The sequence below is a fragment of the Catharus ustulatus genome, chromosome Z (assembly GCF_009819885.2).
Source record: "Catharus ustulatus isolate bCatUst1 chromosome Z, bCatUst1.pri.v2, whole genome shotgun sequence".
Taxonomy (NCBI): Eukaryota; Metazoa; Chordata; class Aves; order Passeriformes; family Turdidae; genus Catharus; species Catharus ustulatus.
The window spans coordinates 22,618,431-22,677,846 of NC_046262.2; the positions used below are offsets into that span (position 1 = coordinate 22,618,431).

Consider the following 59,416-nt stretch of genomic DNA (forward strand, 5'->3'; position numbering starts at 1 on the left):
AAACACTTCACGGTTTCACTTCCATTCCTAAGCAACAAGATCAATGCTCCAGCTGGCTCATGTGCCTCTCTTGCATATTATGAGCCGTAAAAATACCCAATTGAGCTAATTATGATTCGTGTTAAACTTATACCATCCAATCCAAATTCCATTATCTGAATGTAAAGATTCCCAAGAGGTTCCATAGAGTTTGGATTTGATCTGCAGTGACAAATGTATATACAGTAATTTCACGAATACAAGCCGCACTGTTTTGACCAAAATTTTGCTCTCATACCGTGAAAGCGGCTAATATTCAGGTGCGGCCAATATGTGAATAATTTTCTGACATTTTCAATCCCGGGAGTGCAAACCAAGTCAGTGCAAACTGCAAAGTCGAGCTCCTGCCAGTAAAACCCTGCATTTACACGGTTGTTACAAATTGATACTCTGTTGCACGGCAGGTGGAGCTGCTCTGTGCGGGCAGCACAGGGGGTGGGGAAGGCGGGGCAGCTCCCTCCTGCTTGGCCCCGCGGCTCGGAGGAGGCAGGGACAGCTCTCTCAGCTTGGCCCCGCGGCTCGGGGAAAGGCGGGCAGCTCCCTCCTGCTTGGCCCTGCAGCTCGGGGGAAGCAGGGACAGCTCTCTCCGCTTGGCCCCACGGCTCAGGGAAAGCAGGGACAGCTTTCTCCGCTTGGCCCCGCGGGTCGGGGGGCTCCCGTCCCCGCGTGCTGCCGCCGCAGAAGCAGGCAGGCTCCATCCCCGGCTCCCATGGCCGCCGCAGGTGCCAGCAGGCTCTGTGCCCCCCCTGCTGCTGCGGGGCAGCGCCAGGCCGGGGTGACCGAGCCCAGCAGTGGCGGCGGCCAGCCCCGAGCATCCCCGCCGAGCGGCAGCGCCGAGCTGGGCCACCCAGCCCTGTCGGCAGCCCCGAGCCCTCATGGCCTGAGCCGAGCCAGTAAACCCCGCCTTGCCGCGATTCTGTTACTAATTGGCAACTTTATTGCACGCAGGTCCTCACTGCGAACACAGAGCAGCTTATACTTGGGTGCGGCTTATTTATGGACAAAAAACAAAATGTTTGCCAACACCCGGCCATGCGGCTTATACTCAGTGCGGCTTGTATTCGTGAATTTACTGTATATAAGACCAAAATGAGCTGACTACACTAGTGTAATTTTGGCATGACTTTATTAAAGTCTGTGAGGCTACTTTGATTTATGTGGGTCTGAGAAAAGAATTTAACCATTAGTGATTCGCACCGGAATACAGTGTGCTTGCCATTTTATACCAGTCCTAAAGGTTTCGGTTTTCTTTTTGTTTTCTTTTTAAATCCTAATCAATTTTCTTTCAACTGTATCTGTTATGTGTTCTCCTGATAATTTTTCAAACAAAAGATTCTATGTAGTTCATTATTTCTTCCAGTAAAAATACTGGATACAACTTGTAATAGGATAGGAAAGCTTCTAGCATAGCATAATCTTGAGATTCAGGTCTTCCACTTCAGGAGTATTCTGTTCTCACTTGACATCAATAATACAGCCTAAGAGGAAATGAGAGAGGGATTTGGTCAATTGTATAAGCACAATTTTTTACAGAACCAGCTTGAAAGTGACAGAAATAATCATTAATGAAGATTAATGGGAAGATTCTGGGGCACAGAAATTATTATTTACTATTTCACTTTAGAGGCACAACTGGGAGAACAAAAAATGAATGATCACAAGAGTTACAAGCTGGTTTGGTGCAGTGTGTTTGGAAGTACATGTCTATTAATAAGCTCTTATGCCAGTATTTCAGTATGAATAATAATATCTCAAAGCTTCTTGCAACTGCCACAGCCTTGGCTCAGATTTCCTGAGAAAGCACCACCTGCTGCTCTGCAGCACTAGTCGGGTTAAAAAGCCAGCAAAACAGCACTTGTTTCTCCCAAGGCTGGCTGGCTGAAGTAGCTCCCACAACTGAGCAGCTGTTCTGTGCTCTCTGCTGTTGGTGTCAACATCCCCACTGGCCACCAAAGCAGAGGAGCCAGCAGCACCTGCATGACTCACACATGCACAGGAGGCCCAGTATTTTACAGGTAAATAAAGATATCAACAAGGGAAGAGAGTTTGCCTTCATTTTCAAAAGTTATCTCCTGCATGGAAAAAGCCCTTTTCTTTATCACTGGGAAGAGAACTTTTTACAGTAATAGGACATCAAATCAGGACAGTCTTCCCTACAGATAGACAAAATTCAGTGGAGTTCAGCTGCTGATTTGATGCTTCTTACAATCCCCTTGAATATTCGAATGCTTTGGCATTGTGATTAAGGGATAAAACTGGGTTTTTCACAAACCTACCTTGATCAGACAACATGTACAAGGCTAAAATATCCTTTTAAAAAGGTGTTTTAAAGACATACTGAGGCACAGATTTATTAGCTTGGATTTAATCAGTCAAAATCAAGGGCAGTTATGGATGGAATTGCTATTTAAAAAATCAAACAGCATGCACCTCACATCCAGCAGAGGTGGGTGCCATGATATATGGAGTCACTGCATTACCAGCACTATATCCTAACTTAACCAATCTGTAGAAGTGCTTTGGAATATGGAAGAGCAGAAGAATCTATATTAAACAAATTTCTCTCTGTTCTATTTAAAAGTTAAAGTAAACTACTAAAAAGAGAATAAATATCTCTCCTTGCTTTATGCACATGGGAATATCCATCATTAAATGATTGATAAGCCTTGTTCAAAAGGCAGAGAGCCCTCAGGGTCCTGCTCAGTGTTGCCCCACAAAGAGATGCTGTGCCATATCCATAGTCCACTGCTGTAAAGCTGATGGGACACTTCCCCCCAGCCTCTCAGTGACGTGGGTAGGAGCAGGCACTTCTTGGGTGGTCTGCAGAGGTGGAAAATCTGCTGTCATGCTTTGGCCAGGGGCTGGGCAGGAGCCCTTGCATGAGCCCCATGGGTGATGCTGCAGTACAGAGGTACACTGTACCTCTTCCCACACCTTCACTGTTTCATTTCAGAGAAGGAAGCAGGAATGTTCCAGGCTATCCATTGCATCAGAAGGGATATGCCAATAACTGCCCTGTCTGTGTGTATCATTCATTGGACAACTTCCCTAGGGAAGAAAAAACTCTCCAGAGGGTGTATAAGAACGAATAAAATTGTCTACAGCAATTTCAAATGCTTGGAGATCTCTTCAGTGTCCATTTGCAGTATCTGTTGGAAGGAGTGAGATGAACATTCAGCAGACAGCAATAAGTCACTGACAAAGCCAAATTCACCTCAGAAAGAGGGCAGGACAAGATTTGCTCGGAAAGGTGAGCAAGAGAGTAAAGTTGTCACACCAACAAAGACTTAAATACTATCTTGTGATTGAGAACAACTGCCTATACTAGATATCATTAAAACTTGGGAGGAAACTGTGAAACTTCTAATCAGTGAAAAAATTACCTCCAGGAGAAAGATGCTTCAGGAGTACAGGAATCTACTCCTGGCACTCAGCCGGTGACCCTCCCAGTCTGATGACAGGGCAGCAGGGCAGGGTGCTTTGCCCAGCCCCATCAGTGCTCCCCACGGCCCCACAGATGTGAGCCCTGCACCCTGAGAGCCCATGACACCTCCCACCCACCTACTTGGACAGCTCTGCTTTTACCTGCCAGCATCCCTGGCCTGCAGTCAAAATGCAAATATTAGGATGTCTGATGGTCTCCCTGAGGACTTCAACACAATCAGCCTCACACATGGCCCCAGATGACCAACAGCATAGGGCATAAGTGCAAAAAGTAAATTACTTATGCAAATATCAGGCTAAAGATGTGTTGAATTATGTGCCTGTCTTATCTCGATCTCCAGTCAAATGCCTTAACAGCCAGTGTTGCCACATGCTGGCAACCTTCTGTGCAGAGGGCAGTGAGCCTATCAGACCTGCACACCAAGCCAACTTCACAACTGCACACAGCCATTTTCCCTTACCAGAGATTCCATCCACATATCCATTTGTTCCCTTTAGGAAGAAGTTTTTAGAAGGTATCAATGATCACCAGCTGATCAACTGCCCCACTACATGCATAGAAATCTCCTTTAATTGCTAGGAAGTGGAAAATTTAAACCATTCCTTTTATGATTGTTTCTTTGCCTGCAGTGTAAATTTTGTTTGCATCATCTATATAGGGATGTTTATTTCTAAATTTTATTGTTTTCTACCCATCCATGCATAAGGGAAGGTGTTAAAGAAATCTCATATTTGGTGTTACTTATGGATATGTTTCTTAGAAATAACAAGCAAAGAAAGTAACCTCATACATATCAGTCTCAAAAGAGATTTCATTAACTCAGAAATATAAGTGTAATTGGTAAAGATACAAGATATTTATTTCTAAATAAAAACCATAAAGAAGGCTCCCTTCCAAATTGGAAGTGGTACAGCAGCTGCAGAAGACCAGCACAATGGTCTGAACCATTGTTGAACACAGGGACTGGGAAGAAGGTCTCTGCAGGGCACCTGGCTGGCTGGCTACCACATCAGGAGGAGGGGGTGTGTGAGCAATCACTGAGGTGCAAATGGTTCTTCAGTGGATGTCTTTGAGTAGCATCAGGGACAGTTTATCAATTCAGTTTATAAAAAACATTGCACCAACTTAACTTGTGCCATCTTTTCTACAGAGGATGCTGGGCAGGATTACACCCATTACCTAATGAGTGCCTAGGATGCCCAGAGTAGAGAGAGCCTGCACTTGCACCTGATCTGAGAACAGCCGGTTTTGACCTGACTGAGATGTTTCAGTCTGTCTGGACATCCAGTCTTGTTATGAAAACATCAGGAAATAGAAACTCCATCTTCTGCCCCCAAGGTTTACCCCAGAAATATGACCCTCCCTGCACTACAGTTCCAGCTAGTTATGCCTTTCTCCACTACATTAAATTATCTTTTAATAGCTATTACTCTCTCCCCATAGAAGAGTTTCTCAACACAAGTAAATCACCTCCCTGATAGATAACAAAGGGAAAGTTCTTTGATCCCATATTCTGCACACATTGAAGTGAGGCGAGCTTAGAAGGACCAGCTTTTCCATAACATTCTTTTGAGAAGCCCCTTGGATAGGGTCACTACCTTAAGTTTTCTCAGGTCAAATCTGGTGGCCAGTGTGCCCTGTTTACTAGAGAAAGGACAGAAATTTCTGTCTTTGGCAATGACTTAATTTTCATACACTAAATTTTACAGAAAAAGGATTCTGGTAACAGTGCTGAATAATATGAGGTTTAGGGCAGATCTAAGCATTACAGCCACCCCAATACTATAATGCTTCCCCATGACCAATCATTCTTCCAGACTATCCACGAACTTTCCACATTTTTTTTCCAAAAAAGAGAGATGAATTTTGATGGAGTGTGAAGTCAATCACCTACATATGCTACATCTTCAGTGCCAGGCCATATACCAAAGTATATCTCCTTTCATCCAAAGAGAATCTCAGGATATCTTAATTGGACATTTGTTAATCTGAAGCCATCTCTGGAAATTAAATGTCTATGACCAATTTAATGACCACTTCCTCTGCTTCCCAACAAGAGAGGAGTGAACAAGTGCATCTTTCTTTGCTGCTTCAGGTTCACCAGAAGATAATTAAAGTCCACCCAGAAACTGGGATGCATGCACAAAAAATGTTTACATCCCATTCCTATATCTACAAATAATCTGGTGAAAATATGCCAAAACTCTTCTTGCTGCATGTTGCTTCAATCCACATTTCCTCAGGAGTAGAAACCAGAAGAAAATACAAGTTCACTTCCACCAAATGGCTCTCTTTGAGAGCAAGGTTTCCAAAGACAACAGCCCTTACATGCTTCCAGCTGGAAGCACTGCCCAAGGGCTCTGTCAGCTCACACACGGCAAAAATATTCATGTGTTATCAGCCTGCTGGTAAGGCTTTCCCTCATGTCTAGAAAGTGTCTCTTCACACAGTCATGGAGGAAGAATGGTATAATTTATCATGAGTTTTGGATTTAGGATTTCCTGGCCCTCAACAACTCTGTGCTCTTCATCAAGCCACTTATTAACTTCCTGGTAATTTTTCACTCTTACAAAATGTAAGGATAAAAACCACTGCTTTAGTCGTGGTATGTTGTAAGGATAAAAGCAGCTCAGATGCTGGAGTGCTGAGATTCCACAATAGCATATATGCTATTGAACACCCTAAGGAAGAAAGAAAACAGGTAAAACTTTAAGGAACAACGAATGTCAGTCTAGCAATGTTTCTTCAGCTTATTCTGCTTCTGCCATGAATGGAGTAAAACTGTGGCCCATTCACATCGCCTGCTTGCCATCAAAGCAACAGCATCAAGAGCTTGAGAGAAGATCTTAACTAAAAACCAGTAGTAAAACATGTTACACAGAAGCAATGGTGCACAGAGAATTACTCATCACAGAACCAGCTTTATATCATGACCTCTGATGAAACTTCAGCATCAGGAGAGGGCCTTTGTTGTAGAGGAGAGGATTACCCAGACATGGCATCAAGGCAAGTCTTTCTGGCAAGTCGTATCTGCTTACCATAGTGGCTGGGTCTGTGTTTGCAAAGCCATGGAGATCCTGGCAGCCTTTATGATATACAAGTAAAATTGGCAATGCTGGTAAAAACAACCTTAGGAACATCACCTTGGATTTTTTTGTCCAAAAATTACTCATTGACTTAGGTTATCCTGAGTCCTTGTAGTGTTGTACATCATTCAATCAATGATCTATAGGTTTGACCTTTACTGTGGAGCTAGTCCACAGCTTCCCAGATTGTCGTATTTGCTCTGATATTCACAGGATTTTAATATTGATAGCAAAATTGTTGTCATGACTGGGGATAAGGGTCATGTTCTCAAACAAAACAGCCTGTGACAGCACATACAAACAAAAGATAAATGAAAATTCTGTTATTAAGGAGAAGCAAAATTCTGTAGCAGAGCTTGATGCAAAGTACAGTAATTTCATGACTATAAGGCGGACCGGATTATAAGGCGCACCTCCAGGAGTCGGCAAATTTTGCAACTATGTACATTATATAAGGTGCACTGGACTATAAGGTGCACTTTTTTTTGCAGCAAGGATCCCGGCCGCACAAAACAAAGTAACGAACTAGTAACAGAATCACGCGATTGCAGGGTTTACTGGCTTGGCTCGGGGTCGGGCAGGCTCCGCACTGCGCGGGAGCCCATGCCACGCTGCTGTGCTGGACACCTGTGCCACACCGCTGTGCCGGGAGCCCATGCCGCGCCACGGGGCGGGGAGCCCGTGCCACGCCGGGATGCCAGAAGCCCGTGCCGCCCCACGTTGCTGGGCAACTCTGCTGCGCGGTGGTGCCGGGCGCCCGTGCCGTGTGGCAGTGCCGGGAGCCCGTGCCACACCACAATGCTGGGAGCCCGAACTGCTTGGCAGCACCACGGCACCACCGGCTCCCGCCATGGCTCTCCCAGCTCGCACTTCTGGGTGGGCAAATTTCAGAACTTTGTACATTATATAAGGCGCACCGGACTATAAGGCGCACTTCCGAGTTTGGACCAAAATTTTAGTCGAAAGGGTGTGCCTTATAATTGTGAAATTATTGTAATTTTCCATGGGGCTACAGAAGATAAGTTCTTAAAACTTCCTATAAGAACTTCTTACTATGAGCCCATGAAAATATACAAAAATAATTGTGAGATAAACATGATGACAAAGTTCAAAGAAATTTGCAAAGAGTACTAAAACAAAAGTATATGAGAAAGAGCTAAAAACAAGACCACAATTGGTACTCCACTGGTACAAAACTGTCATTGCAGGAAGAACATTAGGCTGTCAGAATTTGTGGAGCAAATCTGTATACTGATTGTCACGAAAAACAAAAGGAAAACAAACACAATGAATAACAGCACAGAATACTGAACTTCATACAGTCAGACATGAACATCCACATCGAGACTGTTCCTGCAGCTTGAGGCTCTTTGGAATACACTAGCCCCACATTATAGATTGTGTACAGAAATACTTTTGCTCATCTTCTGTTTTTATCAGCAAAATGCAAGAAAGTATCAGACAAACGACAACATTTCTGGGAAAAACAAGAGTTTCTCTTCTGATTTTCTATTCTGCGCACAAGAACACGTATTCCCTTGGGAAGCAGGTGTATTTGGATCACATTTTTTCCCTTTCTTTGAGAAAAGAGGCATTTAAAACAGCTTAGCACCATTTTAAAATATATTTGTCATCTGTTTCTCCAGTTTCCCTTAGACATTTTTACTTGTGAAACTATGAAACTATGTGCATAGGAGGGATGATTTGTCCTGGGTAAAGAAGGTGCCTCTTCACGGGCCCAGGCGTGGCACCTCACTGACCCATTCCTCAAGATCATGGCTTCTCCCTATCAGAGCATGTAAAAAACAATCTGGACTGCCTTTTTCCCTTAATTTTTACAACAAGGTCTGATAAATGCCAACAACTAACCCCAAATCCTCAATTCACAGAATGGTCTGTTTACATTTTTCTGTAATTTTAAAGGATCTTTCAAATGGGTTGGTATTTAACATTTGCTGCCTTTCCAGCACACATTGCTATCTGGAGCCTTAAAAAGACTCATTATTTCTCCATAAAGATGTCTTTCTAGATGAGCTTTCTGATCTTGTCTGTGTTGGTGATTGAAAGTGTAATGTCCCCAGACTGTCAGTGTAAATCATTAAGTTTAATTATCAAAACTGTTTTTTGCTCCATGTAAACTTTGGCTAAACAAGTCTATGCAACAGGTGAAGAAGACGGGAGCTTTTACAGATTACATACTCAGGCAATGTGGACAGCAAGCACATATGTAAGGCTTTCATGTCAGGAAGGCCTGCAGGACCAGATGCTTTGTACAGGAACAGGCAAGACATGGTGCACAAGCTCAAGCACAGCTCTGTCTTCAGATGGCTGTCCCAGTCAGAACTGATCTGATCCTACCTAAATACATCTGCATGAGGAAACTGCTCTGTGGCTCCACCAGGGTCAGATGCACATCTCTATGTCCACAGTGGAACTGATGACAACAAACGTAGCACTGCATGCATGTCATTCAAAAGCTAATGTGGCCCTGTGAGAAAACCAGCAGTTCATATCTGCCAGCCTGAAGTGCTGAATCTCTCCATTCTGGCAGTCCAAGGGAAAAAATGTATATGTTTGCTACAACTCTCAAAACATTTTCAGTTAATAGGTTGCATTAATGTCTAAAAGTTAAATTACAGTCTTTACACTTTCTGTGCCTTTTCTTAGAATACTTAGCTCCATTTGTGCATGTACAGACAAGAGAGATTTTGAATTAATAAATGTGGTATTATGGCATGATCCTTTAAGCAACTGAGAGATGAAAGGCTGATTTTTGCTTTATTCCTAAGCACACTGACATCAGGGGTAAATTTGGAGCTTGATGCAAGAGATTCAGCTGTGCAACTGACATTAAGGCTAATAGCAGCTACAAGAAAAACAAAATTACATTTTCTTCCCTGGACAAGAAATTAAATACAGATTGCAACTCACTCAAAGAGTTCAAAGTCGATTACTTTTCCTAGTGAAATCAATGAGAGGGACTTTCCATTTCAGTTCATCAGAATTTCTGCCTGCTGAGAAGAGTGACTATATCTGGGATCTTTATCACCATTTGCCTTCTTGGGTTATTGGGTTTTCTTTCTTTCTTTGCCTGATTGATGACTGGTCTCATAAATACAACATTTTGGGTTTTTTTCAAAAGCAATTCAACTGCTTTCAATAACTGCTAGAATTTTGAAAAATCACTAGAATTTTACTTTAAGAAACTGTAAATGACACAATGAAGACCAGTATTAGCTGGATGAAACATCCAAAACCCACATTCCATTCCCCTCAGCAGGTCTGTGAAATGTTGCTGCAGATCCATGGAGACACTCTGACCAGGATAAACTTTCATCCAGTGACATATCTGAAAACAGAGTGATTTGGTCTTCATTTGTCACTGTTTGTTTAAGGCAGGTATCACTTGAAAGGTTCTTATCTTTTCCCATCAACAGTATCAGTATGCACAAGGGCAGAGTCACTTACAAAACCACTACAGAACACAGAGTAGATGTGCCTGGGGGAGATTAAGGTAACGTCTATGTTCAGTTCATTCAAAGATGTCAACACTATCTGCTCACATGTACTGATCCAAAAATTTGTTCTAAGAGACTTGGTTTTGGCATTGCCACCTCCAAGATCTGGCCTGATCCCCATACTGAAAACTGTTTGCTGCATAAGTAGTTACTGTGACAGTGCAAGTGTTTTGTCTGAGCTGAATCAATTGAAGGGCTGGAGGCACCACCTGTTGGGTTTCTAGGTGGGAAAGAGAGGAGAGAGGAGACAACTCCAGTGCCCTGTCAGCTGTGAAGGGGGAGGCTGAGGATCACTGGGGCCAAGGCTCAGGGGCTCCAGGGGACAGTCCTGCTCCCACTATGTCCCGGCACCCCTGGCTGCTCACTGAGTCACTAGGCTCCAGTGGATGAGCCACTGGCAGCCGCCACCTCTCCCTCTCATGCTTCCTGCAACGTTCAAGGCACTTGGGCTTTCTCCCCAGTATGCTGGCAGGAGTCTAGGTCAGTTTTGGAAAGATTTTCCCCAGAGCAGGTTTTGCAAAATCCTACTCTTGATCCCATCAGCAATCTCAAAAACTGCTCATCTCAGGCAGGCAAAGCATGAAGAGAGCACAGGTCCCATGAACAAGCACAGGCCCTGTCTCACTGAGCTTCCAACACAGAGAAACAAGGTCCACGCACACTCAGACAGCCAAGGTCCACTTCAAGCCCTCATCTGCCCTAAATTCTGGGGTCATGCACATCTTGATACATTTTCTATCCTTTATTTTAAACCTCATGATAACATTGGTAGAGGAAAACACCCAACCATAATCATGAGGGAGACCCCTGATGGTAGATAAATTTCTGGCTGAAGAAAGAGAAAACAAAATTTGACTTTGATTTCTTTACCCTGTCAGCAGATCTGTAAGGTCATACAAAACAGCACCCTTTCATAATCATATTAGGGGAGAACTGACATCTGAAAATCTATGTGCTGGGAAGACAGTGGTAAAGGTATGAACACTTATTTCCCCAGTCTGCATTCCATTCCTATTTTAGTACACATAGCAGTGTGCACATTCCATTAAGAAAATAATACCACCTTTCAAAATTCAGGATTGAAATAAATGCAGGGGATAACAGACAGACAATTAGATATAGTTTGGCAATGGTGTGTGGCTAGAAGGTAATCAGTGGGGTGTTCCTCTCTGAGGAAGGAGGATCATACCCAACACAGCTTTATCATAATACTCCCTGGGATTTTGCCATCGATATGGTTATTAGTTATCCATGACATATGACACAGGAAGGGAAAAGCATGAAAAAGGGTGAAGGATACTACACTTCAGGTATTTCTATTAGCTTTCTCTAACAAGACCACTCGAATATAAAATAAACCACACAGAGAAACACAACGTTGTTGACACATGGCAAAGGGAAGTACTTGTGGGACTTTCTGACAATTTGTTGCAGTTTGAAACTGTGACAAAATATAATTATCTGGGGTAAAAATATGTTATTAATCATTTGGCAAGAGGTCAAGCACTCTGCAGCTTCATGGCTCCCTTGCAAAGCTCAACAATAAAACATGAAAACAAACTGTGTGAAGACTTTTTTCTCACTACAACCAGACTTTTATATTAATATATTGAATTTTAAAACAGCTAATTTGGAGAGGGAGCCTTTATAAATTGACCCATTCCCTGCAATGCTGGTTTCCTATTTTTCAACTTTCCTAATATAATCAATAGTAAAGGACTGTAAATAAATTGCTTATGTGGGTAGTCAATAGACTGAGAGGATGTTTAAAATATCTTAGTAACAACTAATATCTCAGAGAGTATGTTGCAGCCATCAATGGGGCTGGTTTAATGCAGTGTCAGCAGGAACATTATCAGTTAGGCCACACGCCTCTGCAACACCACAACACCACCACTTCTTGGTTTTTCAGAAAATGTAGTGCTCTAGATATGAATTCAGTAGTGGCTAACTTCCTTTGGACCAGTGCTTATTCCAGAGAGAGGAGCTAAGTTACACTGTACAGAGGATAGGGCAGAAGAGGCAATAGTACCAGTAGACCTCAAACCACCCATATCATGAATATTAATTGCCAACTGTACTCATACTGAGTACTTTTCCTGATCATCCTCCATTAACCATGCCTTTCCCTTCAGTGGATTTATGAAGAGATCACTAAGTCATCAGAAACTATCCCCCGACTGTGAAAAATCCCTGCCACAGGCCAGCACACAAGTTTCTTTGATCCTTCAATTGGGCACAAGGGTGTTTTCATGTTTTCCAGGAATGTGTACCACACTTGACAGGATCTGTGCTGCAGGAAAACTCCATGAGCCTGCTTTCTACGTGGGGAGCCCAGATGTTCATCTAAGTGCCTTTTGCAGGTAGTGGACTACTTTTTTTTAAATAATCTTATTCCTAGAGTTGCAGTAGAGACCTGAAAATTAGTTTTATCAGTGTAATTTTGTTTACTTATTAAAATCCAAAGTTTGAACTTAAAATGGAGAATGCTCTCAAGCTATCCTCTCAATGCTCTCAGCTATCTTCTGCCAATTTATTACTCATAATCTGATATTAATTTTTTAGATGTTAAGCTATTGTCCAACAGCTGGTTGTGGTATTTTGGGAGGGTGGGGAATGGAAAATAATGCTTTTGAAAAAGGCTTAGACTTACAGTACAGGAATTGCAATTGCAAGGACCCTCACTGCTGGCCTGCTCCTCTTTGGCAATGTGATTTATTGGACCCAGCCTTACCCCAAGAACCTCACTTGCACCCATTTGTCTACCAGTGCTTGTGAAATGGACAAGAACTTATGAAATTATTACTTGGCCTCTGCTCTGGAAGATGAGATGATGAGATGAGATGAGATGAGATGAGATGAGATGAGATGAGATGAGATGAGATGAGATGAGATGAGATGAGATGAGATGAGATGAGAAAAGACACCAGACTGGAACAGGTTACTTCCACAAGCTTTCAGCAGTACCCCAAAGTATCCAGCTCTTACGGGATTTTCACCATCTCAGTGACATCACAGTAACATGCAAGGAGTTAGCAGAGCTGTGGTTTAACTATGCTCAGAGAACTGAGAAACTGGAAGGGTTTCACACAAGCTCCCTAAAAACTGGAGGTACTGTGGCCCTGCTCAAACAAAGAATAGTTGCACTGACATACCTCTGCATCCCAGCTTGGGGAACTCACTTCTGTGCCTGAACCAATTTCACTTGAGCTTTCTTTTTCCCTTTCACTGTATATTCTTGGTCTTATTTTAGCCAGCTTGCTCCAAACAACCTATTGCTCTGTGTGATCAAGGATTATCACTGAAATAACCACACAAGAACAAGAGAGGAGATATTCAAAAGCACAGATTACATGAGAATCTTGTTTGTGTTTTTGAAAACTTCCCTCATTAGTATTACAAGCCTGTCTTGAGAAGGATGCCTGATAGTGTCAGGTCATATGGTGAAAAGAAAGACAACGTTCAAATAACAATAACAATCACATTATATCCCAGGTGTTAAGTGCATTGTCCCAGGCATTCTCTGCCCATACACTTCTGCTGTATGTCAGATACTTAGTCAGCATCTTCTTCAAAGAGAGAAATGAAACCTTTTAGAAAGCCTTGGTGGGGGTTGCTGAAGAGCATGAATGAAAGCCTGGTGAGACATCCAGGATTAGAGTTGTAACACGGCAGTGCCATCCCTTTGCAGTGCCTCCAAATGCACCCAGAAAATGCAATCTTCCTCTTGCTTACTCATCCCAGTTTCTACTTGCTCTATGAAACTACAATTTCATTTCTACCAGTGCTTTGCTCTACAATTCACTCTCCAACCTCTGTTTTAAAACATGCCAGATTCTCGCTATAAACTGCTTTAAATATCCTGAGAACTTCTGCAAAGCACAATGCAAATTTGAAAAGTTCAAGCCTAGTGCTAATGCAATAAAACAAGGCAAACATGATTCCAGATATACAGTTGGTGTAATGCCTTTAGGAAGTGCTCCATCAGTTTGATTTAGAAAATGATTGCATTATGTTAAAACAACTAAATTGGATAAGGGGAAGAGGGATTTGTTGACATAAATCTTGTCTTTGGGCTTCAAACCCCTCCAAGTAAACACAAATAAGAAAATATATACAGAGAGAACTGCCCGTTTCCCCTGAGAAGATCTGTTTTCAAGGAAGTAAAAGTCTACATTGGAAATCAATCCAGTTGTTTATAAAGCAAGAAACCTCTATTGAAAGTCAGCAGGAAGGAACATTGGAAGCAAACCACCAAATAGCAGAGAACAAAGTGGAAAAAATGACCAAACTATGTAACCAAAACTTATTGTTTTCAAATAATTCTATGATTCTGACCTCATCTGCAATAAATTTGGAATAATTCAGCATGTGGACACACCATACTTAAAGGAAACAAAACACAATGTAAGAGCAATCAGGAGCAGCCCAATAGTTTTAATAAAGGTTGCCTGCGTGATCAGCAAAGGGAAGAAACAAGGCAGAAACAACCTTAGGCAGTGGAAATTCTCTGAATATTTTGCATGGACCTGATATGGTGTGCTGGTGGTAACCTTTAGCCTAACAACTGATCAAGATAGCCATTCACTTTAATACTTCTCCTACCAGAAGAATCCTATCAACCTAGTGGGAACAGGGGAGCATGGGCACAGGCCAGGGTAGGAGACAAAGGATTTGATCCCTTCTGCTTTCCTCTGTCGCTATAGCTCCACAAAACTGTGAGGAAGGGAAGCAGGGAGCACAGCCTGATGGAGGCACCTTTCCATACCTTTGATTCAACCAATCAATTCTTCTTCCAGCCCAGCCTTGTTTGTCTGCAATCTCCTTTTTAAATACGTAACTGAATATTGCTTGGCTGAATTAAATAGAAGATCTGGGAAATAAGTGCAGCTTCATGATGTAGAAATTACAGGAAAAATTATCGATATGTTCATCTGTGAAATGCTAAACAGCTGTCAAGAAGTGAAAAGAAACAAATCTGAAATGCCACTGTTATACATCCTCACACAAAATTATTCATTTCCCTTAACCATTACTTCTCCTTTATATGTTACACCAGCAGGAAAAGATTTGCTAGGTAGTGGATTAACTCAGTAAGATTACTCAAAGCTTTGATTGCTGAGCAATGGTCAAAGGCTGGTTGGTTACTCTCCTCAATTCCAAAGGCTGTTTGGCCACAGTGATTGCTGACAGCCCTTTGTCCAGTTGCACAGCACTAGCAGTGATGGTGGACAGCTGCTCAAGCTCAGTGAAGGAGCAGGCACAGGTGAGGGGAACCTCAAGCCGTTCCCTGGACTTCGGAGTGTGGGATCCATTTTAGGAATTGCCAGCCTGGAAGTTCCTGGATCCTAGCATCAACTCACCCTTAATTTCAACCAAGTCATCACACAAGCAAATGTGAATAAGGTAGTCATACATCCCAGCAGGTAGCTGGCTGCAAAGTTATTACAGACAGAAGTCAACAGAAATGGAAAAAAAACATGCTCTATCTCCTCATATACAGAGTGAAATCACAGGGGCATCCTGCCCATGCTGTGAAGTCAGAGGACCTTAGGGATTGTGGGGAATGGGGTGCCTTGGCCAGCAGCAGTAGTGAAGCAACTCTGGTGCCAATGGCCACCCAGGCACCATTTCAGCCCTTTCCCCCACTATTTCCACTCTTGTAATTTCCAGGATCAAAAATGTCACGGTCATCCTCTGAGATGTAAAAATGTTTCTCCTTGCCCTTGGAAATCCAAAGGTCATTGGTACATTACCATGACACTTCTATAAGGGAAAAACATGTTTATCCAAAATCCTCAGGTGCTGGAAAGAATGGTTTCCATCCTAGACCATCCCACTGTTGCCTTAGCTGCCAAAAAGAGTCATTGTGGCCCTGCACATGGCCAGTTTTCATCCCTCAGAGTGCATGCTTTTCCCAAAGTCACCTGCTGGAAAAACAGAAATAGGAATTAGACACCCTGACTCTGAATCTTACACTTCAATCATATGGCCATTGCATGCCTCTTCTGCCTTTCCTAGTTTTTACAGTACTACTTTCAGTGATATTCATGCTCTTCAGCACCTCTCTTCTTCAAATGAAATCAATAGAAGTCACTGCTAGTTCAAAAAATGAAGGTAACAATATTTTCAGTAACTCTAACAATTGCTCAAAAAGCAAAAAAAGCATTCTAAACACCTGTACCACATCAGGCTTTTAGGAACTGCTGTTTTGGGACTGGTCCTTTTCCCTTTGCCTTTTCTGCCATAAGAAAACAAACTGAGATATAATACTTTACTTGACATGTATCAAGATCTACCATTCTGTACCAGCCTTGGTAAAATACAGACGCAAAGTAAAATAGTTGCAATAACCACTAGCTCTATGTATGTAGTAATCAGCTCTACATTGATAGATAAATATACCTTATAAATGGGAGATGAGAGAATGCTGTAACCATGGCTTTTCTATATGGTATTTTATAAAAGCGAAGAAACTAAATAAACAGTGATTTCTTTTTTAACTATCTGTTCTATTTCCTCCTAGTACTTAAAAAAAGAAAGCAAAAAGCCTATTTTTAGCTACATCAAGTTCTTGTTAATGCCCTAGCACTGCATTCTGGGCAGCTGCCACTCACCAAAAGTTTGGGAAAGGAGAGTCAGCTGCTGAGGGGGCTAGCAGCCTGGATCTCTGCAGCACCCTCACAGCACTATCACCACCACACCAGGACCTCCCAAGGGCTTCAGAGGCAAGAGGCACAAGGCAACTGATAAGAACCCTAGAAATTAATGGCAAGATGTCTACTGATTTCATAAGGTGAATGTGTGTGTCATCCAGACACTTTTGCAGCAGACATTTCTGATTTCTCACATTTCTGATTTCACCTATTTCAACACATTTCAACTAAACCTCATCCCACCAGCACATCATGTTGTCCTGCCTGGCATCACAGGTGAACAGGCCAGATTAATCCATCCTGGGGATGAGGAAGATTCTGCTGGCAGCCTGGGATGGAATCCACACCAAAGCAGTACTCACATGTCTGCATGAGACAAGATCAGAAGCCCACAATAAAGATAATTCAATTCTCCTTTGAAACAAACAAACAAACAAACAAACAAACAAACAAACAAACAAACAAACCACTAAGTAGAAAACACTGAAGTACATAGAATTCACACCTGCTTTTTTTTGTTGTTAAAAGTCTGGTTCCAAGGCATGTATAATGATGTAAATTAGAAAAACTCTGCTTGGATGAAACAATCTCAAAAAATCCCCTTAATATTAAAAATGTATGTCTCTTATAAAACTGAAAACATCCCCTAGGATGCTAACTATTTTGTGTGTATCTCAGTCATTATGTTATTTAGATCCAGTTTGAGATGGCAGAACTTCTCAGGGGGAAACTAACATGGATATTTTAAGGGTTTTTTTTTCTATTTTTTTTCTTTACTGTTTCCCATGTGCAAAACCTAGAGGCTTGTTTTTCTCTTTTATTGGAGAGAACAAAATGATCCTGATTCAAAGCAGCACTGAAATACAAGGCTCTGCCAGATGTTACATAAACGGTGATGTAATGCTGAAGTATTTCATTACACATGCAGGTCTGTTCTTCAGCTCAGCAGTGATTTATTACATTTTGTCAATCCCATTTTATGCACCCGCATCATTTTTACATCATTTTTCTTCATGACATTGTTACATTCTCACAGAAGCACCTAGAGATAACATCTTAACAGTGCAGCCAATGAAGTTAGCATTTTACAAATAATGTTACTAATAAATAAATACACCAGTGAGGGGAAAATGACCTTTCTGAGAGAGTGAAAAGCAAATTTACCTTTGAATAATCTGATGGGGGGGAAGAGGCCATAAGTCCAATAAGAAAATTGAGTTTGCATCCTCTTGGAGCAGCTCCTGCCTTCATGCAGAACAGTGAGGAAATGCTGTTCTTGCCTCTTTTTGGTTTAATCTCACATTCCCTTTGTTCTCCTAATGCGTTTTGTGTGCTGCCAGCTAGATCTTATGCACCAGCTGCTTGGTTAAACAGATGCATCAGCAAGTGAAAGAAGATCAACACATAAAATCTGTTTTGACCCTGAAATTATCAAGCATTGGACACACCAGCTTTTATTCTTGATCATCCATCAAGATTTATTAAAACATTGCTTCTTAATGGGAGAAAAAGAATTCCAGAAACTCTAAGTAGAAGGTCATGTCAAAATAATGTAGCAGGCTATTTAGAAGATGCATTCTTACAGCAGTATTGTTAAAGAAAATAATCCTTCTAACAAGCAGCTTGCCAAAAATCCCATTAGACAACTGAAACAGAGAAGTCCTCTTTTTTAGCATCTACAAACCTGCATCAAACAAAATATTGCAGTGAGAGGCTACAGTTGAAAAATTTAAATTTTCTTCTTCCTAAAAACACAGGGCCAGATTTTGCTCTTGCTGAGTCCGTGGAAAACCAAAAACCTTGATTTTTAATTTTTTTTTATTTCTTTATTTTATTGGCATTTTAAATGGTGTCTCCCCCTTAGACATATAAAAAGCAAATCCCTGTGACTTTTTTCTGAGGGGAACTGAGGCTCCCATATGCCAAAAGGACCCACTCCACAGGGAAATCTGCTGCCTCCCTGGAGCCTGGGTGAGAGATGTTACTAGAAGAGTCCCTGAACTTCTGTGAGTCAGTGCACTGATTGTCATTTACTGTTGTTGCCCAGGCTGGCAGTAATGACATTGAGGAGAGAAGTCCTAGGGCAATCAGAAAGGACTTCAGGTCACTGGGATAACTGTTTGTAAGGACAGGAGCGTAGATGTTGCTTCCCTCAATTCCTTCAGTAGCAGGGAAGAATGCCAAAAGGAACAACCCCCTGATCAACATGTGGCTTAAGGACTGGTGCCACTGGTGGAATTCTGGCTTTTTTTGTTTGTGGGTGTTTTACATGGCACCAGGCCTGCTGGAAGGAGATAGGCTTGCCTGCCTGAAAGAGGGAAAGGCATTCTAGCCCATGAGTGGGCAGGGCTGATTGAGAGGATTTTAATCCAGGTTTGAAGGGGAAATATGATAAAACCAGGCTCAGCAGATATGAGCCTAGAGTGGGCATGCCAGCATTGGGGTTGAAATCAGTAGCCCAGCTGAAAAGCATCCACACCAGTGCACACAGTACAGGTAACAAAGCAACAAATAGGAGGAAGCCATTGGCAGGAGGAAAGCTGTGACAGTCACCATCACTGAAAGGTGGTGGGATGACTCACATGGCTGGAGTGCTGCCATGGTGGTTATAATGGTTCTTCAGAAGGGACAGGTGGGGACGCAGAGGCAGTGGACTGTCTTTATACCTAAGGGAATGTTTCACTGCACAGAGCCCAAGGACAGTGATGACAAGACGGAGTGGCTATGGGTAAGAATCAGAGGGAAGGGTGACACCGCAGATATACTGGTGGGAGTCTGTTACAGATTACATAACCAGAATGAAGAGGCAGATTAAGTATTCCATGAGTGGCTGACTGAGGTTCCACAAGTGCTAGCTCTTGTTCTTGTGGGAGATTTTACCTTGCTGGATGTCTGCTGGAAACTCAACACAGCTGAGAGGCTGCAGTCTAGGAAATTCCTGAGCGTGTGGAAGATAACTTCCTGACTTTGTAAGTGAGCCTATCAGGGTCAGTGCCCTGACAGACATGCTGTTTGCGAACAAAGAAGAGCTGGTGGGAGATGTGTATCATTTCAAAGCTCATTAAATAATTAGGTTGAAGTAAGGAAGGGGGTAACAAACCCTCTATTTTGGACTTCAATTTGTTCATACACTGGGTCACAGAGTCCCCTGGAAAAGAATCCTTAATAACAAATGAGTTCAGGATGGCTGGACATACTTTAGAAGGAAATCTTAAAGGTGCAGGAGCAGGCCATCCCCATGTGCCAAAAGACAAGCTAGTTGGGAGGAAGAGTGGCCTAGATGAACAGCGAGTTTTTGCATTAATTCAGGGAAATAGAGGAACTTTTGACCTTTGGAAGAAGGTGAAGCCAACTCTGGAAGAGCATAAGGATGTTGTTAGGTCAGGTAGATAGCAAGGTGAAAGCTCAGCTAGAACTTAATCTGGACACTGCTTTGAAACATGATAAAATATTTTTATAAATCCTTCAAACAAAAAGAGGTACGAGGAAGATCTCCATCTTTTATTAGACAGGGTGGGAACATTTTTACCAAGGATGAGAAAAATAGAGATACTTGATGCCTTCTTTCCCTCAGTCTTTTACAGAAAGACTGGATATCCTCAGGACAGGGAGCTGATAGGCAGGGACAGGGAGCAGAAAAGACCCCTGAAATCCAGGAATAAGTAGTTAGTGACCTGTTCTGAATAGTGAGCTATTCAGAAATTCTTGAGTGTATGGTACCAGAAGAGATTCATCTAGGGATACTGAGGTAGGTGGCAGAAGATCTCGCCAAGCTGCTCTCCATCATTTATCAGTCCTGGCTAACCAGAGGGGTCCCAGATGACTGAAAGCTGGACAGTGTGATGGCAATCTACAAGAAGGGCCAGAAGGAGGATCTGGGGAATCCAGCCTGTCAGTCTGACTCTGGTGCTGGAGTAGGTTATGGAAAAAAGATCCTCTTGTAGGTGATCATAGAGAAATAGAGGACAACCAAGGGATCATGTCCAGCCAGCAGCAGATTGTGAAAGGCAGGCCCTGCCTGACAACCTGATCTTCATTTATTACCAGGTGACCTGCTTGGTGGTTAAGGGAAACAGATATTATCTACCTGGACTTTAGTAAAGCCTTTGATAGTGTCTCCTGTGACATTGAACTTGAAAACTGGCAACTTTGGTGGATGTAGGCTGCTTTTTTTCTTCTCATCAGAGTTTAAAAAAAAAAAGTTTGTTGTTCAACCAGCTATGAGATTTAAACTGGGAAAATAGGAGTTTGATTTCTTTTCAGATAAAAGAGATGTTACATATAGGAATTTTACCTTGCATGGAGGCATGACAAAGTATGAGACAGAATCCTTCTTGATTACAATCTTCCATCATTTTGATTTTATAATTACTGAATGGAATCAATCAGCTTTCAATTGTCACCTTGGTGCAAGATTAAAACATAATTACTTGTCATACATATTTCACACTTTAGCAAATTTTAATAAACTGAATGAATGAGAAATGTTCATATAATCTTTCACAGTACTGGGATGCTAATGACATTTCCATTGACTTGAATTGACTCACATTTGTTGGTCAAAATAACTCAAATTCAGGCAAGGCATGGACTTCCACTATCAACACTAACAAATGGAGACTGCTGAGCACTGAAATGGCTAAAATAGAATCATTAATCAGAAACATCTCAAAACAACTGGCAATGTGCTAAGGAGGTCTTATCTTCCTAATGACCTACCTTTTTGGTCTATTGATCTGTTTGTAAAGGATACATATTGGTGATCTCCTCATGACAGCGCTAGAGAGGAGGTAAAGGAGAGCACTACAAAGTAGACAACACAAAACAAGCAGGGGAAGCTACCTACCTCAGACACAGCTACCCATCAGCCACAAGAGCCTTCTTCCCCACCCTGGTACTTTGGTAGGAAGACAGATGCCTTCCTGGGAATCTGACCTTTGCATGCTGTGACAGAAATCTTTTCTTCCTGGTGCTTATTACCCAGGCCAGTCAAGACAAATCCTTGGACTTGCCATCAGTGTGCCTGCCAAACTACCACTAGCCTTCACAGCTGTGATGATCAATGCCACAACACTGTGTGTATGCCAGGTCTAGTTTATGCTGCTCCAACCCAGCCAACATAGGGTAGCAAAGCCTCCTTCATGAAGAAAGTGATGGGAAGCAAATCTGGAAGGTTTTTGTGGGTTCTAAATACAATAAATACAAATTGAAAGATGGTCTGCTTTTCTTACCACAAATACTGCAAGTAAATCAAGACTCCAGGTTATCCATTTAACTTAAATAATCCCATCTACTAAGACAAGCAAAGATACTTGCTACTCAATATTCCTAAAAGTTTTAGAAAGCTAGTGCAACTGGCACTTTTTTGCTGAATCATATTTTGTTGTTTAAATTTATATTGGTGCTCTCTCTTCTAGTTCTAAGCACAACCTAACAGCAAGATGATGTAATCGGATCTTGAGAATTACTCTGACTTCATTACTATTATATGTTACAGTTACTAATATAGTCTGAAATATTATAAATAATTAAAATTTAAATACATTTGTTGAATAATATGGTACATTTTGGGATAAACTTTTTTCTTCTTCTTTTATGGTCCAATACTAGGATGCTATTAGCCTAAATACCTGCAAACTTTTATAAACGATTCACATCTAAGCACTTGAGAAGTGCCATTAACAGCAATAGACATAGACACAGCCCTAAAGCAGAGCACATGCAGCAATGATCGGAAGACCAAGATTTAATTTTATTGTCTTCTACTGATCTTGAGTTCCCATGTCAATCCGTGACCTTTCTGTAGGACAACACAATAACACTATTTATTGTTTCAATGCGTGCACTCACAGGTATATGTATTCAGTAATTTACAGCAGAATTCCATCAGCCACAGAATGCGTTAGCAAAACTGCAACTTAGATGAATTACCAGCTGGTTTCTAAAATTACCATCAGAAATCTTAATTGTCCCTCTCCCTGTTTATGACCGATCTTCATGGGTGGGTATGTCATGGTTTTAACATGTATAATACAAACTTTATTTATTAGTACTTCCTCTACCAGTGCTGTATTCTTTCTTTCAGAAGTCTCCAACATAGAACTATGGATGTGGTGTTGTATCTCTGTATTATTATTTAAAACCCAGCTTTACCAGGCATGGAGAATGGACAACCACAGTGGTAACCATTTAAAAACGTGCTCATCCTGTCACACAGTGCATGCACAGATGTACATGTTCCACAGTCCCTTCCCCAAAACTTGCTAACTCATTTGCAATGCATCACCCAATAGCAGATAAAGTGGTTGGTTTACACATATCATTCACTGTAAATCATTAAACTCCATAAAGAAAGTGAGATAAAGGTACTCAGAAAGCAAAATTGATTGCAAGCCAGGGATTGAGGCTCACTTCTACAGTATACAGTACTGAATGAAATCCAGAGATTTCAGGAGGAATGGATAAGACTTCTTTTAAGTTTGCCGCAGACTAGTAGGTATTTATGGAATAAATGCTGAAAATGCAAGAAAGAGCTGCACAAAGTTGCACTGGCTGAGAGTTTGGCTTTCAAGTTTTTTAAAAATGCATCAGAGTGAGTGCATGCCACTGAGTCATGTTACAGACTTGGGCACCACATTTCAAGATGGTTCACATCAAGTTCTCCTGGTACTATATCCCTCTTCTATCAGACTGAATTGCTGTGCTAACTAAAACATTTTCATAAGCAGCAGACACATTACAAAAGCCTATTGCAAATGACAATTTTAAGATATAAAAGGTACCAACACCTAACTCTGCTAAAGGTAAGACACATATACATAGACCAGGAAAATTGATCTGAGCCTGGAAGGCCTAATGAAGGGAATCTCTGAAGCAGTCAGTGCTTTGGACCAGCAACACCAAAAATCATATTTCAGGATCACAGAATCCTAACTAGGAAGGGACCTACAAAGGCATTCAACTCCAGGCCTTGCCCAGGACACCTCCAAGAATCAAAACACATTCCTGACAGTGTTTTACAAATGCTTCTTGAATCTGGTCAGCCTCCTGTCATGACCACTTCCCTGGAAGTCTGTTACAGTGTCCAACAACCTTCTGGACAAAAAAGCTTTTCCCAAAATATCAAACCTAAACCTATCCTGACACAGCCATTCCCTCAGATCCTATCTCCTATGATAAAATCTAATTCCTTAGTTCCCTGCACCTCTTCAGAAAGGGAAATAGGATAACATTCAAATGCTTTTTCAGAAGTACCTACTATGTTTGGGATTTTGTGTTTCTTCATGCTTCAAAATCAAGAATTTCAAGCAACACCACTTGTGCACTTTCTTCAGTTCAACGCCACAGGCAAAATCTCCTAAACAACTTGTTCACATTCATAAAATCAAGATATTCCACTCTCTGAACTTCCTTGCAGTGAGAGAGCAGCCAACAAAACATCCTTTGATATCAGCCCACAAGACTTCACATGCTCACCAGGAAAGCTTTGTACCAGGAAAACAAAACCACACTGCTAAGGAAATCAGCATCAATTTTCTTCTGATTATATTGTCTCAAGAACAAGCAGGCACTGTCCCTCATATTCAAAGACACGAAAAGAGACTTTTCTCTTGTTGATGATTTGTTGATTAATGGCTTCCAAACAGTTGAGGTCATTTACTGCATATCCAACATGACTGATGAAACCCACTGTGGTAATAATCTCAAATCAGAGACATCAAAAATGAGCCTCAAGGACAGAATTCTCCATCTCCTATTCCCACATAATGGCCATTTATACAGCTACAATAAGCCTCAAAGTGCATGGCAGAAACACCAAATTTAAACACAGGAGGCTGACTTGCAAAGTGAAATGAATGTAGAAGCTTTTACTCACTATATGTTTTAGCTTAAGAGGCCTCTTATGGAATCGCTGTTAAAAAGAAAATTCGATAAAATTATGACAGTGACATAAAGCCAATAAAGGAGATAAATTTGGAATCAAGGAATCACTTTTACACCGCATCACTCCCTAAGAGAACAAAATGTGTTGCTAAACTACAGCCCCATTAAAACGTCATCTACTCATCCTGTTTTTCTTTCCATGGTCACTGTTTACCAGGGTTTCTACTTTCTAATCAATTCACTTTTAATATCTTGCTCATACATGGGAAGTGTTGGCTTTAGAGCCTCCATTCACTTAATGAGGACCAGGACCTCTCACTAGGATTTTACTTGGCCTGTGACTTGGCATAACCTTGTAGGGCTCCTGAACCTATGCTCACTACCTCCCCATCCCAACCCTCTGTCCACCAGATATCTCCACAGCTTCATCATCAGCAAGAAATTCCTACCTCTTGCTGATCACGTGTACCTATATATACATGTATGTATATGGATACAGATACACATACATATATATCTACAGTAAATTCATGAATACAAGCTGCACTGAGTATGAGCCGCATCGCCGGGTGTTGGCAAACATTTTGGTTTTTGTCCATAAATAAGCCCCACCCAAGTATAAGCCGCTCTGTCGTTTGCAGCAAGGACCCGCGTGCAACAAAGTTGCCAAATACTAACAGAATCGCGGCAGGGTGGGGTTTACTGGCTGAGCTCAGGCCATGAGGGCTCGGGGCTGCCGACAGGGCTGGGTGGCCCAGCTCGGCACTGCCACTCAGCGGGGCTGCTCGGGGCCGGCCGCCACCACCGCTGGGCTCGGTCACCCCGGCCCGGCGCTGCCCCGCGGCGGCAGGTGGGGCACAGAGCCTGCTGACACCTGCGGCGGCCATGGGAGCGGGGGATGTAGCCTGCCTGCTCCTGCGGCGGCGGCGACACACGGGGACAGGAGCCCCCCGAGCCGCGGGCCAGCAGGAGAGAGCTGCCCCTGCTTCCCCCGAGCCGCGGGGCCAGCAGGAGAGAGCTGCCCCGCCTTCCCCACCCCCTGTGCTGCCTGCACGGAGCAGCTCCACCCACCACGCAACAGAGTAACCAATTTGTAACAACCGCGTGAATGCAGGGTTTAACTGGCAGGAGCTCGACTTTGCAGTTTGCACTGACTTGGTTTGCACTCCCGGGGTTGAAAATGTCAGAAAATTATTCACATATTGGCCACTCCTGAGTATTAGCCGCATTTCCGGTATGGGAGCAAAATTTTGGTCAAAACGGTGCGGCTTGTATTCGTGAAATTACTGTATATACATTTATCCATGATTCCAAGGAGGGAAAGATGAAGTGTATACAGATAAACTAAAGATTTAAAATATGTATGGGTCCCACTGTCCTATCAGCTCACACAGTTATCCTGCCCAGCAATCCAGCTGCACAGCCTAGGTTATATTGGAGCACCAGTACACTGGAGAGGTGTCATCTCCTGGTCCCCAAATTTTCTCTTCCCCCTGCTTTAAATTAGGTGGGAGCTGGACTGCAGAAGCTGCAGGTCTGATATGTGGTCAGGATTGTGGGTATGATTGCTGTCACCAAGGCTCAGCTGGGGCTCTCATTTTGAGTAGTCCTCTGCTTGTCTGGTTGTGGACTGACACAGGTAAATTACCCACAGGGAAGAGAGAGACGTGGCTTTCAAGGCTGGGGAGGAGCTGTGTTTGGGATTCTCTCTTGTAACCTGTTGACATTACCCTTCTTTTTTACAACAAAGTATACTTTTAACATCTTAACAGATGTATGCAGAAATGTGAATTCTGTTGTTGTTATGTATTGTTAAGGAAACTATAAATGCTTATGACTCAAGGACCTCCAGCCAGAAGAGAAGAGCTTAAAAATGGAATAAAATTGCTATCTACAATTTTAATGAGCAGCTCTCCCACTGAAAAATGGTTTTCAATTTAAATTCTATTAACAGGGAATTAGGAGATCACCCATCACAGGTTTTTTTTTTTTTAATTTTCAAATGAAAACTAGAACATCAAATTGTTATCAGCACAAATATTTGATGGACCCAGAAATAAATTAAACCGTTTTATTACACTTTTTTACCCCCTATGTTTATGTTATAGTCCCCAGCAATTTAAATTTAATAGACAAAAACCTTAAGAAAGTGGTGTAAATTGAGATTTTGGGCCAATTTTTCATTGCTCTGTAATCAGTGACAGAACTGGCACTGATTTCCATATGATCAGCATTTAGAGCAGGATGTTTGTATAAACAGTACATATACCAAAAAAAGGGGCTGACCCTTGATTCTTCACTTGACCATTCTCTGACTGGTGTCAAGAGGAGAACACCGCAAAGACCCTGTGTAACAAAAGACTTTCATACTTGCTGTCTGAATTCCTTTGTAAAATATATATATCTGGATATAGATGTATCATGTATATATTTTAGGGATAAATGCATATATTTGTGTGTAGCTGTGGATGCAGCTCTGTGTCCATCCGTACATCACTGTTAAGTACTGCCCTGCTCTGCCTAGGTGGCAAAGAGGTTGCCATGTAAATTGGAATTTATTCCATGTTAAATAGTTGCATGTGCAATGTATGGCTCAGAAAAAAGGTAATACAGTATTCCATCATATAGAGTCCTGTGATTTTATTTGCAGAGCAACCAGTACCTGAAGCATAGCTTTCAAGTGTCCAAAACTACCTAATTTAGAAAAATGACATCACCCCATGCCTTTTCTTCCAGGAAAGATTCTGAAAATACCTTGTTTCAGCTTGGCCAGAATATAGTAACACCAATATTTCTCATAATTCTTGACTTCTTCTGCAGTAATGTCCAAAACCAAGAAGCATAAGGAGACACAAAAAATGAGAAAAAAAAATTACCTAGAATTTTGCAGATCTCAGGAGAAACACAAACTGTAATTGTATTCCAATTAAAATGTTTTAAAACAGGGCATGACAACAAAGAAGGCTTGTGACTTTCTTTGGTTTATATTTTCATATGAACTGTATTGGCTCAGTCCTTCCTTGATCTAGTTTCCATCAAAGTTTGTTTTTCCAATAGCATATTTTTAGCAAAGAATTTCCACATGTTTACAATAAAGAAACGTGACTTCTTGCAGTATGAGGTTGCTTGTCTTTCTAGTTCATATCCCTTGTCATGTGCCCTGAGGGCTTGGTCTCTGTGAACCAATGAAACCCCAAAGAGCACCAATAAAGCCTGACAACAACTAACATTGTCAAAACATGCAGGCAAATGGAACAATGCCCTTCAGTGAGCTACACTTTATAGGTGCAACCCTAATGAATGTAGGATGGGGTTGGGTCTACCATGGCTTCAGAAACAAAACCTGCTCCATCCCTCAGGTTTATTCCTGGCACTCCTCTCCCTCCTGGCTGCCTCCAAGCCCTGCTCACAGCACATGTCTGGTGCAGCTGCACTGCAAATGAGATAAGCTTCTGTGCCTAGTTCAGCTCCTGCAGTGGCAGGATCCCCAACAACTGTTCCAAACTCACTCCCAGTTGCACATGCCCACTAAAGAGAGCAAGGGAGGGAGGGGGAAAAGCACTGGAAATCACTGAGCTACTGGAGTCTGGTTTCCTAATGCTTTGCCTCTCAGGCTGGGGTTTTCCAATCGAGCACAAGCTCCAGGTGAAGATTTCTTTTATAAGAAATACCAAAAAAGTACCTTTCACAAGTAGGTTTTCTGTGAATTTCAATAAAGGGTGAATATAGAGAAGCACAGGCCCCTCAAAGGTGCCCTCAATGGTATCTCTTCTCTCTATGCTGGCTGTCATTTCTAGTAAAATTATTTTAAATAGGTGCCTCTACATCCCCAGCTGAAATTACTCCATAGGTCCAATGAGAGGTCCAAGCATTGCTCTCTGATGCACTCTGCATGGCTATAACAGGCCAATTTTTGTGGGGAAAAGGAGCAAAAAGGATTGGTTTTGGCTATTATTGGTAACACTGCCAAAGTTCCTGACAAGAGCACATACAGGGAGAGAAACATTGCTGTCATGGTGCTGCAGAGGATACAAAGCTATAACACATATAAGTTGTCCCAGTTACATTCTCAGCTTTTCTTCAGATCCTCTTGTGCAGTGTGTCTGCCATCAGAGCTGAAATGTCTCTCTTGGCGGCTCAGGTATCTGTGCTCCTCTGCCACCCTCATCACTGTATCCCCTCTGCAGCTTCATGTTTCTCCAGAAGTGCGTCTCCTGAGTCTACAGGACCAACACATCTCCCTGGTGAGATTCCATCGCTCCTCTGATGTCACCACCTTCATCAGCAGAATCTGAAGCCAGCAGGCAAGGCTGAAGCCAGTTTCATACCAGCGCTGTCCCAGGTATGTCTACAGGGTAGATTGAAGGGAGGAACAGGCCTGCTTTATCTTCCTTGGCCATATCAGGTTGGGAAGGATGTGGTATCAGTAACCTGATGCTGAGCTGAGCAAGGATCCTACATCCATGCAGCATGTACTTGCTCTGGCTGAGCCTCTGAACACAGCATGCTCCAGCTGAGCTGCTGGATGCCCAACCAGATCTGAGCACAGGCAGAGCTAGCATCATCCCTCCAGCCTGCCTGTGGCTGTGTTTTTTATAGCTTGACACTCAAGCACTCCATGCCATGGCAGATTTTAAGTGCTTCCAGCTGGTTCAGCCATGAGAAAAATGAGCCTTCTTAATATGCTGCTCTAGAAGGACTGAGACATGCCATCTCCCTTAGTTCACAACCCCAGTTATCAGGAGACAGAGAAAAGCTTGGTATCTCCAGTGTGGACTAACTACTTAGCCCAGTGCTTTTTCTTGAATTCTGGTAATTTCAGTAATCTCCTTCTTCCACATCCCATATGTCTTTGTACTCACTACCAAATCCAAATTTGACACAATAGGCCACCACTCCCTTGGTTTCAGAGAACCCACACTTGCAAATGCCAGTGTCAGATTCTGTTCTTCATCATCCATGATCTTACAGGGCCCCCCATCATCTGCTGCTCTTTGCACACAAAGCAACCGTTCAAGCAGGAGCATCCACCACGATTGAGCAGGTTGTTTCAATAACTCTTACTAAAATCCTTTCTCCTTTTCTTTGCTAAATCCTCCTACTGAAAGAAAGAACACTTCAAAGGGAAACTCTTGCTCTGCCTGACATGATGGCATGCTGAGATAATTCAGAGCGGTTATGATAAATGTTCCGACTACTGGAATCAAAATACAGACAGCAGTCTCACAGCAACATAAGATTAAACATGTTTTCACAATTATCTGGGGAATTGTCGGGCTGACCATACCCCTTTCTTGATAGTTTTTACTGCCTGAAACAGAGTACCACAGGGGCTTGTGTGAAATACAGCTGCAGTGCTTTAGACTCCCCCAAAAGTCAAGGAAGCACTGTTAGAGAATGACTGTCAACTGTCAAGTAAGAAAGGGTGTGTTTGTAGCCTCTGCCCCACAAAGATTTGCTCCACTTGGTCCACTAGGGAGACAAGAGTGCTGAGCAGTACTTCCTGCAAGGGCTAATTTTCACTGCCATTAGCTGGATGGAGGGAGATACACTCAGCCAGGTAGGAACAAGTCTGGGTGGCAAAAGCCAAAAGGATTTGCAGTGAGAGGAAGCATGGCCTGCCAAGCCAGAATGCAAAGCAATCCTTGATCCCAGCCACCAGCTGTGCCAAAGAGCCTAGTACTCTGTAGCCCAGTCATGAAAACACTCAGTCTTGCCAAAGCAAGTGGGAGGAGAAGAAGCAAGCTGAGATGTACAAAAGCATGATTTCAGAGCTGTAGCCAGGATCAGATTATGAAAGAAAAGGTAGAAAGTAGTTCATCAGAGGACCTCCATTTTAATTCAACTGCTGATTTCCTCAAGATTCTCCCTGCAGCATTTCTTCTGTCTGTTTCCATTTCCATTGTTTCTCCAACAAGAACTTACCCCTCAGGCTCCCTTCCTTCCTCAACACTATGAGAAGCATTTGGTCCCCAGAAACTCCACACATCCCCCTCCTTTAAGCAAGCCAGCCAGCCACCCTCCATCATACCAATACCCACGAGGTCTCACAGCGTGAATTAGCTGTGAGCAGGCATGTTGATGAGTTCCCTTGGGGCTAAAGCAAACCCCATACCTCAAGAGTGCTTGGACACGTGCAAGAAGCCAGCCAAACCAGCTCACGTTCATGTTGCTGGGTCCCTGAAAGTGTTCACAGTCAGGCTGGATGGGGTGATCTGATTTAGTGGAAGGTGTCCCTGCCCATGGCTTGGAACAAGATGACCTTCAAGGTCTCTTCCAATCCAATCCAATCCAATCCAATCCAATCCAATCCAATCCAATCCAATCCCATCCAATCCAATCCAATCCAGTCCAGTCCAGTCCAGTCCAATCCAATCCAATCCAATCCAGTCCAGTCCAGTCCAATCCATTCCAACCAAATCCAATCTATGATCTACTGTGTGTTTTCCTACCAGACTTGCTCTCCCAAGTATTGTCTGCAGGTAATTTCAGTGGGTTTGCTTTTGTCTCCTCCTAAGATATTTTCACTTGTTGGCCAGCCTTTGCTACTGATGGAGCAACAGAGATCCTAGAGACATTCAATTCCCAGCATTTTGTGAAAATATGCATGCAGGTGGAGGAGAGAGAGCTAGATCGGTGTCCCATGGGGAAAAGGCTTCACTATGAATTTGACCCATCTACCAGACAAAACAGAAGACACACAGTAAGATCATTCTAAATGCCTTAGTAATAAATAAAGTTTCATTCAGAGTTAATTGATGATTCAGTGGTTAGAATGTCATTCCAGATACCCTGCTTGTTATTAGTCACTATGGTTTTGGCAATAAAAATATTTCTTTGTTCACAGTGCCTTTTTTAATTGCTCTTCTCTCCTCTCTTCACATTACCTGCTGTCATAATTAGGTTTTTAATTTAAAATAAAATAAAAAACCCTATGTTCCAATATGAACAAAAATACATCCTCAACCTAAGTCCTGGTTCTCCAGAGATCAAGTCCTATTATACAGCTTGTCAAAACAAGACCTGATGAATACCAGTATGGATGTTAACTAGTAAGAGTATGGAAAAAAAGCATGATATATGCCAGGACAATGTAAAATGTAGAACACCTGCCTGTTCAAGCAGTATACATGCATTCACACAAGAGCTCAGCAATGGTCAGACACCTTCCACTCTCCATCCTGATAAAGTAGTCCAGCTGTCCCCCTGGGGCCTGCAGAAGAGGAGACGAATTCGTAATGTGAATTCTGCCTTCGATTTATGGCTTAATTTTAAAATAACTGGAAATAAAACATGAAGAGGAATATCACCCATGGAGAATAGCCTGAACTCTGCTTTCTATCACTTTTCTACAGCTTCCATTTATCTATGTCAGCATGAATAGCTTTCTGAATATTCCTGTACTGTGAGCTATACATTGGACCAGGCTTATTCTCAAGGCACGGCTTGCACATCATCCACATCATATCCAGCCCATACAACTGTAGTCCTCTGCAGCCACGAACTGGAGGTCCAAGCAGTTACGTGTGGGTCATATATGTCTGACACCAGAACAAAGTCAGATGTAGTGAGGCACTGTCAGCCAATACAAAGTCCAATATAGGGACTTTAGAGGATATTTTATTATATTCTTTTGTAACACATGTCCAAGACCTTCTTTCTTAAGCCCCTGGTAGTTTCTCGGGGTGGTGAAGCAAGTCACAGGTTTTGGATTATCTACTGCCATAAACTTACCACATCTCTATTACCTCCCCTGCTTGCAATGCCAGCTCTCTTCAATTTCCTACTATTTTTAGAAAACACAGGTGAGCTGGCAGAAAATAACCATTAATATCTTTGTATCATCCTGGAGATTCAAGAAGACAATGCTTTATTGCTAATGTTCACAAGATTGTGAACTCATAATTGATGTTTTCAGTCATGGGAAAAGGGATGGGAAAAAGGGCAATTTGACACAAAATGCCATTAAAGGACTTTTATATCGTTCACCTTTTCAGCAACACAAGTTTCTTATCACTCAGGTCTGGCACTGGGAAGACAGTATAAAATGAGAGCTAACTGAAGCTTCTCGTTTTAGACAGAAAGCACCATATATTTGTCTGTACTCACACTAGCCATACTCTATGAGTTTCCTAAAGCAGAACGAACTCCATCAGCAAAACAGAACATGTGCTAATGTACATCCTCAGAAAGGAATACAGTGAATAATTTCTAAAGATTCAGTTGCTTGACCCATAGCACCTAATTCATTCTGACTGGAAAATTGCAAAAAATTATCTAAGACAATTTCAAGTATTTATTTCAGATTTGTTATTAGATAAGCTTAAATGAATGAGGAATTGACCTTGTGAAATCACTGGCCTACAGCTGAGCTCTAGTCATCAAGTCAGATCCCCATGAAACCACATCACTTACCTGGCCCTTGCTGTATGGATTCCTTTCACTAAACACCTACCAAGCCACACACATGACCTTGGTAGACGCTCAGCTCTCTGCATGCATCACCACTACCAAAGGGACAAACCCTGAAGCGAGGAACACATAAGACGGGACTGATCTCCAGAGACTCCTGCTTTTCAAGGGGAGAATCCAGGTTAGAGTGCAGACTAGCTCTCAGCAGGGCTACACACCTGAGCACAGGGCTAGAAGGAGGAGGCTGACTGCCCTCTAACACAGCAGTGCTGGAACCAGCCAGATCCCCACCAGTGGCTCCATCTGTGTCGAGCATGGCACAGCCTGAACCACACCAGGAAGATGGTGTCAGCCTGCAGCAAGCACAGGGAGGAGAGGGAAAACTACTGCCAGAGTAGTAATCTGTGTTAATGAGTCCAAGTAAAAAAGGCTGCTTATATCTAAATTCAAACATTCAGATGATGCAAAATTAAACATTCTGATTCTTCCTGCTGACAGGGAGCAGCAAACATGAGAGAATACAGCCTAAAATATATTTTAGTATGCTTTAGGCAACCATCCTCTGTGAATGGCTTGATAAAGAACACAACTATCAATCTAACACCTGTGTCTGTTTCCTCAGGTTTTCTGCTATATTGACCTCAGCTACAAATTTTCCAGCAAAAATACAATAGGTGGTTTATGTCACACTACAGGAAATCACCAAAGCCTCTAAAGTGACCCTGATTTTCAGGCACTCCTGATTTTTTATCAGCCCTTTTTTTTCTTTTCATGCCTGCTACATAGTTAATATTGGAGCTTTAAAACAGAAAAAAATGACACTTTAAAGTCACAATTAGGCTTTCTTGCTATGTCATTTTCTCTGAATTGCTACACCAGAGGGTTTTTTTTCTACTTTCTCTTCTATCACTGTAATTCCACGAGTTTGTAGAGGGATACGTATATACAATAGAGGCAGCACAAGAAGAAATGGAGATTCACAGCAATCCAAGTCACAACATTATTTCAGAGACAGTTGCACTCCCTTCCTTGCTTCCTCAGACACCGACCATCTGAAATTTTCTGCAAAATTATGTGTATCAGTTTAGTATGATGATGGGAACCATGGATATCTGTGCACTTCCAATAATGTCACTTTCTACTTAGTTGTTCTTTGCTAGCTGAAAAATGAAGGACCACAGCTTGCATTAGAATCAAAAGGAAGAAGTGCAGAAACAAGTCTTACTTAGCAAAGTCGCTGTCCTCCCATGCAGAGTCAAAGAGAAAAGACATTTTCTGCCACTCCAATTACTCAGTGAATCCCAGTGAGCTTTTCCTGGAACAGATATCTGTGTCACCATCACTCAAGAAACACAAGCCTATTAAGGTATTTTCCAAACAAAACTCTTCATAAAAGCACAACTTGAAATAGATGCCCATTGGCAGCACAGCTCTACCAGAGCTCCCTCACCAAGACATTTGCCACTATCCTGAGTGCCTCCCCATAGACTTAAGTTCAGAGTCAGCTCCAGATTTCATTTGGCGGCAAATGAAAACATTATTTCTTTCAGTGCAGGAGGAAAATGCTTGATGTTTCTTGACAGACCAAAAGTCCATACATGAAATTACTGCAGTCTTCACTGAGCACAAGTTTGACTACTTTAGCTTTCACAAGGAGGGTTATTTTTTTTCTCCTAATGTCCTATAGTTCATTGTAATCCTGAAATAGCAAAAAGAAGTACATTACTTAGAAAGTGGAGTTTTTTGCTTCCTTGGATTTTTGCTCCAAGATCTCATTTAGTGGAGACAATGCAAATATTTATCCTCCCAAATTTCTCTGAGTCTTTTCCTTCCAAGTTTCCCCTGGTCTCACTAGATTGCAGTAACAATCAGGTTTATCATTTCACAGGGACATCTGTTAGGCCTGTGCTCTCCTTAGAACATCTCATTTTCACTGAGGAGAAACACCTTAGGACCACTGCTAACACTTCAACTACTCTTTTCCACATATCTCTAACCTTTAGATACTGTTATTTCACAATTCAAGTCTTCAGAAGCATGCATTATTTTATGTCTTGATTTTCTCACCTTTTCTGCATGTTTTGCAGGGTTTAAATAGGAGTCCTTTCAAATCCTATCCAAGAACCCCATACCGTGCACATGTCTTCTTTTTCAGTCACGAAGCCTGTGGGTTTAGGTCTATTCATTCTGGTACTTTAGCTTCTCTGTCCTTCAGCTGTTCCTGCAGCCACCAACTTTGTTTTCCTTAGTAATCATTTATTTTCACCATTCCCTTGAACAACCCCAAGTGTTGTCTCCGTGTGGTTTTTGATTCTGCGATTTTCTTTTTTAGGTATCTGCTCCCCATCTTTGCAGTGGGATAGCAACCACCTGTGTGTGCAGTGGCGCTCCACTGGAACGTATGAACATGCACATCTGATAGGCCCTGGCAGGTGTATTTTCAAAACTAGTGAAGTTATTATATGTTTTCACACATAATAGAGTTCACATGATGATGCCAAGACACCTCTTGGCCAAATCAAGTACAACTTCACCAGACCAGGAGTGGATTTCTGGTATGTCAAGATTACACCAGGTCTAAGTTCATGTTGTAAGTGTGTTTATGCATGCACAGGTGAGACAGGTGAGACAGGACTGCTGATGTGGCAGGACACATGTCCTTCCAGGAGTTTCCTTTCAGCCAGGGGTCCTGCAGGGGTGCAGAGCCTTGGCAGAGATACTGTGCCACCACTCCAGCCTGGGATCCCCCAGCAGCCAAGAGAAAGTCACCTGGCACAGGTGCTTGAGACATATGATGGGGAGGCACTCAGTGGGGACCAGCTAAGTGAAATGGCAGGCCAACTGTAACACCACAGGGCTTGTGTAAGCAGGAGAGCCACTGAAAGACAGCAGCCTGTCCCAGTATGCCACATACACACACCCTGAAAAAGCGTTGAGGATGCATGTCTGCAGCCTCTGGGCTTTGCAATGCTGTCATTTAACTCACACCTTCGCTTTTTGTTTCCTCCTGTTTTGGTCCCAAAAAGCGCTCCCCTAGCCTTTTTCTCTTCCCTTCTGCCCAGGCTTCTTACCCAGCGTGCTGACTCTCACCCTCGGCCCTCTCCCACAGCCCCCGGTGTCCCTGCACGGCTCCGGGCCATGCAGCCCGCCTGCCAGCCCGGTGCCGGGTGTTTGCCAACAACTCCATCTCCCGGACACCGCGCACACGGCGCCTAACCAAACCTCTCCCCTGCCCTGCTAACAAGCGCTATCGACATCTGGTGGTTGATCCACGGGCTTCAGGGACTCCAAGCTGTTAACTGAGGGGTTTTTTGACAGGAGACAAGACCTGTGGATTAAACTTTGAAAGGATCTTTACAAGACTGCTGAACAGAGAGACGGCAGTTTGCTTTAGCGGTTTATGCTTGCCATGCTGAGGTCTTCACCTGCACAGGAAATAATTTGAAAATCTGTAAATAAATTTATAAAACCTTTGATTTTTGACCAGTGAATTCTGAAAATTTCATTTGCCAGCAGTCATACCCCTCTGTCCCCCTATCTCTCCACCTCTTCCTAGTTAAAGTCTACCCAAGTCTGTTGCAAAGAAACCCAATAATGCAGTTGACCATTACTGAGCTAATTAAATACATCAGTACATTCCAGATTTCTTTTTCCTGCCTCAGTGCTGAACTATGTACCAAAATCACCTGCTGGGAACCAAAACCAGAGAGCTTAATATACGGCTGGAAGAGCTCTGCTAGCTCACAATACGGCTATTTCCTATATTCCGCCTCGATTTTCGCACCAGTTTCTACTGGACATTTGAAGCCTTCGTCAGGCGAACCGTCTCCCGACGTTTGATACTAGCGGAGAGCTTTGTGCCATAGCAACACAAAACAAACTGATTTGCATTAAAAAAACAGAGAGAGAGAAAAAATTTTCCATTACAACCGCCCCGCCTCGAGGGGAGAGAGCCGCGCCCCTCACGGCCCCGGCCCCGCCCCTCACGACCTCGGCCCCGCCTCTCACGGCCTCGGCCCCGCCCCTCACGGCCCCGGCCCCGCCCCTCACGGCCTCGGCCCCGCCCCGCGGCGCCAACGTACTGCTCCCGCGCACGCGCGCTGGCAGGAGCTCTCCCTCACGTACTTCCCGTTCCCCGTTCCCGGCTCCCGTGCCGCTCCGCCGATTCCCGTCCCTTTCTCCTCGTTCTCTCCCCGCCGCACTGCCCGCGGGCGATGCGGTGCTCCCAGCGCAGGGCAGGCTGGCCGCGTCTGAGCTCCTGAGCGCTCGCAGCCGTTCCCCGCGGGAGCTCGCTCCCTCCGTCCCGCCATGGAGCAGCCGTACGGCGGGCAGGCCCTAGCCGGCGGCGGCGCGCTGGGGCCTGTGGATGTGCCCAGCGCCCGGTAACGGCGGCGTGGGGGGGAGCAGCCGCCCTGCTGGCTCCGGCAGGCGGCCCGTCCCCGTCCCTTCTTCAGGGGGCAGCGGGCATCGCCCCGCGGCCTCCCGGGGGCGGGCGGGCCGGCGGCCTTTGCTGCGGCGTCGGGGCCGGGCCCGTGCGGCGGCGTGGCAGGTGCGAACCGACCTCTCTCCTTCTGCAGGCTGACTCGCTACATCGTGCTGCTGTGCTTCGCCAAGGTTTTGAAAGCCATGGGGCTGTTTGAATCCTATGATCTCCTGAAAGTGGTCCATCTCGTGCAGTTCATCTTCGTAGTGCAGCTGGGGTGAGTGTGCAGGGGGTGGAGCCCCTATCCCCCACGCGTAATACTTTGGGTGTTCTTTGACAGCGTCAAGGTTGTAACCCTGCGTTGTTGTTACCGTTTACTCGAATAATAGTGAATTCAGGAAGCACTCTGTTCATAGCAGTGGTTTTGGTTCACATTTCTGTTCACTGTAATCTCAGTATCTTGGAATGTCTCAAATTGGAAGTGACCCATAAGGTCCATTGAGTTCAACTCTCTGCTCCTCACACAACTACCTGAAACTAAAACGTATGATCAAGATTGTTGTCCTTGAGCTCTGACAGGCTTGAACTGTGACAGTCCTGGGGAGCCAGTTACAGTGGCTGGCCACCCTCTTAATGAAGAACCTTTCCTTAATGCACAGCGTGAATTTACCCTAAGGCGGTGTCATTCCATCCCATACCCTGTCACTGGTCACCAGATATCAACATCTGCTCCTCCACTGGAGAAGGTGCCACGAGGTCACCCCTCAGCCTTCTCTAAGCTGAGCAAACCAAGCAACCTCAGATGCTCCTCTTGCCCTTGAGACCATCTTGGCTGCCTGCCCCAGACAGAGTATAAGAGTTTGATATTGTTCTGATACAGAGGCACCCAAAACTGCGCATAGTCTGCATCAGTGCATTGCAGAGCAGGATAATCACCTTTCTTGAGCAGCTGGTGATGCTGTGCTTGAATGCAAATGCACCCCAGGACACAACTGGCCCTTTTTGTTTATCCATATTCAACTGGCCATCAACCCAGACTTCCAGATTTCTTTCTGTGGGGCTACCATCCAGCCTTTTGTCCCTTGCTTTGTGCATACAACCAGGGATACCCCACAATAGATGGAGAATCCAGCACTTGTTCTTTTCATATCATTGGCAGTTGTCTAGTCTTTCCACATGTCTCTATAAGGCCTATCTGCCCTAAAGAAACTTCAGTGTTTTTCCAGCTTCAAAGTTGGGCCTGTTCTGACAGTGCTGTTGGTCATGGTATGACTGTTGCTCCAGTACTACACAAATGTGCTCTCAGCTTCTCCCTTCCAAGGGGGCTGAGGAGGAGAATGAGGAGGAAAACAAAAAATAAAACTCGCAGGCTGAGATAAGAAGAGTTTCGTAATTGGAATTAATAAGCTAATAAATTATTAATCAGTTAATAAGTGAAGTACAGTAATAAAAGGAAGGGAGAGAGAGAGCCCAGTAAAAACAAGTGATGCACAGTGCAGCTGCTCAACACACAATGACGGCCCATCCCCAAACCATAATCCTTTTGAGTAGCTCAGACCATTTATATACTAAGTATATGGTATTTTGGTATGGAACATCCCTTTGGCCTCTTCAGGCCTGGTCTCCTGGCCATTCTGCCTCCCAGCTTGTTCTGCACCTGCTTGCTGCCAGAGCATGGGAAACTGAAAAGTCCTTGACTTTGAATAAGTGGCACTAAGGAGCAGCCAAAACTCTGTTATCAACATTGTTCTCACACTGATTCCACAACAGCACTACACTAGTAGCATCTACTGAGAAAAATTTATCTCAGTCCAAGCTGAAACCAGGATGCTCAGGCATGTCCAAATTTTGTTAACAAGGGTGTAGAAGGTAAGCTTTCTTTATTATAGTTTGTATTCCTAAAGTTCTTGTGATTCAGCTGCTGTTTTTCCCAGATTGAGGGGTGAGGTATGAAAACTGATAGCAAATGCACAGAAACAGTCTTTGCACACAAAATCCTGCTTCGTGTTTACCAGATGAGATGTGGAAGAGCATTTATGTAATAAACTCGACAGAGTTGAAACATTTGGAATTTCATTTTTTCCTTTTATTTCGTATCTATGTACATTTGTGGACTTCTCTCTTGCTTGTTTCCAAGCAGTATAGTTTTTTTTTGCCCATCACTTTTGATCCCTCTTGAAGAAGTTGTGTGCTGTGTCTTCTGTTCCTACAGGACTGAGTGTTCAGCATTCTATATATGAGTAAGCCTTTTTGTATACCTATCTTGCTAATAAAAAATAGAGTATTATTTCTCTTCAAAACTTCTGAGGTCACTTATTCTGATTTTTGTAAATCACAGGTTGACTTATCATTAGCCATTCTTTCAAGTACTGGCATTTGAAGTAGCCCAGGACTGAAGTTCATTTGGCATCACTCTAGTACTGGTATTTGACACTGGTAATGCAGCAGAGAAAATAAAACCAGTGACTGTTGTCAGTGTGGCCTGTTAATGGATAAAATGGATAGGAAGCCATTTTGTAAACTTAACCAGATATGAAATACCTAGTTGTTTAGATTTGGTTTGAGTAAAAAGCTGACTGCTAATAAACTAATAGAGAAAACTTTCTGCTTTTGACAGGTCTGCTTTTTTTATGGTTTTGTTTCAAAAACCGTTTTCTTCTGGAAAAGTGGTAACCAAGCGTCAGGTGAGTTGGCATAGGTGAAGAGTGACTTGCATCCTTGTAAATATTATTGGCACTATAGCTCTTGCCAAAATCAAAAGGCAAACAAAGATGTGGCTATAGATTCTAGAGGTATGCAACTAACTCAGTGTTCTTAGTTTTTGTCAGCTTTTGAGAGTATAGTGAAGAGGCTGGTCTTATCGCCAAGCAGGCATCTACCATAAGGAGTGGTTTTCCAAAAACTACTTAGTCTACTTAGCTGACTTTGGCAGTTAAACATAATTTCTGGACTGCCAAAATGTCAAAATGCTCCAGCCTTGTGCCTCAGAACAGAATAGTCCCTTCTGCACGTAACAAGTGCTCATCAGACCTTTGTGAGTTTCCAGTATCCCAAGGAGTTCAGAGTAGGGCCGGGTTGGAACCTGCTGATTTGTAACAACTAATTTTTCTTCACCTGCTTCATATTCATCTTGGGTTTATGTAATTGTGTGCACAAAAACTTGATCCAGTGCACACGCTAAGTAGACAGAATCTGAAGCATAGCCTCAAAGTGTTCCTTGTGTCAACTGCTTTAATGATCTAGATGTGTATGGTGGAATTTTTAAAATGTAAACAGGAATAAATGCCGTATTTTATTTGAATTCAGAAAAATCTGTCCATATGTGGTTTTACTTTCACTAAAAAAATTCAGATGCTGGATTTTGAAGATGTTTGTTGTAGGTGCTGCACCTTGTTTAGCATTATTTCCAGAAATAATTTATTTTAAAACTTGCATCTGAAGTTAGTAATGTATTAACTGAATATCTGAATTAAAGCCTGCTTCCTGAAAAGATAACATAACACGTAAATATTTGTAGGCATAAGGTCTTTGCCTGAATTTGTACATTTTATCCAGTTCTTTTTATATTTATCCAATATATACAATAGATTACAAAATAGGTAAATGGACCTGTTTTTTTCTACCATTTTCAGGCTTTTTGTTGAAGAGAACTTAGACAAATGTTACAGAATCTAGTACTACAGTATAAAAAATTCTGATTCATAGTATAGTTGCCTGGCAAGGTATCTAGGAAGATAATCATGCTTTAAATTATAATTATAGAACTTGCAAACCACATGTTTTCTTCTCAATTTCTTCAACTATTGTGCTAAAACAATATTAGTAATAGAGTGTTTGTTTTGAAACTGTAGAAAATGATAATGAAATACCTTTCTTTTGTAGTGGATCAAAATTTTTAAGCATGCTGTTGTTGGATGTATAATTTCACTCTTATGGTTTTTTGGCCTTACTCTTTGTGGACCACTGAGGTAAATACATATCTACTGTAAATACTGGGTTTTTTTAATTATCCTTCCCTGTCTTGCTCCTTTGTTTTTTGTTTTCTGTCTGTCAGACAATGCTGCTAGTCACTTGATGTATATCCAAAAACTTACTGAACCCTTTCTCCTATAAATCTTTAGTGCTTGGGAAAAAGTACATATAATTTCTGCAGAAATAGTAATTTTCTTCTACCAGAACAACTACATTTATGAGATGCTGGTGAAATTCTTGAAGACTTGGTGTGAGTGATACATCAAGGTCATTTAGTGCAGTTTTTTGCTTCCCTGCTCTCATTAACATAATCCCAACTGTTTATTTACCTGTTTGAAGTCCATAGCTTGATGGCTCATGGTAGCAGCTGGTACTCCTCTGACAGGCTACTAGAATCAATTTCTGCACTTGTTGCAGAGTACAATTTTTTCTGGTTGGCTGTGTACTCTGTGTTGAAATTGAGTAATGTTAGTGCATATACAGGTAAAACCATTTGTGCTATGTGTCTGAGTAACTATAACAGAGTAGCTAGACTTCCAAAAATGGAGTTTAGTATGTTGGAAAGCATGTTTTACTAGAGAGAGGAAAGTAAAGCTTTAAATGATACATTTTATGAAGGTGAATTTTTATCATCTACACAGCAGAAGGCATACCTGAGAGTGATAATACTAATACTAGTAATATTAATGTAGTTAATACTCTCGTGTCTTTGTGGATGCTCACAGTCTTCCCAAACAGAACCAGTTGCATGGGTCCTAGCATGTTGTGTTGCTATGCAGAAGACTAAAAGCATTTGGCAAACTTGAGAGCAGTAATTGCCTTCATGTTCTGCTCAGGAAAGCTGCCAGTACAGCTTGTTAGTTAGCCTCTGCTGCCTGAAGGAGGTAGGATGTAAGCTCTAATTTTTGGTTCTCAGCAATTAAGAGGTTTTGGGATGGCATAAGCTACTAGGTCATCAGCACCTCAATGAACAGGATGCTGTGGTACAGAACAGGACATCTTTTTTTCTTTGGGAGCAGAAACAGGTTTAGAGTAGGTATTGCAGTGAGAATAATAACTCCATCTTGAGCAAGCTGGTATCTTGTTGTGTTGCTAGAAGAAAATGAAATTTAAAGTTATCTGTAAATTAATAATTTTAATCTGTTCCTTGAATTAGGAATTCCGTTCTTGTTTTGTAACATATAGTTGTCTGCCACTAGATCTGTTGCTGGTGAAGACAAACTGATTTGTGTTTTTCTCTTTTAAATTGTTTAAATCTGGTGTTGTAATCACAGGATAAATCTTTGTTGTGTCATTAGTTTTAGCTGAAATAGTGTGTATCAAGATTGTAGGTAAACTCATTGTAAATGGAGTATTTATTTCGTTTTTATAGGACGTTGCTACTGTTTGAGCACAGTGATGTGGTTGTGCTGTCACTCCTTAGTGTCTTGTTCACAAGCTCAGGTGGAGGACCAGCAAAGGTATTTAAAAATCTCTTTTACCAAATGCAAAACATACTGAATCCTATAAATTCAAGTACTTCTTTGCCTGAAACAAACTGGGTTTTAGATCCGTGTTCATAGAAAATGTGCTTTTTAGTTCAATTAGTGGTAAAATTACGAAATGTACTACTAGAAATAATAAATATGGCATTGACAGAGAGAAACAGTAAGTGAAGCTGTTGGATATCCATGGCAGATACCTGAGAAGTTTTTCTGTTTATAGGCAGAAAATAACCTTATTTTTGCACTTGAGCATTCTTTGTAATAAGATTTTGGGTTCAAACTGACAAAAGAACATCTGTGCATGTAGTGGTTCTGACCTTAGGCATTGAAGTCCAGCAATGCAGTCTCCAGTTCCTGGCCTAGAATCTTCAATGCATTGTTTCTTTCTGCCAGAAAGTTCTTTAAGTATTTTTATGTCTGCATGATCCTGTGTGTGCTGAATACTTAGACCCTTTCATTTAGTTGAAGATCTATACTTGAGGCATGCTCTGTCTCAAGTCCTATTGCACGTACTTTTGCGAGATGTTTTCTAAATGTGCCCTATCTGTCCTAAATAGAATACCTAGCACTCTTGAGCACTTTCACTCAAAAACAGTAACAGGTGGAGGAAAATGTCTCCTGTTATATACTTGAGGCTAGTAGGGAAGTCTCACTTTGGTGCCATCTCAGACTGGGAGTTCTGAAATCTGTGTCTCATTACTGCACTGGAGTCCCCTAAGCACTTGCAGGCAGCCTTTGGAATAAAGTCTCAGTCAGTCATCTGTTCTGGCACTCTATGCTCACCTCCTGCAAATGGAGAAGCTTAGGGCATCCAGGATGAAGATCATGCTGAAGAAGACGAGTTACTTTCTTCAGCCGATTACCAAGAGGATAGATGTGGAGCTTCAGAGAGATTCTTTGTCCATCTGTATCTTAGTGGGCCACATTTTTCAATTAAGCTGCATATCTTAAGGCAGCAGAAACAAGGGAGCAGTAATGTTTTCCTCTGAATGTTTCAGCTTTATGAAATGAACTGGTCAGCTAACTTTCTGCAACAAGAATGTGATAGGTCTATTTGGCTTTAAAAGATAAATTGTGATAGGATTTTTCAGACATAGAGCTCAGTATCTAGCTAAGATGATGGATACCAAAAATTGCAGTAGTTTAAGTCTGGATAGTGAAAGCTTTAGGAGCTGGGATTTCATAGCTACCTCTGTCTTTTTCCCCACAAATGCACTTTAGAGCTTTTCTTTCTCATATCTTAGCATAGTTCTTTAGACTGTAGGTCCCATAAGACAAAATTCAGGAGTTTGTACAGATCCTGTTTGTGGCTGGTCAATGCTACAAAATATTAAATCATCAGGTTGAAGTAGCAGTGCATTCTGGCAGGCAGAAAAACCCCATGAAGAAAGTAATCACACTTAAATTTCATAAGATACTGGCATCTAGATTGCTACAGTGGTGATATGTCTGAATTATCTGGTAAGTCTGAAAACCAGAAAAAAAACGTGAAATTATATTGTCAAGGTTCTTTAAAATATTTGGGGTTTATTTCATGATTTTCCTTTTGAAGTATGCTTACATTGATCAGGAAGCAAGGAAGGAAGGGAATTATTTCCTGGATTTTTTTACAGTAATCTGTTGTAGTAGTTTAGTAATATTTGGGATTTCTTGATGTTTGGTTGTTTATTTGTTTGTTTGTTTGTTTGTTTGTTACAGACAAGAGGTGCTGCATTTTTCATCATAGCTATTATCTGCTTACTACTTTTTGATAATGACGACCTCATGGCTAAAATAGCAGAACATCGTATCCTTTCTTGTTATGTGACTCTTAGTACTGGAGCAGAGAAAATGTGAAATTGAGTGTACTGAATAAAATTATAATTAGAAGTGATTTTGAAGTAAATTTTCAATTGATCATCTCATCATAATATCCTGAGAAAAAGTAGTACATCTACAGATGGGCAGTAAAAATGAGCAAGGTGAAAATAAACTTTTCAAAGGAAGAATTAAAACCTGGAATTACAGATTTAAATGGTATATTCTGGAACCTTATTGATGAATTTACTTAGTTTTTAGTGATCAGAATCCTAAAATAGACCAGCTGTTTACCCTGCACTGCCAAGCCCGCCACTAAATCACATCCCTAAGTGCTACATCTGTATGTCTTTTATGAACCACCAGGAATGTTCATTCAGCCACTTCCTTGAGCAGCCTGTTTCAATGCTTGATAATCATTTCTGAAGAAATTCTTCCTAATACTCAATCTACTCAATGCTAATACTAATACCTCATGCGACTTAAGGCCATTTTTTCTTGTCCTGTCAAAAATATCTTACCCCTAGCTGGGTTCAGCATCCTGTCAGATAGTTGTAGAGAATGATAAGGTCTGCCCTGAGCCTCCTTTTCTCCAGACTAAACACCCACCTCCATCAGCTGCTCCTTGTAAGTGCTCTCCAGCTTTGTTGCCCTTCTCTGAACACACCTCAGCACCTAAATGTCTTCTTGTACTTAGGGCCCCAAAACTAAACACAGCACTTGAGGTGTGGCCTCATCAGTGCCCAGTACAGGGGGACAATCCCTGCTCTGCTCCTGCCGGCCACATTATTGCTGATCCAGGCCAGGATGCCATTGGCCTTCTTGGCCACCTAGGCACACCCTGGCTCATGTTCAGCTGTTGTCACCAGCACCCCCAGGTCCTTTCCAGCCACTCTGCCCCAGCCTGTGGCACTGCCTGGGGTTGTTGTGACCCAAGGGCAGGACCCAGCTTTAGCCTTGTTTAACCTCGCACCATTGGCCTCAGCCATGATCCAGCCTGTCCAGATCCCTCTGCAGAGCCTTCCTGCCCTCCAGCAGATCAGTAACCCACCCAGCTTGGTGTCACCTGCAAACTGACTGAGGATGCACTTGATCCCCTCATTCAGATCATTGATAAAGTTATTAAACAGCCCTACAGTCCATGCATGCACAGCTTTTCCTCCATTCACAAGGCAGGACACTCCATCACAGAAGATCAGGTTGGTCAGTCAGAACCTACCTTTCACAAATCCATGCTGAGGGCTGGGGCTGATCCCCTGGTTGTCCTGCACATGCCAACACACCATAAAGCTCAGTTTGCTTACCTCTTCTTTCTATGTTCTGCTAGCTTTGCCTGTTCTTGTTCTTGGATAAAAAAAAGAAAATAAAATTTAATTAAACTCTTCCTTAATTTTTAATTAGCTGAGGGGCATCATGACAGTGCCCTTACTCATGTTCTGTATACAATCATTGCTTTCCTGGGTGTTGCAGATCACAAGGTAAATAAACATGTATTTTAGAATCTATATCTACGTTTTGTAGGTAAGAACACCAGCTCACCAGCTCAGAGCTAATTCAGCCCTAAACCAAAACCTAAAGGCTGAACATCCCTACTCCATATTGGAACTGAACTAGCACTGTAATTTTTGCACACTGATTGGAGTACGAGGAGCTTCAATACAGCAAGCCAAACCATACAGTATTCATCTTCTACAGCTGATAAGGACTTTTCTGTAATGCATAGCCTAGCAAGTCTCATTAAAATTACCATTAAATATTCTGTCATCAGTGCTCTGGGTGTTTATAATGCTTTGCCTGCAAACCACTTCTTACTCACTTTTGGGGCTGGTATTTTGTTTCTGCATCTTTAGCTTTCCCCAGTCTTTCCTTTACATTAGACTTGTGTTTGAAGACACAGATTCTGATACTTCTCAGTGAAATAGTCCAATTGTAATTGGTGGTGTGAATAGCAGAATATCATAACGTGGCTGTGTGAGGTTGACCTAGCTGATTGAGTTATGTTAGCTTTGTCTTGCTGAAGTGGCTTCAGTCAGGACTAAAACAGGAGAGAATGTGAAGCTGAAAAAGTATTAATATAAAAATTAATCAAATATTAGAAAGACCGGTTAGTGATGCAAAAAAACAAGGGTGATCTAAGGGAGATGAGATGCTGTGTATCTTGTAATTCATTTGAAGAACAATTTTGAAAGAGTGTATTGTGAAGAAATAGGGTGTGTTCAATTGTAAGTGGATGAAAATGTTATGAAATGTCTAGAGCATAAGATGATGTGAATCTTTGGGGGTTTATGTATGCTTTCAACGTGTTTTTAATAATGGAAGATGGAAAAACTGTGGGTGATTTTTCTTCTTCCTCAGATGCTGTTTGCTGCCATTTTGCTGCTGGTGTATGCCAGTTAATAGGATTGAGAGTTTTAAAATTCACCTCATATTAGGCTGTTGAGAATAGTGCTAAGGCACAACCATGTATGCTATGTTGCTGTTTGCTAGAGTAAAAATTACAGGAATATCCTAGTTTTGGCTTTTGTTTCCAGTTTAAGGAAAGCACATTAATATTTTCTCGTTTTAAGTGTCACTGTGTGAGGTTTTTGGTACTTGAGAAGTGCTAATGGAATCCCTTTATATCTCCAGGGTGGAGTACTGCTTCTGGTACTGGCATTGTGCTGCAAGGTTGGTTTCCACATGGCATCCCGAAAACTATCTGTAGATGTAGGTGGAGCCAAACGTCTTCAGGCTTTGTCTCATCTTGTTTCTGTCCTTCTGTTGTGCCCATGGGTTATTGTTCTCTCTCTGACAACAGAGGTAAGATAATAAGTACAAAGATAAATCTTTTTTTGTAATGTCCGTGAAATAAGTACAAAGATAAATCTTTTTTTGTAATGTCTGTGAAATAAGTACAAAGATAAATCTTTTTTTGTAATGCCTGTGAATTGCAGTTTAAATCTTTCCTTTAAAGTATCTCTAAAATTACCAATGTTGCTGTCTTTATTTTTATAGTAAGCTTCGTTTGAAATTTTTCCATTATGCTTTTCTTCTGTATTTATTTTTTTATCTGTGTGATACTTGAATTTCCTCTCTTGTGTATTTCTGTATTTCATCATTCTAGCTCAGATGTTATATCTTGGGTTCATCTGCTAACATTACGCAAGCGTTAATGACTATATAAATACAGTGCTCTTTTATCCCTAAGAAGTAGATAATTATTCTAATTTTTAAAAATGCTCTTTATGCTTGTGTGTATCAGGATAGTAGGCCATTGCAACCATGGCATTGTATCTGGAATTCCTTTTACAAACATGAAACTATTTAAAATAAAGTATTTTAGATAAACATCTCTTTTTATATCTGGAATTATGTGTTTATATGATAAATTGAAAGTACAGAAAGTATGTATGTTTTATGGATTAGTGAAAACACTTGTAATTCAAGTGAACTACATTTAATGCTGTAAATACAATCACTCTTCTGGTAGGCAGTTCTGTTTGAAATCTATTTTTTGTTGCAGAGTAAAGTGGAGTCTTGGTCTTCTCTCATCATGCCTTTCATGACAGTCATCTTTTTTGTTGTGATCCTGGATTTCTATGTGGAGTCCATATGCTCTGTGAAGATGGAAGCTTCTACATGTGCTCGATATGGATCCTTTCTTACTTTCATGAGTGCACTGCTTTTTGGAAACTTTTGGACGCATCCAATAACAGACCAGCTTCGAGCTATGAACAAGCCACCACACCATGAAAGCACAGAGCATGTTCTTTCTGGAGGGGTGGTAGTGAGTGCAGTCTTCTTTGTTTTATGTACGTATTCTTGTCTAAACTGTAGTAAATCTGTGTTCTGTGTGACTGGGAGGCCAATCAGAAAATTGAGGTGTGTGGAATTCCTTTGGATAAGCTTTTATAGATTCTTTTGAGTAAGGCAGCCCGTAGCTTTTTGCTTTTTTACTGTTTGTTTACAGAAAAAAAACAGAATGCAATCTGTTGTGGAAGTGATGATCTAATTCTACATAACAATGAAATCTAATAGTAAACTTCAAGATGAAGTTGACAATCAATTTGCTGCCTGAAAATTTTATGTAAACCTTGACTGCTGATTAAACACATTTTAAAACAGCTGTGAAGCTTAGAAACGGCAACAAAAACTTCAATACTTTCCTTGCAGCTGCCAATATCCTGTCCTCCCCCTCCAGGAAAGGGCAGAAGGGTACCCTTATTGGTTATTCCCCTGAAGGCACTCCTCTCTATAACTTCATGGGTGATGCATTACAGCAAAGCTCCCAGTCATTGCCCCGGTTTATCAAGGAGTCACTGAAACAAATCCTTGAAGAGTATGATTCTCGACAGATCTTCTACTTCTTGTGCCTCAATCTGGTAAGTGCATGTTTTTTTCCTTCAACTCCAATCACTTTATATATATATTATATATAGAGATATAATACAGAAAGAAGAGTTATTCTTTAAAAGATTCCTCTAATCAGTCAGTTTGAAAGTGACCTTTGACAGAGCAATATAAGTAGTGGTCACTGATTTGTTGTCCCAGTAGAGCACTGGTTCTATATGTAGGGGTTATACCAAGAACTGAATACTTGTATGATAGTATGTTTAAGATTGAGATACCTCAATGTTGCCAGCAGATAAGGTGAAACTGATAAGGCCTCAGTGAAACTGATAAGGATGGGGACAATAAAATAGAAAGTGTGGGATTGATTAGTGTCATATTGGAGCAGGTTAGTTTTATTTTTAGCTTCTCTCTTGAATAGGGAAAGATGATGCAGTAAGCAAAATTGATAGAACCTCATTTGCAAATATCTTCAGGAAAATAAGGGGAGAAACTTGAAGTATCTTTGTTAACTATAAGGAATTCCATTATGGAATATGAAAGATTGGAAAAAAGTTTTTAGGCAGATGGATTAATAATAGTAAAATGTACAAGGTAATTGTAGGTATTAAAAATGTTTTCTTGTGTACCTTTCTCAGAGCCAACTCCTAAGATTTAAACAGACAACTTACTGGTGAAGAAAATGTTGGCATAACAGATTTATAGACAGCATTACTTTTATACTAAGAATGTATCAGATCAGAGCTCTTACATTTTTAATGATGAAATGCCTGGAATTTTGTCTGCAGAATGTCAGATCAAAATTCAAAACAAAAAATTTACTCCTGTAATGAGTTGTTTTTTTATGTATGAGGCTTTAAAGCAGTAGGTTCAAAAATGTCTCTTTATAGCCTTGGAATGCATAACCAAAGAAAGGAGAGAAAAAATGGTCTAGAAATACTTAGAACAATATCCTTGAAAACTGTTGAGTGCTCTCTGAAAAGAATATCCTTCTATCTACCAAAACTTTAATGCATAAGTTAATACTTAAGGAGAATTTGAAACTCTGTTTTGTTTTAGGCTTTCACTTTTGTGGAGCTTTTTTATGGAGTATGGACCAATAGCCTTGGTCTTATTTCTGATGGATTTCACATGCTTTTTGATTGTTCTGCGTTAGTGATGGGGCTTTTTGCAGCTCTGATGACAAGGTGGAAAGCAACTCGCATATTTTCATATGGGTATGTATCTTGGGTTCTTCAAGGACTATTTGAAACTTGCCTCTTGCTCATTTTCAGAATGTCCTAGTATTATGGGATATTTTTCCTAATGCATGTTTCTGTAGATTTTTTGCTGTGTCTCTTCTGTTCCATTTGTGCTCATGCTATTCTTTGTTTACCTGTGCAAAAAATGTGTCTGAAATGTAATTTTCATTTGTTTCTACAAGTAAAACTTTTATCATTCTGAATATTCTTTAGAAATTACCTCAGGCTAGGCATTTATGTCAAACAAAAATCTGTGTTAAAATCAGTGTTCATATAAAGATTTATATTTGGCTGATATAATTAAACTTTAATAGGATAAACTTTAGCAGTTTGTTTAGTAGTTTGAAGCCCTGAATGGGCAGTATATATAAGAGAATACTTCTATATTGTTTTATTATAATGGAGTTTGGACAATTGGAAAGTGAGAACCTCTTGATCGAAAAAAAAAAAAAGCCCTCAGAAATTGAGGCATGATTCTGTGACATTGAAGAACAAAATCACAACAATCTTAATGCTGTATTGAAAGAATTATAAATTTATTTATTATTACTTTGACGTTTGTTTAGAGTACCCATTTTTCATTCTTAAAAGTATTTATGATTATTTTCAGGTATGGACGTGTAGAAATTCTCTCTGGATTTATTAATGGCCTCTTTCTGATGGTGATTGCTTTCTTTGTCTTCATGGAATCAGTGGCAAGATTGGTAGATCCTCCAGACATAGATACAAACATGCTAACTGTAAGTTTTGTCCTTCTGTTTCAGTGTAATTTTGCAGTTAATGGTTAATTTATGTTTATTTCCAGGGTGATAGTCCTTCCAATACCTGGAGGGAGCCTTCAGGAGAGCTGGAGAGGAATTTTTTGCCAGGGCATTTAGTGGAGAAGGGGAATTGGCTTCAAACTGAAGCAGGGTAGGTATGGGTTAGATATAGGAACTAAATAGATTTTAGGAAGGAATTCTTTACTGCGAAAGCATAAGGCACTGGAGCGGGTTGCCCGGAGGAGAAGTTGTGGGCTTCCACAGTTTTCCTTAATTACTTGCAGGGTATTTTTGGTTACCATGTTCTAGAAAATAAGTTCGAATACCTGTGAGGATGCAGTGAAGTTAAAGACTTTTCTCCCTCTCACAGCCAGTCTCTGTTGGAGGGCTGATTGTAAACCTTGTTGGTATCTGTGCCTTCAGCCACGCACACTCCCACGGGGCTTCTCGGGGAGGCTGCCCCGCACATGATCACAGCCATTCTCACCACAGCCACAGCCACGGGCATGGCCATTCGCACAGTGACCATGGCCACAGCCATGGACATTCCCATGGATCTTCTGGAGGAGGCATGAACACCAACATGAGAGGCAAGTACAGAGGGTTGAACCATAAGCGATGTATATGATTTCTAGGAGACTGAAGATTTTCAGGATCAGATCTATGCAGCATTATGCCTCAATCTAAAAACACTCTCAAGGAGTGATCTGACAGGCATTAAATGCCCTATGTAGGAATTGCTCAAACCATTTATGAATTTACCTTGAATAAATGTGAAATGTTTCTCTGCATATGTGTGTAATGCATAAGGAACAATAAAAAGCAGTAATCTATAGTCCTCACTAACATTAATAATGGTCTCTGTAAACAGTACTCAAAAAGCTTGAAATCCTTGTTTCTAAGTTCAAACTGGAAATGAAATTACAAGGTCTCTGTCTATAGCGATACTACCATGCTTCTAGGAATTGTGTCACAGCTGGTTATAAAAACACTAGGAAGGGGATAAGAAGCAGGAGAACAAATACAGACCAGCAATAAAATACACCTTTATTTGTCATTCAGAAGATAAAGTGGTGAAGAAAATCTTTCAAATCTGAAATCATAAGCTAACTGAGAAGGGCACTGTATATGAAAGTTCAGCATAGAATTTTTTCTCTAGTAGTTTACCAGCTGTCTGGATTACAAAAAAATGTCCTTTAAAATAATGTTTTCTGTGTAAGCTTGTCAGAATATGGTGAATAGTCTCATATTTCATAGGTTATTTTATGTCTAACTCAGTTGGTTACCCTGGTTATCTATATTAATTATGTCTGTAATTTTTTAAGTCTGCCTATACTTATGTTTCAATATTCTTTCAAACCGTGACACTCAAATAGCACTCATCCTAGTTGGAGAGTATTTTTCTATGCCCATTGAGAATGAACCCACAGTTAAAACAATAGAAAGTAAAAAATTCATAGCAGTAGAACAAAGGCAATTCTCTTGTAAAATTGGAGTAGAATTGGCATACAAAAAAACAACCATTCATGTGTGTCCACATTAGCAAGTCAGTGCATGTACACTGATCTTCTAACTCTCTGTTAGGAATCAGTGAGTCCTTATATACAGAGTTGAATGATTATGCTATTTTGTACAGATCCCACTAACAATTTAAAGACTATTCACATATACTTTAGTCTGTGGATGCCTACCTAGATCATTGCCCCCTAGTTTAAAAATTGTTTTTTACATTAATTTGCAATTAAACCTTAGAAGAGCTAAATATTTACTCTTTTTTGTCTCAAGCTGGGCAGAGAGACTGTTTGGCTTTAAGATATTTAGTAAGCCTTACTAAGTTTCTGCTGTTGAATATATACATACATTTTACACAGAACTGTTAATCATTCTGTTTGTTTTGGTTTTAGGTGTGTTTCTGCATGTGTTAGCAGACACTCTTGGCAGTGTTGGTGTTATCGTATCCACGATATTTATTCAGCAATTTGGATGGCTCATAGCTGATCCGCTCTGCTCTCTCTTTATTGCTACACTGATTTTTCTTAGTGTTATCCCACTATTGAAAGATGCCTGTCAAGTGCTTTTGTTGAGGATACCTCCAGAACAGGAGAAAGAACTGCATGCTGCTTTAGAAAAGGTACAATTATAAATGGTTTTGTATGTAAACATACAAAGCTGTAACAGTTTTTTATGATTATTAAACTTGAGCAGTTCAGTCAGACCGCTTCTGTTGTCTTAGACAACTTCATGTCTCAAGTTGATTAAAACCTATTTTGCAGAGAAGTAACAGGATGTTAACTATAAAAGTAACTATAAAATTTCACTTGCAGCTAAAAAGGCTTCCACTGTTTTTTGCTTTTATGGGTAGCCCATAATTTCAGACTCGTATGGTAACAGTTTGGTAAATGTACCACACTGTCATACTGAGAAAGTAATATGGTAGTTCCCCAAACCTGCAGCCTTCTTAAACTTGTTACGAACATTCAGGCTACAGGATTATATCATGAGTTTATAATTTCAAGTTTTCTGATTTATCCATCTCATGAAGGGTATACTGGTTCACAATAGGTGGGATGGCAAAACTTAAGCTGTTTTTTCTAATTATTTTCTCATTCTACACTGTTCTCTTCCTGTCTGGTGCAGTATGGCAGTCTGCTTTGAGGTTGTACCTAGTCTTTGCTGTTGTCTCATTTGAAGTTCCTGCCCAGAATCCTAATGTGGACCTCTGCGTGTAGAACTCCTCTCTGTAAAAGAATGAGTTAAAAGTTTTTGAGGGTGCTATCAACTAGAGGCTTCAAGGAAGACTATCCTTATGGTGTCCTGTCAGTTATTAGACAGGCAAATGTGTTCTGCATGAGAAAGAACAGAACAAGTGGGAATTGTCTGGGACAGATTCATGTAGTGAAAGTGACATGTAGAGTGTGGTTTCACTTTTTGATGAAGGAAAACAGTAATTCTGAGAGACTGGGGAAAAAGAAAGTATTTTTTGAGAAAAATCCAAGACCAATTGATTAAAAGATAATAGCAAAAGCATTAAAAAAATTACCTCACAATACAACAATGTGCTTGCTGTAGGTTGACCTCGTCCAGCAGCCAGGCATCCACTTGCTCATTCTCTTCCTTTACCGCCATCACCACTGCCAGTGGGATGGGAGCACTAGCAAGAAAACTCTAGGAGTAATATAAGAGGTAAAGGAAGAGCAGTGGAAAAAAGAAGAAAAAAAACCAGTGTGCACCTCACACAAGCAAACTGATACCCAGGCAGTCCCCAAAAAACAGCCAGCCTGGAAACCAAAATCCCCCCTTCATCCTCTACCCCAGTTTTTACTGCTGAGCAAGGTGTTACAATGACATGCAGTATTCCTCGGTACAGCTTGGATCAGTTGCCCTGTCTATGTCACCTCCTTGCTTCTTGCTCATTCCCAGCCTATCCACCAGAGCAAGGGCAAAGTGGGAAAAATAGAAAGCCTTGACACTGCCTGATAGAAAAGAGAAAGCCTGAACAGTTCAGCAGCAGCTAAATCATTGGTATGTTATCAAAACAGTTTTAGGCAGAAATCCAAAGCACTGCTGCTCTGAAAAACCATCACAGCCAAGCCAGAACAAAGATCAGTTTGAAAAAATTGTATATTATGGAAAAGAAGTTATGTCTCTGAATAAAGTTCAGCTACGATAACTAAGTGTAGCTGCTAAACAATGAGGTAACAAGTGCCCTGGTAGATGCCAGAACAGTATTCTGATTAGTCTGTCCATTTATGTTCCTGTGATCTCATTAAATCAGGGGATTTTTTTCCTCATCCTATTTGGCATTGCTCTTCTGGGGTTTTCATTTAGTTTGACTTTCACCTTCTAGAATTTTACAGTAGTAGCAAGGTAATATTTCAATACAAGATATTTCTGAATATAGCTTAGTTGGAAAGCTGCTGTGCTTGTGAAATATTATCCACCAATAGCCATGTGCATGTACAAGTTTAAAATTACTTAATTTTTGCTAATGAAATTTCTTCACAGATTCAGAAAATAGAGGGAGTGATATCCTACAGAGATCCTCATTTTTGGTGTCACTCAGCAACTGTTGTGGCAGGCACAATACACGTGCAAGTGGTATCCGATGTGATGGAACAGAGAATTGTACAGCAGGTAAAATGCAAGGTTTTTAGACTCGGCATCTCCCTTTTGGTCACAGACTGAAGTTTCAAGCTGATATGTATGATGGTTTTTTTTTTTGTAGCTCTCCATAATTGTCTCAGCTCAGAGCTTGTCTCTAACGCTGTACTGCCCCTTGCCTGCTAGCTTGAAATTAGTCATGTAAAGAGTTGTTTGCTAGAACATCTGCCAAAACACTGACTGAAAGTGGCACTACGTCTGCTCTGAGAAAATAAGGAGAGTGTAAAAACAGGCCTGCAAGACAGGGTATAAACAGTAGGGGTATCTGGATGCGAATCACATGTCTAAAACTGGATTACTACTACCTATCTGCCATGGGTTTTTCTTTTCCTCAAAAAGGTACATATTTCCTTATGTAAGACACTGAGAATTTCCCAGTGTGCAGAAGTTGCAAAGCCAGACCCTCTTAAGCTACTCTTTGCTTTCCAGAGAATGTAATTCTTCAGAATGATATGTGGGATTTTTTTACAGCATTGCAGAGCCAGCATATGGCAAGTTACTGTGAGATACGTGTGAAGTGCAATACTAATGTTACCTGTACCATTCTGTTCAGGTCACAGCAATTCTGAAAGATGCTGGTGTAAACAACTTAACTGTCCAAGTGGAGAAGGAAGCTTATTTTCAACACATGTCTGGACTCAGTACAGGATTTCAAGATGTCCTTGCAATGACTCAGCAGCTAGAATCCATGAAATACTACAAAGATGGTACTTACATCATGTGATACACAGTTGTATTTGCTAAAGGAGATGTAAATGGTCAAGCTGTTATATTCCATATTTGTATGAGATCTTGCACATACATGTACAGAAACAAATGTACTATATATTTGAATTTTTGTAAGTGTACTATCTTTCTTAATTGGATTGAGATGCTTTTATAAAGGAAATAAGGACTTGAGTACTTACTGTAAATGTGAAAATAATCAAATTCTTAAATATTAGGTGTTTATTAAACAGACGTCTTGAAACTTGTAGATGAGTACAGATAGATTCCACACTTTCTCTAAAGTGGGGAACATTGGTATTGTAATTTCTTGTTAGCAGTGGGAAATAGAAGTAGTTTATATTGGAATGCAAACAATCAACTGGGCACTATTTTTCTTTCTTTCAAGGATAGCTTGATGACTCTTGGAATGAAAAAAAACACTTTATTATGGGGAGTAAAAAACATTAAGTCCTGTGTTTTGCATACTTTGTTAGACAATATACAGTTTTTATATTATGTCTCAGCATACAAATCTGATTTCTACATTTAATGCACCAGAGCAAATGTATGTTACCATTTTACATTTGTATCAAAGTATTTTTTAAGAAACAAAATACACAGATCTAACAGTGAAACACAGAGAAGGGAGTTAGAATGAAAACACTTTTTCCTGGGAAGATTCAGAATCAGAACTCAAACCACTCTGTAAAATAAAACTTTTTGTACTTTTTGTATGATTAACTGCAAATGCAGTATTTGAAGCCTAGAAATAAATCAGTAGACATCCTAGCACTCAGCTAAACTTCATCTCTTCAAGATATGTTATCCTGTACTTTATTCAGTTTTTTTAGTAATACCACGACAGCTGCAGATGCACTGTAGCCAACTGTACCTCCATGTATTACCTAGGGAACAAGTTCAGGTTTAGAATGATAAACTGTGACACTAGTCTTGGACTTGACAAGTTGCTGAAATGAACAGTAAATTGAGACTTCTTTACTGGAAAGTAAAAGAGTGCCTTTAAGAAAGAATTATGGATGTTGAGGACTTAATACTGCAAAGGAAACAAATCTCTGTGTTTAGCAAAAACCTATCAATTAGGTAATAAAATACATCTTCAGAGGTAGTTGTGCTTGCATCTGTTTACAGTCTTCTAGTGCCCCCTCTTCTTGTCTGTAGCTTGTCAATATTTTCCTTGAAATTTAAGAAATTAATTCAGTGGTTAACAAGAATGAATACATCTTTGATCATCCCTTGTATCATAGCAGTATTGTTTTGTCATACTGGTTTTGAGTTTCTGGTATTCAGTGGTTCTTGAATACCATAACAGTAAGAGTGGACTTGATATTAGTGAAATTGAAGGACAGAACAGTGATAAAGGAATGATATATTATGATATAATTTATGATATATCATAATTATATGATAGGAGGAAATTTACCTGGAATGCAGTTAGGGATGTCCTTGAACCATTCTGTTTGTCTTGTGATCAGATTGTTTACACAACTTCTGTGGTTTGTTTTGTTACTCTTGAAGAAGTTGCTCTCATGTTAAAACACTATCTGCAGTACAAGACTGACTTGGAAAACTGTGGTCAGAAAATGTCTAGAAGTTGCATTGCATTTCTGTAGAGTGATGAAGGTTAAGACACTTCATGTCTTGGGACAGCGCTGGAGAATCAGCCACCTCCTCAAAGCTGGATCCTGTTTTCTATCCATTTATACATTTGGTTTTCTTACCTTGCCTCCTCCAGAATGCTCATCACTTGATGAGGTACAGTTATGCTCAGTCTAGAACTAGGGTGATATTTTCATTTGGAAACCAATTTCAGACAAAAACCTTCAGTTAATGTTTACATGTTCCACTCATATTCTGAGGTGGTTGTACTAGACTTGACAGTATTTCAGCAAACCCCATTGTGACAAGAAGATGATGAAAAGGGAAGTGATTCTGTCTTTTAAATCATTATCTTAACATAGTTGTAAAGCTTTTGTGCTTGCCACAGCTTCTTCTGAGCAAATGGCAATTTCCTACTTCAGCTGGTAGCAGCAGAACTCAAAACAAATCGAGGTGGCTGGCACTGTGATAGTGGCAGTGAAGATGAGCTCATACCTGGATACTTCACAGGCAAGTGCAAACCTGCGTCTCAGCTTGCTTTTGGTAGGTTTTTGTATGTTACCCAGCACACATGCACAGTGTTCTTTCTGGCACCCCTGGCAGGAAGACAGTGGGAATAAGCATTGTCTATTTTACAACATCCATCCTAAATTTGTTTAGTCTGACAATAATTTGCCAAAGAAGGGTTCGAGATTCCCCATGAGATCTAATGGAACTGTGCTGTGTGGGCAGGTCTTCAAACCACAGGTGCAGGCCAGTTGATTCATATCTTAATACTGGGTGAGGACGTCGGGAGGTTCAATCTACTCACCAGGTCCATATACAGAGAGTTGCAACAAAACACTTTGAAAGATTAAACAGGTTTAAAAGGAAATCCGAGGGAGCAGTACGTCTGTACCTAAGGAGGAAAATGCTATTGTTTTCCACTAATGTTTTATTGCCTAGTGCAGAAGCCATGGGGACGTCAGCAGGGCCCGAGTTGCGGGGGCGCGGCGGCAGTTGGAGGCTTTAAAGGCAGCTTGTGTGCTGCCCGGCGGGCTCACCGCCGTACGTGCTCCATGGGGCCGGCTCGGCGCACGCGGGCGCCGGTGCGGAGCGGGGTGTTGCCGTGGCTCGCGGGTAATCATTCGGTTCCGGACCCTTGCGGTCTTGCCCCGGCTCCGCTCCTCCAGCCCGCCGGCGCTGCCTGCAGGGCTGCCCCGATTTCCCATTCCCGGGCGCGGCACACCCGCGCCGTCCCGCTGACCGCCCTTCTCTCGCCCTCCCCGGCAGTCCCGCTCCGCAGCCGATCCTGGAGCAAGAGGAGCGCGCCGCCCGTCCCCAAGAATGGGACGGTGACCGCCTCCACGATGGGGGGACATCGGCATGGCTGAGCCGAAAGCGCGCCCAGCTGCCAAGAAGTCGCCAAGTTGAAGAGGGACCACGGGCAGCCGAGTGTCAAGCATGCCCCTGCTCCGGGGAGGATGCTGAGGCTTTTGCCAAGGAAAACGTGCCTCTGCCAGCTCGTGACCTCCAGCTAAAGCCCTCCAGGGTACCCTCTGGGGCCTCCGTGTGCCCCTTCCCCAGCCCAGTGCTTGGCTCCCGCTGCAGCACAGCCGTGCCTTCCCCTCTGGTGCCCTGAAACAGGGCTCATGAGCCCTGCAGTGCTCTATGCTGCAGGATTGCAGCTTGGCCCACACTGGGCTGTGGAAGAAGGTGCTGTGTGCACCGATTTTCTGAATTTTCTTGTTGTCAGAGCATCAGTCTCCAAATCCCATAGAAATATGTGAATGTGATCCAGCAGAAGACACATACTATGTCAGGCTTTTTCTGCTATCTTGGTTGAGTCTGAAGACCCAGGTGTGGAAGATAGTAATAAGCCAAACCTGTGAAGCAACTATGTG

The 59,416-nt window shown here is 41.6% G+C and overlaps 1 protein-coding gene across 2 annotated transcripts; it reads left to right on the plus strand.

The window, feature by feature from the left end:
- The first annotated feature begins 37,116 nt into the window (after window positions 1-37,116).
- Window positions 37,117-57,038, plus strand: SLC30A5 (solute carrier family 30 member 5). 2 transcript variants are annotated; one of them, XM_033085261.1, is made up of 16 exons: window positions 37,117-37,422; window positions 37,618-37,740; window positions 40,081-40,147; window positions 41,346-41,431; window positions 42,808-42,895; window positions 44,618-44,705; window positions 46,118-46,194; window positions 47,345-47,515; window positions 48,219-48,507; window positions 48,869-49,077; window positions 50,105-50,262; window positions 50,897-51,026; window positions 51,418-51,637; window positions 52,952-53,178; window positions 55,053-55,181; window positions 55,762-57,038. In XM_033085261.1, exons 1-16 carry the CDS (start codon window positions 37,349-37,351, stop codon window positions 55,930-55,932), a joined length of 2,307 nt encoding a protein of 768 aa, XP_032941152.1. In that variant the 5' UTR covers window positions 37,117-37,348; the 3' UTR covers window positions 55,933-57,038. The 2 variants fall into 2 exon arrangements, with proteins under 2 accessions (XP_032941152.1, XP_032941153.1); XM_033085262.1 differs by lacking the exons at window positions 44,618-44,705; window positions 46,118-46,194.
- Window positions 57,039-59,416: the final 2,378 nt, after the last annotated feature.

What these genes read in the sequence shown, in the direction of transcription:
- SLC30A5 (XM_033085261.1), top strand. Translation starts at nt 37,349, where the DNA reads ATGGAGCAGCCGTACGGCGGGCAGGCCCTAGCCGGCGGCGGCGCGCTG. An exon ending in AAGTGGTAACCAAGCGTCAG is followed by an intron (nt 40,148 to 41,345) that starts GTGAGTTGGCAT and finishes TTTCTTTTGTAG; the next exon opens with TGGATCAAAATTTTTAAGCA. An exon ending in TAGATACAAACATGCTAACT is followed by an intron (nt 51,027 to 51,417) that starts GTAAGTTTTGTC and finishes TCCCTCTCACAG; the next exon opens with CCAGTCTCTGTTGGAGGGCT.